Source organism: Saimiri boliviensis, chromosome 1 (genome assembly GCF_048565385.1).
Source record: "Saimiri boliviensis isolate mSaiBol1 chromosome 1, mSaiBol1.pri, whole genome shotgun sequence".
Taxonomy (NCBI): Eukaryota; Metazoa; Chordata; class Mammalia; order Primates; family Cebidae; genus Saimiri; species Saimiri boliviensis.
Genome location: NC_133449.1, coordinates 299,187,437 through 299,259,525, shown reverse-complemented (window position 1 = coordinate 299,259,525; position 72,089 = coordinate 299,187,437).

Genomic DNA, 72,089 nt, shown 5'->3' with positions numbered 1-72,089 from the left:
CAGATACTTGGGAGGCTGAGACAGGAGAATCTCTTGAACCACGGAGGTGGAGGTTACAGTGAGCCAAGATGGAGCCACTGCACTCCAGCCTGGCAACAGAGCAACAGAGCAAGACTCCATCTCAAAAAAAAAAAAAAAAAAAAAAAAAAGCCCAATACATAAAAGCAAAATTTTGATTAACTGAACTTCGTCAAAATGTAAAACTTTTGCTTGTGAAAGTCCCTGTTAAGACAACAAAAAGATGTGTAAATGATGGATAGAAACGATTTGAAAACCACGTATCTAATTCTGGACTCATATTTACAATACATAAATAAATACAGTAAAACACAGACCAAAAAAACAGAAACACAAACCAATTAGAATTTAGGGGAAAATACGCAAAGACATATTTCATTTTTTTCAAAGAAAAAATACAGATGGCAAAAATAAAATGCATACAATTATTTCAATCTCTTTAATCATCAAGGAAATGCAAATTAAAGCCACGGCGAGATCTATATATCTATCAGAGTGGTGAAAATCTAAAAATAGTGACAATACCAAATACTGGTGAGAATGTAGAGAACAGGTCACTCATACGTTGTTGGGGAGAATATAAAATCTTACATCCATTCTGGAAAGCAGTCTGGAAGTTTCCTATAAAACTGGAGATGCAACTACCATACCATCCAGCAATTGCCTTCATGGGTGTTGGTCCCAGAGATTGAGAAACTCACGTTCACACAGAAACCTGTATACTGACAGTGACAGCAGCGGGTTTTTTTTTTTTTTTTTTTTTTCTTTGAGACTGAATCTTGCTCTGTCGTCCAGGCTGGAGTGCAGTGGCGTGACCTCGGCTCACTGCAACCTCTGCCTCCCGGGTTCAGGTGACTTTCTTGTCTCATCCTCCCTAGTAGCTGGGACTATAGGCATGTGCCACCATGCTCAGCTAATTTTTGTATCTTTTTAGTAGAGACGGGATTTCATCCTGTTGAACAGGATGGTCTTGATCTCTTGACCTCATGATCCACCCACCTCAGCTTCCCAAAGTGCTGGGATTACAGGCATGAGCCTCCGCACTGGACAGTCAAAGTAGCTTTATTTGTGTAGGGTCCAGACCTAGAGTCATGTGAGCCCCTCTCTACAGCTGTGGAGACGAGAAACTGTGGAAATAAAAGACCCAAGACACCAACAAAGAGAAAACAGAGTTTGGGCCCAGGGTCCACTGTCAACCAAAGCGCGGAGTCCGGCCGTGGCCCCGAGTGTACGCACGCTCTGACTTTTATTCAGTACGCACCAGGGGGCAGGGCGGGTGGGGTGAGGTCATGGTGGTCAGTGGTAGGGTCAGGGACATCACGTGTCTTAGGGTTGGGGGCCCGGGACTTTCAAGTAGCCGAGATGAGGTAAGGAGCATAATGCATCAGCACTTTTTCCAGACTTGTCAAGAAAGAACAAAGACATTAAGATTTATGTTACTTTTACTGATTCTATCTTCTAAGAAAAAGAGGAACCAGGTGCAGAAGCGGAACCTGAGAGTGGACATGGAACGTGACCTCTGAAGCACAACGTCACACAGAGACAGTTACGTCCCTGATGTCTGTGGGCCTCCCTGAGAGCCGTCGGGCCTTGACCGCAAGAGCTTGGGGGAGAGAAGTTTTCTCCTAAATCCTCCAAGGAAAGAGACATCTCTGACGTCTCCTTCTGCAGCTGGGGCTTTCCCAGCCCTGGGGCTGCCTTGCAGCCAAGGCGCCCTCCATCAGCCCTTACCCGGGCGTGACAGAGGGCTTAGAACGTCTTGCCTTAGGGTCACCTCTTTCACAATGTTACCTTAGGGTCACACTTCCCGACCTGAGAGGCATTAGTAAAAGACTATGCTGAGTATATATACATATCTTAATGGTTACCTATGAATAACTAAGATCGCCTATGAATAACTACTATGGTTATATCTCTGGTTATTTTCTTCTTCGTTATTTATACCGGAACAGGCTGAGGCTTCTGACTCCTGCCTTGGCACTTATGGGGTCTCCCACCCACAATTTGTAACAAGCAGAAACTGGAATCAGCCCAGATGTCACGCACAGGCTTTAAGCAGGGAGTAAAATCGTTTGATTTACTTTTTAAAAGAAGATTTATTGAGATATCGTTAACATACCAGAAAACTGATCTATTTTAATTATACACTTCGGCGGTGCTGGGTATATTTAAAGAGCAGTGCAAGCTTCACTACAGTCTAATCTTAGAACATGTCTGTCTTCCCAGAATGAAACGCTATGTCCTTTGGAAGTCTCGGTCTGGCCTCTCGGTGAGGATAGTTTCTGAGGGTCACTGTTAGTGGCGTTCTTCACGATAGCTGGGGAGTGGAGAGCGTCTGCCTGCTGGAGGATGACCACGCAGTGTGGTTTATCCACACAGGAGAACAGCCCTGGGCAGCCACAGGGGAGGGCTCTGTCACGTGTGGAAGGAGAGTGGACCCTGTTAGAGGCAGAGGGAGGGGAGGATGCAGAAGGCTGGACCATCCTCCCAGACCGGAGCTGGAAAGAAGGAAAGGAGGGAGGGAGAGAGGGAGAGAGAAAAAAGAGAGGAAGAAAGAAAAAGGCAAGAAGAAAGAAGAGAAAAAACGAAGGAAGAAAAAGGGAAGGAATGAAGGAAGAAGGAAGGAAAAACGGGAGAAAAGAAAGGAAGAGAAAGGGGGAAAAGGAAGGAGAGAAAGAAAAAGGAAGAAAGAAAAGGAAGAAGAAACAGAGGAAGAGGCGGTGGCTGCCGCAGTGTTTAGAACGTTGTACGCGCACGAAAGAAATTACATGTATACAGATATGTGTTTTCTAAGTAATACACACATTCCGAAAAATGGGAAAATGGGTGAGTAGTTTCCGAGTGCTCCGTGAACTGTGTGGTTTCCCGCCCCGCCACCCGCAGCCTGAGGCGCTGCTTCTCAGAGGCAGCATCTGCTGTTATTCTGACTTTATTTTTTTTTTTAGCATTCACTCTCATGTAGTAATCCTACGCCTTCTTTTATTGACTTAATCTATTAATCTGAAATAAATAAATAAATAATTAATTAGTTAATGGCTTCCCATTTTGGAAGATGAGGGCTGAGGGGAGTGGCTCCGAGCTGCAGTGGCATGGTCGCCATGAGGACCCACAGCCCCAGGGAGCCCCGTCCCCTCTCCGAGTTCCCCAGTGGGCCCTGGAGAGCGCGTGTGGCAGTGGCTCTGGGCCGGACTGCAGGGGGTGGTTGTGCCCGTGTTCACCCAGAAAGCCCCTCCACTTTTGTTTCTTTTTAAATTCTGGCACACACATCCAGAAGCATCCAGGCCAGTGTTCTGGCTTTGTCTGGCTTCCTCTTTCAGGAGTGTTACAGTCAATGGGGAGCCAAGGGCCCTGAGGCTCAGGGGCAGCCCGGCAAGCCAGGCAGCCCCCTGGGAGGCCCCGATGCAGGCGCGTGTCAGACACCCCATTGCCACCAAGGCTCCACTGCATACCTGGGGGTGACTTTGGCTCCCCACAGCCACCCTGCTCTGCCTCCTTTGCTGGACAGTGGCAACCCCTTTGTCTTTTAGCGCTTCTCTAGGAACCAGAAACTGCAAAGACCAAAACATTCTTTGCAGTGTTTAGGACATTCTCAATCTCTTTATGGAAAGCATCATCAAGAGCAATGAAACCTTGGAGAACTGTTTCTGCTCCGGCCGCTGCAGCGCCCACATCCCACTGGGAACACTGGAGCAGGCTTGCAGAAGACCGCTCTCTGGAATCGCCGACAGCCTCTCCTAGTCTTGCTGAATGGCCCCAGCACCCGCTCAGCAGACACAGGACTGACCCCTCCACATCCTTACTCAGTGCTCTCTCTCCCGGCCTCCTCTCCAGAGAGGACAACACCAGGCTGGAGGCATGGGACACCCTTGGTCTCTGGTTAGCACAGGCTGGGGGTTCGTCCTGTGCGTGCATGGATCCCAGGCTAAAGACGAGGCGCAGGAGACCCCTGTCCTCCTGGCTGCAGTGGGGCCTTCAGTATTTCTATTAATTAGAGTAATTTGTTTTTACTTTATTTGGAACATATATTTGAGTTTTGTTTAATTTGTGTCCAAACTGTTACTCTGTTGACACAGAGACCTCACCGGAAGTTCCCTTTGACAGTATCCTCTTTGCTGTGAACACAGCCTTGAGGCTGCCTGTGTGTGTGTACGTGCTGCTCTGTGGGGCAGGCCGTGTGACTGCACATGTGTGTATGTGTGGGGTGCATGTGTGCTTGGCTTTTCTAGAATGTCCAGGCATGAGGGTCTCTGGGGATGGGCCTCAGAGAGGTTGCCCACAGCTATTATGGCTACTCGTAGGTGGTATAATTGCGTCATTTCCATTTGAATCCAGAATCTGTTTTTATTTTGCTTTTTCTTTGGGGGGAGTTGAGTGACAATCTGACTCATTCATTTTCCTTTGAGTAAGAATCTGACTATGTAAGAAAGAATGTTTTTTCAAAACAAGTTTTATCATAAGTTTATCCATAAAATGGTCTTAATTGATCCAAATCATAATAAGGAATTTTAAAACTTGCCTTTAATTACCACCATAGTATCTCTTCCTTAGATTTCCTCTAACTCTCACATTCTTCTCTCTGCGTCTGTGCTGCTCCTTTAGAGCCTCATTTCATTTCAAGTCTGCGCCTTGTTGGAACCCGTTGTGAGGGTCACACTCGGGTCGGCAGCAGCTCCCTGTGGTCAGTGCGCTCCAAGCTCGTTTCCATGTGAAAGAAGCAGGAGTGTTTGGGACCAGGGTTCTGGAGGGCCACCACGCTGGATAGAAACAGGGGAAGCTGTGCAGCTCCAGCGCAGATGTCACCATTCCCAGCTCCGGCTAGGCTGGGACGAAGGCCAGCGCAAGCTCGTGGTCATACTTGCCAGTGAGGGGCAGCACGGAAAGCCACGCTTTCTGCTGCTTCCCTCGAAGGTCATCTGTCGTGGCCGCTGGCACTCACCAGGGACCACGACAGCCATCCTCTCCCTGCCAGCCATGCTTCTCCCATCTTCCAAGGACAGTCACATCCAGCTTCCCTGCCCGGGGTCCCAGGGTGGGTGCGTAGGCAAGTTTGGTCCTTCGTGCCCCCCACCCCCACCATGCACAAGGCCCTCAGCTCTGCCCCAGCCTTACTCTGAGCGCGCAGAGACACTCTGGCCCCTGTTCCTCCTGCAGTCTAGCACCTGTCACTAACGTAACAAGCATTTGATATGTTTAATGAAGAAATAGACAAGAACTTAATGAGACACACTGTATACGATTTTGTTTTGAGACGCCTGATTCAAGGGATCGATATGGTGTGAGGGCTGAAGAAGGTGTGAGGTGTGTTGCCCTCCTCTGAGGGCACCAAGGGAGGGCGGGTGATGAGGGCAGGGCACAGGCTGAGCTTCTGAAGGTGCAGAGCTAGGAACCGCAGCGGCACCTGCGCTCCAGGGAGCTTCCGTGCAAACAGGAGGCTGGCTGGACAGGGGGGTCACGGCCATCCCATAGGCAGCGTCCTCACGGCTCTTCCACTTTAAAGAAGGCGTAGCAGAGAAGGCTTGGGACGTTTCACAAGGATGAACGTCGATTCTAGGCGCAATACGGGACTGTGGCATGGTTTTTCTTTGTTTCTACAAACAGAGTTATTGTCTACAGAAAGATTTGTAAAAAATATGAACAAAATTCCCAATGCTTTTATCATGAGGAATGAAATCTATAGTCTGAAAGGAGAAATAGTCACATTTTCTCAGTCCTAATACTTTTGACCGCTTTACAATAAGCATGTATTTGCTGGTTTAAAAATTTACATACAAAAATGTTGAACTGGATGTATATCTTAATGAAATGAGAAGGGAACTTTTTATATATGTTATCTTTTGAAATCTCTGAGTTTTCCACAGATTTATAGGACTGAGAGAAATGTTAACTTTCATATGTAGATCATTGGGTGAAGGTAGACCATTACGCAAATGAGGTGAGAGTCTACCTCAATTCAGTTCTGCATCCACGCATATATTCCAGTTCACATACAAACCTGAAGTGTTTTCATCTGTATATCTTCTCAGAGATTAAAAGCCTTGCTTTCTTCAACATTGGCATGTTTATTTACTTGATTTATCTTAAAATATATATAAAAGCTTCAAAATTCCAATAACGGCATGACTACTAATAATGAATTCACTGAATACAGCTCAAAAATTATTTGAACATCTTTTTGCATCTATAAAATATCACACTTGGTATCTATACTGAAAGCATCATGTTCAAACTTCCTTGAAAATATTATTTTATCTGTTGTCTATTTTATCCACTGGAAGGTTTATTTATTTTTGTGTTCAATTTTAGTGTGTTTCCCCTTTTCGACTTGCTTGCATTTTTGGAAGAGAACTTACCTGGTTTAAAAGTCATAAGAAGTGTGCTTGCTGGCTTCTGGTGCCTTTCCTTCCCTCCAGCTCGCTGCCCCCGCCCTCTCTCCCCTCTTTCATTACCTTTCCGGAAGCCTTTGCTGCGTTTCTTTTTGCCTCTGTAAACACATACATATACGTATGCGTAGGTGAACAAACCCTTTTTTTTTTTCCTATCTCAGGCAAAAGCCTATCATGTGCACTCTTCTACATCTTGGTATCTTTATTAATAATAACGGAGATCACAGTAGTGAGTAGAGATTTTCTTCATTCCAAAAAATATGTAAATAGCATTCACGTTAGAAACGCAGTGTAGTTATTCAGCCAGATCCAATTGCAGGGAATCTGTGCTATTTATAATCTTCTGCTACTATAAACAGTGCTGCCGCCCATGGCCTTCTACGTCTGTTGTTTTGTGTTAGTGAAGACATGGTTTCAGGATGGACTCTTGGAAATGGGATTGTGGACTGTTGTAGTGAGTGAGGGTGTAATTTTCCCAGGAATTGCCAGGATTCGGCTCTGTTTTGTGTTTCCAACATCCGGGTAAGAGATTGCATTTTTTTGTTTGTTTGTTTTCATTTTTGTTTTTGTTTTTGCAGCCTAACCAATTTCGACTGCTTAAACGAACTTGGGATTTTTCTAATCAAATATGTGAAAAATAATATCTAACTCGAGTATTTTAACAGCTTTACTGAAGCTGGGTATGGCGGCTCACACCTATGATCCCGGTATAATGGGAGGTCGAGGCAGGCAGATGATTTGAGGTCAGGAGTTTGAGCCTGGCCAGCATGGTGAAACCCTGTCTCTACTAAAAATACAAAAATTAGCTGTGCATGGTGGATGGTGGCTGGAATCCCAGCTCCTCAGATGCTGAAGCAGAAGGCTCGCTTGAACCCAGGAAGCAGAGGTTGCAGTGAGCTGAGATGGTGCTGCTACACTCCAGCCTGGGCAGCAGAGGAGACTCCATTAACAACAACAACAAAAAGCCAACCTCTTTTCCCCGTGGTTGCCGCTTGGCCCGTTTCCCAGCACTGCGTGAGAACTGCAATTGCTCCACACTCTTGCCAGCACTTTACGTGGTAAGTTTCTTCAGACCTGGCCATTCTCGTGGTGTGAAGCCTTCTTTAACTGTGCTTCTGTTGATTCTGTATTTGTCTATTTGGCATCCGTTTGCTGCCAGGCCAATTAGATCAACTACATTTTCTTATTTTCTGTAAATCTGATGCTCTTGTATTTGGAAGCCTTAAAGACCTAGCAAGAGACTGCTCCTCCCAGGTCTCCCCAAATGTCTGGGGTGGGAGAGCATCACTCATGAACAAACCAAACAGTTCCCAAGTCTACACTCCATCATCCACTCATGAACAAACCAAACAGTTCCCAAGTCTACACTCCATCATCCCCTTTACCAAACATGCACTCATTAAGCCAAAGTTTCCACTGCCCTAGAACACCCCAGGGACAGGTACCAGGCAGCTAGAGACCACGCCTGCAGCCCAGAGCCCCGGAATCACATCAACACAGCCCATGCTAAGCTGTCAACTCTGTCGTGACTCACCTTTTCCCTGGAAACCCTGGTAAAGGCTCTGACCTTGGTTTCCCCTGGATCCTGCTTCTGGCCATACCTGGTGCTCTCCACGTGGCCCTGCCAGATGAGCTGTGCTCTCTTTTCTTACAAATGTGGGTGATAAATTCTTCTTTCAACAACATCAGTCTCTCTGCCTGGGCACCTCCATGAATTAAAATCCTGTGTGTATATTCCAGGATGAAGGGGCACCGCATTGTGGTTTAATTCAAATTTTCTAAATGACAAGTGATGTTGATCATCTTCCCATGTGCTTGTTTGCTACCCAGGTATCTTCTTTGAAGCATCTTTTCAACTCTTTTGCCATTTAACAATGGCCCGACTTTTCTTCTAATTATTTCCTTATAAGAGCTTTTACATATTATGGTCACAGTCCATTTTTAGATGTATGTTTTGCAAATATTTTCTGCCAATCTTCAGTTTGCCTTTTTAATGTTTTAACTTTATTAATCAAATTTTTCAGCAAGCAAAACTTTCCATTTTGATAAGCTCCAATTTACAACATCTCCTCTTTTTGCTTTGCCTCGTGTATGTATGTGAGTGTGTCTTCCCTTTAAGAAGTATTAGCCTAATCCAAGGTCATAAGGATTTTCTCTTACGTAATTTTTAGGACTTTTTATGTTTTAATTATTTCATTTAAGTTTTTTATAATTTATTTTGGAATATTTTGTTTATAGTGTGTCATAAACATAACAGTCAATGTTTATTTTTTCTGTACAATATCAATTATTAAAGACTATTTTTCCATGAAATTATCTTGGTGCCTTTGCCAAAAACCATTTGGACTATTTGAGCATGGATTAATTTCTGGCTTCTTAACTCTTCCATTGGTATTTATGTCTATCCTCAGACCAATACCACACTGTTTTGTTTATTATCTCTTTAGAGTACGTCTTAAATCATGTAGTGTGTGTTTTCCACCTTTATTTTTCTTTTGTAAAATTGTTTTGGGTGTTCCAATTTATTTGCATTGCATGCAGATTTTGAATTAGCTTCTCAACTTCTGCAAAAACACAAATTGACAATACAAATTCACAAAGATCAATTTGTCAATTGTTCTCTTAAAAATACTGACTCATTCAATCCATAAATACAGTATATCTTTCTTTTTATTTAGATTTTAAAAGATTGTTCTCAGCAATGTTTTATGGTTTTCAGTGTACAGATATTCAACATATTTATTAAAATATGCCTACATGTTTTATCTATTTAAATATTTATGTTTTTGCAAATGTATTTTTTTAGAAGACTTTTAATTGCTTGTTGTGAATAATAGAGGCACAACTGATCTTTTGTACTGTGATCTTCTGTTCTACAATCTTGCTAACTTCAGTAATTAGTTATATTAGCTTCTTAGTAGATTTAAAAAAATCTAAGTCAATTACCATGTCTTCTGTAAATAAAGACTTTTATTCCTCACTTTTCAATCTGTTTGAAACTTTCATTTTCTATCTCTATTGCTGGTGGCTGGGACCACACAGTGCTTCCTGCCTTGTCTTATCCTAGTTAGAAAGTTCAATCTTTCTTCACTAAATATAATGCTACCTGTAAGCTGTTTTTGTTTTTGTTGTTGTTTGTTTTGTTTTTAGATGTCCTTAATCAAATTGAGAAAGTTTCACTGTATATCTACATTGCTAAGAATTTTTATCGTTAAGTGGAGGGCTGCACTGTTTTTTGAAATTATTTTTGCATACCTATTTAGGTAAATATGTTTTTTTTTCCTTCTTTTCTTTTCTTTATTTTTTCTTGAGATAGAGTCTTGCCTTGTCACCAGGTGCCAGGCTGGAGTGCAATGGCGCAATCTCGGCTCACTGCATCCTCCGCCTCCGGGTTCAAGCAATTCTCCTGCCTCAGCCTCCTGAGTAGCTGGGACTACAGGCACACACCACCATGCCCAGCTAATTTTTGTATTTTTTAGTAGAGAGGGGGTTTCACTATGTTGGCCAGGATGGTTTTGATCTCTTGACCTCATGATCTGCCCTCCTCGGCCTCCCAAAGTGCTGGGATTACCAGCGTGAGCCACCACACTCAGCCTAGATAAATATATTTTTTGATGTACTTCTATTATTATTATATGGTGTGCTACATTAATTGACCTTCAAATGTTAAGCCAACCTTGAATTTGAGATTAATGCCACTTTGTCAAGATTAAATTATCATTTACCAGCCAGTAATATTTCCCATGAACCTAGAAACAAAATTGTTAGTAGCATATCAAAGGCTGACACATTATGCACAAATTGGGTTTATCCCAGGAATTTAAGATTAACACCATTTTGAAAAATCAATAAATGTAAGTCACCATCTGAATAGAATAAAGAAAAACCATATGATCATTTCAATAGAAGCAGAAAGAGCTGTTGACAAAATTTACAGCTCCTTCATTAAGAACACACAGAAAACTGGGTAGAGTGAAATTTCTCATTCTGACAAAGGACATCAGCAAAACATCTAGAGCTGACACCATTGTTCATTGTGAAATATTGAGTGCTTTTAAAGATTGGGAGCAGGGGAAAGATGTCTACTTCTATTCAACAATGTACTAGAGGTCTCAGCCAGTATAATAAGGCAATGAGCACAGGCATACATATGCATGTCAACAAACATGAATCAGTAAGACGAAGTGCAGAAAGCTTTTCTAGACAACCTAGTTTTCCATGAAAAATCCCAGGGCGTCTACAAAACATCTCTTAAAATTAACATGAGACGTTAACAAGGTCACAGGTTATAAAGCCGATGTTTAGAAAAAAATCACCTATATTTCTACAAAGCGACAACAAATGACAGAAAAATGTCACTTACAAATGCCATCTACAATGCTGTCAATAATATTAAACAAATAGGAATGAAATAATCAAATATGATGCACAAAAACTCTACACGGAAAATGACGACATGGTGTTCAGCGTTATTAAAGAGTCACACATACGGAAGTTTGTAAATAAGATGAGATACCACACAGTCACGGGATGAAGCTCTGCATTGCTAAGATGTCCATTCTTTCCAAGTTAATATCTAGATTTAGTGTAATGCCAATCAGAATCCCGGCTGGACCTTTTTATAGAAACTGATAAATTAATCATAAAGTTTGTGTGGAATTTGACAGGACTAGAATGGTAAAATAATTTTGAAATACACATGCCAACCTGGAGAACTTAGGCTACTGGATTCATGGCCTTACCAAAGTTACAGAAGTTAAGACAGTTTGATATTAGTGAAAAGATGGACATATAGATCAGTGAAACAGAATGGAGAGCCCAGACACAGTGAGCTGTGATTGTGCCACCGCACTCCGCCCTGAGTGACAGTGAGACCCTGTCTCAAAAACTATATATAAATACATATATCCCAGCAAGAGATCTGTGGATATAGGATCAGTTAATTATTGATATCAATGTCCTGGTGCTAGAACCACTCGATGTCCATATGAAAAAGACAAATTAATCATGCACCCTACCTCTCATTGTACAGAAAATTATTTTAAAATGGATCATAGACCTAAGTGTAAACATAAAAGCATCTAGAAAAAACATAGAAGCAAAATGCTCAACCTTGAGGACGCAAATATTTCTTAGCACAAAAACAAGACTATCAATGTTTTAAAAAATAAATAAATTAGACCTCAAAAATTTCTCTTTAGGTGACAAGAATTATAAAATGAGAAAGCAAGATACAATATACATGTATAGTAATTAAACATAGTAACTATTATAATAGTATAGTGTATACTGTAATTTGTATATAGCATATGATTTAATATATTATTGTATAATATTGTAGTCTATTATTGATGAGAGACTTGTATACATAGCACATCTTATATCACAATAAGAAAACAATGAGCTTAATACAACATTCGCAAAAATCTTGATTAGACATTTCTCAAAATAAGATATATAAATGGTCAATAAATGTCCTTGAAATGATTCACATCATGAATCATGAGAGAAACATAAATATGAATCATAATGCGATACTGCAACACATTGGTGGGAATGTTTAAAGTTAAAAGCCTGGCAATATTAGCCTTGGAGCAACTGAGATTCTCAAGCAGCATTGATAGAAGTGTGAAATTGTACTAGAACTTTGGAGAACTGTTTGGGCAGTTTAATATAACCTTAAACATACACTTACCATGTGTTCCAAAAGTTCTACTTTCAGTTATTCACCCAAGAGAAATAACAACATGAGTCTCCTGAAAGATTTGGGCCAAAGGCTTATAGTGGCCTTACTACAATTGCCTTAAACTGACAACAACCCAAATACTTATCAACATTTGGATATTTCGAGTTGTTTAGTGGTGTAATTATATGATGTCACATACACAGGCATAGAATGGAAAGAACTACACACAGCGCCTGTGAATCTCAATCTCATCATGCTGAATGGAAGAAAACAGATTCAAAAGAGTGCGTCCTGAGATTTCATTTATGTGGCAGTCTATATCATCTCCAGAGCAATACTGGTCAATGCTAATCATCGGTGATAGAAGTCTCCTGGGACAGAGTAGGGAGGACGGAGAAGAGGCAGGAGAGCATTTTACGGGATGATGGAAGCATTTTCTATGCTAATTAGGGTTGTGATGACATGGGTATACCTATGCGTCAAAACTACCAAATTTTACATTTTCTATCGGAACTTTTTAATGTACGTAAATTACAACTCAATTAATAAAACATATATTGACATTTTTACTGAAATTATAAATTAATGTTTAAATACTCATTGAAAAGTTTATATTTACATTACAATACCTGTTTATAAACTCTTGTGGAACTGGATGTTATCACTTTTGTATTTTCTAATCTGATGTGTGATAAGTAATATTTTATTTGTTCTAACTCTCTTTGATTTTTATCATATTTGAGGTTCGGCATCGTCTCCCATATTTATTTTTCAGCTGGCTTTCTGTTTCTATGAACTGTCTCTACCTACTTGATTGTTAATCTTCTTTTATTAAAAGAGACCTTTATATTTTATGACATTAAGCCTTTTACAGCCACAGAAGTTGAGATTATTTTCCTCGTGCTTTTGGTCTTTCAAATTAAAGTGTGTTTGTGTGTGTGTTTATTTACTCTCACCCCAGCTGATGTAAAACTGTGAAATGGTTTTTAACGTATGTAAATTCTTGATTTTTAACAGTAAATTTAATCAATCAAAAATTACGTTAGTAATTTATAGGTTATAATCTTTTGATTGATTAAAATCACTTTTTCTAAGTCATGGAATAAAAAATATTCATTTTTCTTACATCTGTTGGGCTTTCACGTTAAAATTTTTAATTTATTTGGTATTTACTTTTTAATCATGTAAAGTACTATTTATTAAATCAGTAGCAAATTTTCTCAAGCCTCTAATTCATCTCCTCTACTAACAACTTATCTGAAATTATCCCTGTTTTTCACATTAAAATTCCCCAAATTTCAGCCAGGCGCAGTGCCTCAAGACTGTAATCCCAGCACTTTGGGATGCCGAGGCGGGCAGATTATAAGGTCAAGAGATCGAGACCATCCTGGCCAACATGGTGAAACCCCATCTCTCCTATAAATACACAAAAATTATCTGGGCGTGGTGGCGTGTGCCTGTAGTCCCAGCTACCCAGGAAGCGGAGGCAGGAGAATTGCTTGAATCCAGGAGGCAGAGGTTGCAGTGAGCCGAGATTGCGCCACTGCACTCCAGCCTGGCTCCTGGTGACAAGTGAGACTCTGCCTCAAAAAAAAAAAAAAAAAAAAAAAAAAAAAAAATCCCCAAATCTGTGTTTCTTATCTAGCCTGTGTGTCTCTTTTTCTAATGTTGTGTTTATTTTTATCGAAGTTCTATCTCCTCATATTTTAAAGACTCTGAGAGGCCCACAGCAATCTCCTGGCTTCCTCTCCCTCGGTTTCCACTGGCAGGCGCCTTCTGTCCTTCCCTTTCTTCTGTTGGGCTCCAGGATTCAAGTGCTCCACGCATTTCTTCACTTTAGGAAGGTGCAGAGTGCATCCTCTCAGTCCTGGCCCTGCTTATCCACCCACCCTCCCAATATACTCATGCCCGACTTTGGTAAGCTTGGTAGTGTTATATTACAGTGATGCAAACATCGCTCACAGATGTACAGTACATCCCGAGTTAATGGCTGTTTTGTTTTTCTTTTGCTTGGCTAATTCAAAGCTAGACCTGTCCGCTGCCTGCTGCCTCTTTTCAGTCCTTGAACACATCAGACATTCCATCAATTCCGTCTCCTGTCATGCTCTGGTCAGGGCTGGGAGTCACCGCACCTGCTGCCGTTGTGGCCCCACACTGTCTTTTCACCCCTGGGCCTCCCTGCACGTCTCTCCAAACCCACACCTCCCCACCCAGGGCTCCTGTCTCCTCTCCCCCCCCCCCCCCGCTTCCCTCTCTCGTTTTACAAGAGCACATTTTCCCCGAGCTTCCTGAAGCGGAGGTTACAGGACATTTATTTTGAGGTTTTAAAATCTGATAATCTATTTCTATTTACCCTAGAATTGTATTGATACTTCAAAAGGTTTAGAATGCAAGACTGAAAATAATTTTCCTTCTGAATTATTTCAAATGACCTTCTAATTCTGGAATAATTTAAGATTTGCAGAAAAGTTGAAAAGATTGTACAGAGTTCCATATCCCCTTTACCCAGATTCCCCAAGTGTCAAAGTAAAACGCAACTACGAAACAACTGTCTGAAGGAAGAAACCAGCATTGGTGTGGCACAAGCGACTATGCCCTAGCCATGATCTGGATTCCACCCATCCCTTTTCCACCTCTACAGGAATAACTAGAGGCTTCTCTTCTTTATCTGTAAATGGGTGCATTATGTCAATATATTATTTAATATTAAACTACCTGCCAGGCATGGTGGCTCACGCCTGTAATCTCAACACTTTGCAAGCCAAGGCCGGCAGATTACCTGAGGTCAGGAGTTCAAGATTAGCCTGGCCAACACGGTGAAATCCTGTCTCTACTAAAAATACAAAAATTAAGCAAGTGCGGTGGTGGGAACCTATAGTCCCAGCTACTCCAGAAGCTGCGGCTGGAGAATGCATGAACTCAGGAGGCGGAGGTTGCAATGAGCTGAGATCATGCCACTGCACTCCAGCCTGGGTGACAGAGTGAGATTCCACCTCAAAAATAAATGAGTAAGTAAATAAATGCATAAATAAATAAAAGATTAACTACCCTTATATTCTAGAATCAAGCCAGTTTGGTTATAATAATTTATCTTTTGGGGGTTACATTGCTATATTTGATTTGTTAGCCTTTATTTAGAAATTTTGCATTTATGTTCTTTAGGAAGACTAGTTCATGCATTCCTCACCTCAAATAAATTAGAACAGTTCTCTCAACCTGTTTTCTGGAAGAATTTCTGTATGACCAACATCTTGTGTTCCTTGAATAGTTGATAGAACTAGTTTAAAAACCATCTGTTTCTGATGTTTCCTGTGGAAATGTTTTCAATTACTGATTTATTTATTTTTCTTATCTTAATATGATTTTTCTAACCTACCCTTAGTTAGCACTTAAAATCTTTTCTCATATGTTACTTTCAATTGTTTTATGTCATTGCATTTTAGTTGTACTTGCTATGAACTGCTTTTACTGGATCAATGATAGACTGGATAGGGAAAATGTGGTACATATACACCATGGAATATTACACAGCCATCAAAAACGATGAGTTCACGTCCTTTGTAGGGACATGGATGAACCTGGAAACCATCATTCTCAGCAAACTGACACAAGAGCAGAAAATCAAACACCACATGTTCTCACTCATAGGCGGGTGTTGAACAATGAGAACACATGGACACAGGGAGGGGAGCACTACACACTGGGGTCTGTGGGGGGAAATAGGGGAGGGGCGGGGAGGTGGGGAGGTGGGAAGAGATAGCATGGGGAGAAATGACAGATACAGGTGAGGGGAAGGAAGGCAGCAAAGCACACTGCCATGTGTGTACCTATGCAACAATCTTGCATGTTCTTCACATGTACCCCAAACCTAAAATGCAATAAAAAAATAATTATTATTATTATATTTGAAAAACTTGAACTTTTAACTGGAACATTTAGGCTGTACATATATATATATTGATTATCTTTGTAGTTTAATTTTTTTACTATACTTCTTAAAAGTTATTTGTATGCATTGTTTCTATATGTTTTCTCTTTTTTTAAACCATATTTAGAACCCATATTATTACCATTTCTCTTTTTCACTAATTGCTTGGAATTTACAGTTGATTTTAATTTTTATAGTGGTTAATATACATTTTAGCATGATTATTTAATTTCAAGCAATATGAATTAATTAATCCTTTTTAGAAGGATTTTAGAAGCCTGAAACAGTAACAAAACTCTCCTGACTGATTCACATATTTTGCAATTATATAAAACTATGTAATATTAAATGCATAATAGATTACACTTTAGGTTTTTTAATGGCACGAAATACATTATTCATGTTGTTTTACACAGTCAATGTTGGACGAGAGTTCATCATTCTTTCATCTTATGTACTCTGTGGGATCATTTCTTTCCTTTCTGGAGAACACGTTTCAGGGGTTATTGAGGAATGTTTTTTGAATCTATCAATGCTTTGCTCTTTTTCTAGAAGAATAATTTCACTGGGCATAGCAGCTAGGTGGACTGTTTGTCGTATTTTTTTTTTCCACAGCCCTTTGAAAAGAGATTCTATTGTTTTTCATCTTCATTATCAGTTGTGAGAAATTAGCTATCAGTTAACTTTTCTCTCTGGCTGTCTTTAAGATCTTCTCTTAGGCTGCTATGCTTTTGTCAGTGTTTCAGGTATAAGTTTTTAACATGGTTTTCTTGAATCAATTAACCTTCCTGATTCTGAGAAATTACATTGATGATCGTTTAGGGATAATTTTAACCATCATCTACTCAATATTGCCTCTCCTCTCATTTTGTGCTCGATGTTTTTTAGAAGTTCAAGGAGATGTGTTTCAGAGCTGGTCCCTTTACCTGACATGTCTCCAGCACGCTGCCACGCTTCCTGGCTCTCCCTCCACTGTGCTCTATTAGCAGGGATTTCTTTCAGGTCTCTTTCAGGCGATTTTTCCATTTATGTCATAGATACTGTGTAAGCTACCTATTGAATGTTTTTAATGTTTTAATTGATGCATACAATTGTGCATATTTTGGGGGTACATGCAATATTTGATACATGCACATAATGTGTAATTATCCAATGAGGGTATTTAGGATCTCCATCACCTCGAATATTGATCATTTCTTTGTGTTAAGAACATTTCAACTTTTCTCTTCTAGCTATTTAGAAATACAAAATGTGTCTCTGTCCCTGTACCCGCCCGTGGGATCCTAAACTGCAGTCATAGACACTATCTGGTTCTGTCTAGAGTCCAGCTGTTCATTTTTTATACTCTCCTACTCCTTGATTATATTTTTATTTCTTCTCATATATTTAATATATTTATCTTCTGTTCTGTCTCCTCTAATTGTTGTCCCATGTCTGAATCAATCAAGTTATTAAAATTGAAGTTCCTCTCTTTTAAAGTTATCTACTGAGCATTCTTCGTGGACTCAACCTGACCTCTTCAAAGAGCCAGGATGAGGCTTCAGAAACTTGACTTTTCAGCCGCTGTTGGCAAAGAACATTTCTGGTTAAATATAGCATTGGGCGTGGGGCCTTTAGAAAATAGCAGAAGCACTGTTTACAATAGCAAAGACCTGGAACCAACCCAAATGCCCAACGATGATAGACTGGATAGGGAAAATGTGGTACATATACACCATGGAATATTATGCAGCCATCAAAAACGATGAGTTCACGTCCTTTGTAGGGACATGGATGAACCTGGAAACCATCATTCTCAGCAAACTGACACAAGAGCAGAAAATCAAACACCATATATTCTCGCTCATAGGCGGGTGTTGAACAATGAGAACACATGGACACAGGGAGGGGAGCACTACACACTGGGGTCCGTTGGGGAGAAATGGGGGAGGGACGGGGGGTGGGGAGGTGGGAAGAGATATCATGGGGAGAAATGACAGATACAGGTGAGGGGACGGAAGGCAGCAAAGCACACTGCCATGTGTGTACCTATGCAACAATCTTGCATGTTCATCACATGTACCCCAAAACCTAAAATGCAATAAAAAAAAAAAGAAAAAAAAAAAAGAAAATAGCAGAAGTGCGAATGAGTGCTCAGAAACATTCTTAGAAAACATTTTTCTCCAAAGAAAGGAAGTTTGAGACCATTTAGAACTGAGGAGGACTCGGCCGAGGCTCTCATGCGAACAGCCTCCATGCAGGGAAGGCAGAAGATGGAAAACCCAGAAGGGCCAGCTGGGAGAGCAGAAGGGAAAGGAAGTCACAGCCTCTCCAGGAAAGAAAGGTTGTGGGGTTTGCAGGGCTACCCTTGGAGAAGGCGCAGTTCCAAGCTGGCTGCCTGGAGTGGCACATTCACTGGGAGGTTAGCACACAGGAAAGTCAGCACCAGGGCCTTGACGCAGCAATTTCAGAGGAAATCGGAATATTAGGAAGCGTATCTTTGCAGTGAAGCTTCCGTTGATTCGCTTCTGAGAGGGAGACATGAAGCCAACTGGGTGAAAGTTACGCACTGTCCCCTCCAGAAGCTAGGCGGGAAGGGCCCTGCAGCTCCGCCCAGCCGCTACTGTGTTGTGACCAACCCCGGGGAGCTCTGCACCTCCTATTTTTGGGATGTTCGATCTCCTCTGTGTTTGGTCTTCACCACCTGACCAGATCACTGGACTGCGGTGGGCAGCTCTCTCCCCAGGACTGGGGGTATGGAGAGAATCTGACCTTGTTTGAAATCTGCCTTTATTTATTTATTTATTGTTTGTGTGGTACTGAAGTAGTGCGTTAAGTGTATCAAAAAGTACTTTTTGAGCACCGTCATGATCTGAATTGTGACCTGCCTAAATTCATATGTTGCAGCCTTAACCGCCGGTACTTAAGAATGGGACTGTGTTTGGAAGCGAGGCCTCTAAAGAGGTGGCTACATGAAAATGAGGTCCTTAGTGTGGGCCCAATCCAATATGGCTGTCGCCCTTAGGAGCCACCAACACGCACGGAGGGAAAACCCTGTGAGGACCTCGGAGGACAGAGACACACGTGGAGGGATGACCCTGTGAGGACCCAGAGAGACAAGGGCCACCCGCAAACCAAGGAGAGAGGCCGCAGAAAGAACCACGCTGCTGAGTGCTCATCCCAGACTGCGAGCCTCCGGGACTGTAAGAGCAGACACTATGGATGGAGCCCCCAGGCTTTTGCTTTCATGGGGTCTATTCTCAAGTGGGCTTGAGAATGGAAATCACTAATTGAGAGATCACCGGGGTGGCAGCAGGACCCCGTTAAGGCTTCTCCTGAGAGGGACACCAGGCTTCCGAGGAGTCGGCGATATTCCTCTGCCCGCTAAACTCTATGCCGTAACCCACTGAAGAAAGAATGGTGAGCCAAGTGATTTCTCTCCAGGGGAGTGCTCAGAATACAGGTTGGGGTTTTAAAGTAAATGAAATTATTGGCAGAATTGTTGAGAGCACAGCAGGGGTGGGATGGCATCCTGAGAGCACATGCCCTCGGCCACTCCAAGCACGCAGGCCACAGGCTGAGGAAGTCACAGCGAGCCAGGGCCTCCCCCACATTTCGTGAAAATTGGATAAGAAGGCGCTGAGATCTAATCTTATTTTGGAGGGAATCTGTCCTTGCGTTCACAAAAGGGAATTGAAGCCAGAGTGATCATGGGCACCAGAATGTTCTGTTTACATATTCTCATGTCTATTGCATGCTCACTTTGTACAAGGACACTTAGCAGTGTGGAGCAGAAAGAGCTGATGAAAGAGATTTCGAGAGGCGATGCTTCGGTGAAGATGCCAGTCTTCACCAGCCATGTGGCACGGAGAACGGTGCAGTACGGAGAGAATTTCCGAACAGGAGCTCCAAGTCCATTGCCGACCTCTGGAGGGCTGCAGGTGCTTGACGCTGAATGGTGAGCTGCAGCCGGCCTGCCCCGGCTGTACTGACACACGGGTGAGGCAGGAGCCTGCATCCACGGCTGGCTCTCATCACCAGCAGTCCTTCCTGGTCTCCTCTCCTTGTCTTCTGAGACTCTGCTGAGGACTGTTTGCCTTTGCTGGGCTTAGAGTGTGCCTCACACTTTTTAATTTTAAAAGTGTGACCATGTTGAAGAGCCTTTCCTTGGCCTTATGCATTTCCTGTGTGATTTTTAATCAATAAGTTTCTCAGCTGTAGCTTGATCACCTTTGCTGTTGGGTGGAGTGACATTTCATAGGCCTGTGTCTCAGGGCCTCGTCTTCCTCCCCAGTGCGGACTTTCAGGAGGGTGCTCTGGTAGTGGGATGAGCCCGGTCACTGCGAGCTCTGCCTGTCTTCACACAGCTTTCTCCCCTGGTCTGTTTCTGTCTTGTTAGAACGACACCTGTTATCGGATTTAGGCCCACTCTGACCTGGGCTGATCTTTACCTTAGCTGCAAAGAACCTACTTGCAAGTAAGGTCAGACTCACGGGTTAGGGTGTCGGTATCTTTTTAGGGGGTAAAGGGCACTGTCCAATCCACGATGTGTGTAGAAAATACAGACGTTGGCAGGAATTCAATGCGAGTGCGGCACTCTAGAGAGGGCATCGTTGGCAGGGCCCGGCATGGTGCCGGAGGAGGCTGGGAGAGCAGCTGCCCTCAAGCTGGTTGACTCATACAATCTCAGATTGACAAGATGTTAATAGGGCCAAGGAGCAGTGGGGACTTGCTCAACCGACAGTGAGAGGCAAGGTCCCTGGGGATCTGGGTGCTGAGGGAAATGGCCTCACAGGCGGGGACCCGGGCAGGTCAGCTCTGTGGGTCTTTGGTCCCCTTGTCTGCCTTCTCTATGCCTTCCTTTGACTTCAGGTGCCCATTCCTCCCACCTGTGGTTTCCAGGGCCCTCTGTTGCCCTGTGCCGCTCGAACTCCAGTCTCATCTCTTCCCCGGTCTCTCCCCCGAGCTGCAGAGGCCAGAGCTCACCACTGCACTGTTTCTAAGAGTGTGTTCCTGACAGCATCTGAATCCATTGGCCAGGGCCGCCATAACAAAAGACCACAGGGGGCTGTGAAAGGACAGACGCTTGCTGATGTTCCTAGTTCTGGATGCTGGAGGCCTGAGACCCCGGCTTGGGCAGGGCGGGTTCCCTGGGAGGCCGTGGGGGAGCAGCTGCGCGTCCAGCAGACTGTGCTTGCCTGTGTCCTTATTTCTTCTTTAAGACAGGAGTCCCGTGGGATTCGAGCCCACCCTAAGGACCTCATCTACCCTAATTCCCTTTTTAAAGGCTCATCTCCAAGTACAGCTCCATTTCAGGTACATTTTAGGCGCAGGACGTCAACGTACAAATTGCACAGGAGCACAGTTCAAGCCCGAGCCGCACCTGGCCAGCCGTGCGGGGCCTCGGCAAGCCCGTGCTTGGGCTCCAGGTCCCTCTACTTGCGCACTGGCCAAGCTGCCCACTCACTGGGCTCCCCCGCCCCCAGCCCTCTGCCTCAACACTGCTGGAATGTGCCCTCGGGTCCCACACACCTCAAATGCAGGTGAGAGGCCTCTCAGCATAACTGGTTCAACCTGTTTCCACGCCAGCCTCTCCACCAGGGGACCAGGGGATGGAATCCCAGCCATTCCAAGAGGCCAGCTCTAGAAGCCCCAGTCCTCCTTCACCCCAGACTGTGGTTGACCAAAGGGGCTCCCCACCCCGCATCGCAGCCCTGCAGTAGGCATAGGCACATGGCTGGGTGCAGGCAGCTTTGAGTGGCACGAGTGCAGAGGATGACCAGGCTCGTCCCCACCGGCTCCCTCTGCTCCTTCCTTGTCTGGAGTCTCCGGGGTTCAGTGAGTTTGAGGAAGAGTCAGGAAGGGTGTGAGGCAGGTTTGCTACTGCAGACAAAACATGGGTCACTGTTCCTCCCTGGAGCCTTGCTGGCCCTCCTAGTCCCCGCCTCTCCTTTCTGCCTCGCCCTCCCCGACTCCGCTCACATCTTGTGAAGACCAGCAAAACCACAATTTTGTGAGTTTCTGCCAACAGCCAAACCATCAATCTTGAATTTCTTAAGGCTTTATGCTGACGAAGACAGATTCCTCTCTAAGAGAGCTGCTTATGCCAGCTGTTAAGTAATACATTTTATGTGACTAAAAAATGCACATATATAAACATTTTCCAAAAGAATAAATATTTATAAAATACACAGAACCATGAAAAGAGAAGCTTTACTTGCAAAATTATTTAATAATTTTTAAATAAAAATTTTGGAGGCTAAAATAATATCATAAATTAACAAGACAGCCCAAAATAGACTACTCGAAAATTAACAACATTAGTAAAAATAGAAACAGAGCTGAAACTGCTTGAAGAATGAATGTACATGTGTTCATAAACATGGAAAGGAAAGGGAAATTATGCCTTTCTGCTGCCCAGGTGAATTGGTTAAGTATTTCTGGAGGCCATTTTTAAACATTTATCACAATTCAAAAATTTTATAATCTCAGATATAGCAATTACGTTTCCAGAAATTTAAGCTATGGAAATACACCAACATATGTGTTTGAGGGTATTTATTCTTGCATATTTTCAATAGCCTAAAATTGGAAGCTACTTATACACCCACTAGCAGAAGAATTTCCAATAAGTAACAACACACTGATTGAATAGTTAGCAGCTTTTACAACTAGTTCTTCATCCAGATTACCATGCACATTCAAATATTTGTTAAGATTTACACTATTTGGTTAAATATTTAATTTCTGAGCAATAGAGTAATGGGACCTAGGATAAGTATGCTTACTTACTTATTTGCGTATTATTTTATTATTTTAATTTCCACCATAAGTATGTGTCCGTTTATAATTCCAGAAAGAGAGAAGATAAGCCAGGCATGGTGGCTCACGCCTGTAATCTCAGCACTTTGGGAGACTGAAGTGGGCAGATCACCTGAGGTTAGGAGTTCAAGATCAGCTTGGCCAACATGGTGAAACCCCATCTCTACTAAAAATACAAAAACTAGCCAGGTGTGGTGGCACATGCCTGTAGTCCCAGCTGCTTGGGAGGGTGAGTCTGGAGAATCCCTGAACCTGGGAGGCAGAGGTTACAGTGAGCCAAAATTGCTCCATCGCACCGCAGCCTGGGCAACAGAGCAAGACTCCGTCTAAAAAAAAAACACACACACACACACACACACACAGAAAATAGGTCCTTGGTTAAATGTGTTACAATACGGCTAGAAGGAATGAAGCAGTGGTGTCTGCTATTAAGCGGAAGGACAGCCGCTAGCATTTGTTAGACTGTCGACACGTGTGACAAAGCTACCGTGACCCACATAGCCATGTGTGCCCACGTATGCATTAATAAGGACGTGTAAAGCAAAATGACAACCACTTCCTTCATCTCGCCCACAGTCACAGAGGACATTCCTCTGGAATAGAGGCGACATGAGTGGCATCAGTGATGCATTGCTTTAGACTGACCCAGCAGCCACTTCCACCCGTACTTTGGCAGCAGCCCCCTGCTTCTTATAGGGCAATGATCCTCAACAGAACCTCACAATTCTTCCCCAGCATCCTTGCTCCTGGCTGGAATGCAATGTGGCTGCACAATTCAGATGTGTGGGGAGGGCAAGACCCTTTGTCCACTGGGTGAAGCCCCAAGGGGCATGAACAGGCTCCCAGGGTGGCATCCAGGTCCTGTTTCCCAGGACCGCGCCAGCCCCCCGGGGTGAGGCCTTCAATCACTGCTGTTCTGGCTTTCTATCTTTCCTGGGTGAACCGGATCCAGACAAATCTGGAGTTTGATATGTTATCCACATAAATTATACAGGATTCTACTGTTCCTATAAACAATTTCAACATTATTGATAAAAATAAGATTACTGTGACTGCTGTAACACATGATCACAAACTTGGTGACTGAAGAAAACAGACATGTATGTCTCTCTCAGTGTTCTGGAGTCCTGAAGTCTTAAACCAGGGTGCTGCCAGGGGCTGGCTTCCTCTGGAGGCTCAGGGAAAAATCCGTCTTCTCCCCTTCTCTTCCATGTCCCGGGGTGGCCAGCAATCCTAGGGTCCCTTGGCTTGTGGCCACATCACTGCATTCTCTGCCTCTGTCCTCACACGGCTTCCCTTCTGCTCCTGTCTTCTCTTTTGTCTCTTGTAAGAACGATCACCACTGGATTTAGGATCACACGGATGATGCAGGATGATGTCCTCTCAAGCTATTTCACTTATCACATCGGCAAAGGCCTTTTTCGAAATAAGGTCACATTCACAGGTTCTGGGGTTTAGGACATGAATGTATCTTTTTGGAGGGTCACCATTCAACGCACTATAGACCAGTAAGCCAATCTCATTTCCCCTCCCCAGGGAAATCCCCAGAGCTCTTGCTAAGGATTTATATGCATCTTTATACGCTTACAGACATGTGTACATATTTGTGCACCTATAGACAAATAAGACCTATGTATGCATACATCCACACCTGTAGATATGCATGGCATGTGTGCATGCATGAGCACCTGTAGACATACAAGGCCTGTGTGCATATGTGTGTGCACCTGTATTCATACAAAGCTTGTGTGCATATGTGTGTGCACCTATAGATGTACAAGGCCTGTGTGCATATGCGTGTGCACTTATAGACGTACAAGGCCTGTGTGCATATGAGTGTGCCCCTGTAGACATACAAGTCCTGTGTGCATATGCGTGAGCACCTGTAGACATACAAGGCCTGCGTGCATATGCGTGTGCACCTGTAGACATACAAGGCCTGCGTGCATATGCGTGTGCCCCTGTAGACATACAAGGCCTGTGTGCATATGCGTGTGCACCTGTAGACATACAAGGCCTCTGTGCATATGCGTGTGCACCTGTAGACATACAAGGCCTGCGTGCATATGCGTGTGCACCTGTAGACATACAAGGCCTCTGTGCATATGCGTGTGCACCTGTAGACATACAAGGCCTGCGTGCATATGCGTGTGCACCTGTAGACATTCAATGGATGTAGACATACTTTGCTCCAGTAGACTTGTTTGATGCAGGGTTGCCACAAATCCTCAATTTATTAAAAAGCAAAAGCATTCTCTGTGAAGTGTGATAAAGTGGAGCATCATAAAACAAGGTGCACCTCAGCTGTATAAGCCTTGCATGTCTACAGGTGCACACACATATCCACAGGCCTTGAATGTCTGCAGGTGCACAGACACATGCTCACTTCCTCTCTCTGTCACATTTTGGTAATTCTCACAGTATGTTAAACTGTTTTTGTGATTACATCTGTTATGGTGGTCTGTGATCAGTGATCTGTGATGTTACACTTGCGATTGTTTGGGGGCACCAGGAATCACACTCATGTAGAACTGAGAGCTTAATCAGTAACCGTTGTTTGTGTTCTGGCTGCTTCATTAACTAGTTGTTCCCTAACTCTCTTCCTCTTCTCAGGTCTCTCTATTTTTTGAATCACAGCAATATTAAAATTAGGCCAATTAATCGTCCTGCAATGGCCTTTAAGTATTCAAGTGAAAGGAAGAGTTGCACATCTCTCTTTAGATCAAAATCTAGACATAATTGAGCTGAGTGAGGAAGGCATCTCAAAAGCCAAGACAGACCAAAATCTAGGCTGCTTGTACCAAAGAGTCAGACACATTGTGAATGCAAAGAAAACAGTTTCAAGAGAAATTAAAAGTGCTACTTTAGCGAAAACAGGAATCATGTATGAAACAGGCATGCTGCTGATAATGGAGAAAGTTTAAGTGCTCTAGAAAGAAGATCAAACCAGACACACCACACCCTTCAGCCAAAGCCTAATCCAGAGAAAGGTCTTAACTCTCTTCAATTCTGTGAAACTTGAGAGAGGGGAGGAAACTAAAAAAATTTAAAAAATATTAGGAGCGAGCAGAGGTGTGCTTGCGAGGTTTAGGGAAAAATGACGTCTTCATAACATGAAAGTAGAAGGTGAAGCAGGAAGTGCTGGTGGAGACGCTGCAGTAAGTTATCCAGCAGATCGACCTAAGATCATTCATGAAGGCGGCTACACAACACAGCAGATTTGACCAATAAAAATATTTTACGGGTAAAAAATGCTAAGGATGATCTGAGCCTTCAAGGAGTCCTCGTCTTTTTGCTGGTGGGTTGTTGTCTTGCCTCAATGTCAGTAGTTGTTGATTGATCAGGGTGGTGGTTTGGGAGGCCAGCCAACAGCCAGGTGAGTGGGCTTGGAAGACAGTCACTGCCCCGGTTAAACACCTAAACCAAATCCTCTAATTATTCAAGTTCAATTAGATGAAACAGTCTTCGGTTGAAAGAAGATGCCATCTAGGACTTTCATAGCTGGAGAGAAGTCAATGCCCGGCTTCAAAGCTTCAAATGACAGGCTGATTCTCTTGCTAGGAGCTGGTGCAGCTGGTGACTTCCATTTGAAGCCAATGCTCATTTACCATTCTGAAAATCCTGGAGCTCTTAAGAATGATGCTAAATCTACTCTGCCTATGCTCTACAGATGAAACAACAAAGCCTGGATGATAGCACATCTGTTTACAGCATGGTTTACTGAATATTTTAAGCCCATTGTTGAGACCTTCTTCATAGAAAAAAAGGTTTATTCCAAAATATTACTGCTCATTGACAACTCACCTGGTTACTACCCAAGAGCTTTGATGTAGATGTACAAGGAGATGAATGTTGTTTTCATGTCTATAAACACATCCATTCTTCAGCCCGAGGATCAAGAAGTCATTTTGACTTTCAAGCCTTAATATTTGAGAAAACATTCTGCAGAGCTCTAGCTGCTAAAGACAGTGATTCCACTTCATGAATATGGAGAAAGTAAATTGAAAATCTTCTGGAAACAGTTCACCATTTTAGATGCCACTAAGCATATTCATAATTTACGGGAGGAGGTCAAAATATCAATATTCACAGGAGTTTGAAAGAAGTTTATTACCACCTTCATGGATAATTCTGAAGGCATCAAGACTTCAGGGGAGGAAGCAACTGCAAATGTGGTGGAAACAGCAAGAGAACTAGGATTAGAGGTGGAGCCTGGAGATGGCACTGGATTGCTGCAACCTCATGACAGAACACATGAGGAATTGCTTCTTATAGATGAGCAAAGAAGGTGGTTTCTCGAGATGGAATCTCTTCCTGGTGAAGATGCTGTGAATGTTGTTGAAATGACAACGAACGATTTAGAAATTACCTAAACTTAGTTGATAAAGCAGTAGAAAGGATATACTCCAGTTTTGAAAGAAGTTCTGCTGGGGGCAAAATGCTATCAAACAGCATTACACACGACATAGAAATCTTTCATGAAAGGAAGATATAATCAATGGGGTAAACTTCATTAGTGTATTATTTTAAGAAATTGCTACAGCTGCCTCAACTTTCAGCAACCACCACCCTGATCGATCAACAGCCACTGACACCAAGGCAAGACACTTCACCAGAAAAAGACAAGGACTCCTTGAAGGCTCAGATCATCCTTAGCCTTTTTTACCAATAAAGTATTTTAAATTAAGTTACGCACACTGCCGTTTAGACATAATGCTATTGCTCACTTAATAGACTACAGTAAAGCATAAATATAACTTTTTATATGCACTGGGAAAATAAAAAATGTGTGTGACACTTTATTACCATGGTCTGGAACCCAGTCCTCATTTCTGAAGTATGCCTGTATATGTACGCATGTGTATCTATAAACGTGTGAATCCTGTGAAAACATATGTGTGCACCTTATACATGTGTAAGACCTGCATCCACAGGCATATGTGCCTGTAGACATGTAAGATGTATACACACACACACACACACACACACACACACACGGCAGCTCTGAGTGTGGATTTCACTAACTGCTAATGAACAGAACGAGTCAGAAATGATGGAATGTCACTTCCAAGATTAAGTATTAAAGGATTCTGATTTCCATTTTGGGTCTCCTTTTCCTCATTATCCTCCAATCACTGATCTGGGGAAAACCAGCTGCCAAGTTTTCCCCGAGACCAGTGGCCTGGAGTTCGTGAGGCCACCTTGTGCCCAAGCTCACGTGGTGAGGGCGGGGCCTGCCAACAGCCAGGTGAGTGGGCTTGGAAGCCGGTCACTGCTCCCGTTGAACACCTAAAACAAATCCTATAATTGTTCAAGTTCAATATTGAAAGGCAAATTAGACAGAGCTTATTACATATAGGTATTCAACTTGTCTACCTTTGTTTATCTGTTAGTTTCTGAATTTTAAGTTACTGTCTCTTACAATGATGGAGAATTCTCCACTTTATGTACATGCTGTGTTTTTAAGCTGTTATGTGCAAAAAAAGTTTATGACTGACATGTCTTCTTAATGCATTATTCCTTTTATTATATAAACATCCAATTTTATCCCCCTTGTTATTTTCACCCTGAATTCTAATTTATTTTATATCAATAGCTCCAGTTGCTAGCTTTTTATTAGCATTTGACTGGCATCCATTTCCCATCCCATTCTTTTCAACCTCCATATGAAAGTTGTGCCTTGGTACCTCTCTTCTGTTGGTGTATAATTGGATTTTTTAACCCAATTTGTAAGATTCTCTTTTGCTACATGAACATCTCTCACATTTATTACAAGTATTGATCTGATTCCATTTTTTTTTCTGCCAAATAATTTATTTCTGGATATTGTGTTTTCCCATTTTATTCTTTCCTCATAAATGTCATTGTTTTTAATTGATCACGTTCTCTCAGTTACTTTTCAACCTCTCTCTGACTATATTCAAAAATACAATTTTTTTCAAGCCTCATTATTAGGGCATAATTGTCAATATGGTGAATTAGTGGGGCCGTTGAGTAGAATTGCCATGAACATTCACGTGTGAGCTTTCGTTGGATTGTGTTTTAATTGATCTTAGGCAAATACCTAGGCATGCAAGCTCCATACCACATGCCGGGTGGACGTTCGACTTTGTAAGAACAGTCAAAAGTGCTTGCCAAGGAGCTGTCTCCGTGTAACATTCATACCAACACTCATACCAATACTTGCTACTAGCTATTTTTCAGCCTTCTGACTTCAGCTAATCTGGTGGTTTTGTTCTAATATCTTCTTGAGATTTTAATTTGCATTTTTCTGATAACATGGCAGACACTTTTCTCATGTTCTTATTGATTATTTATATATCCTTTGTTTATAAATGATATGTTGAGGCTGGGTGCTTTGGCTCACGCCTGTAATCCCAGCACTTTGGGAGGCCGAGGAGGGTGGATCACGAGGTCAGGAGATCGAGACCATTCTGGCTAACATGCTAAAATCCCATCTTTACTAAAAACATACAAAAAAATTAGCCGAATGTGATGGCACACACCTGTAGTCCCAGATATTTGGGAGGCTGAGAAAGGAGAATCTCTTGAACCTAGGAGGTGGAAGTTGCAGTGAGCCGAGATCACAACCCCACTCCAGCATGGATGAGCCAGACTTCATCTCAAAAAAAAAAAAAAAAAAAAAAGAAATGTTGAAACGCTTGCCAAAAAAATCTTTTTTTTTTTTTCTCTAAATATGTTCTTATCATGGAGTTATAAGGTTCTTCATATATTTTGAGTACAGAATCTTGGTCTGATACATGTATTATGAATATTTCCCCCAGTATATGGTTTTTCATTTTAAAAAAAATGTCTTTCTAAGAACAGAAGTTTTCTATTTTGTTGAAGTTAAAATTAGCAGTTTTTTTAAACAAGAAAACAATGGGGTTTAGCTTTTTGCGTCCTATGCGAGAAACGTGTGGTAGCCTCTATGTCACAAAGATTTTCTCCTCTTATTTCTTCCGGAGTTTTATAGTTTGGAATTTTGGATTTCTGCCTGTGGCCGGCTTCAGGTTTCTTTGGGTGTGCTTGGCAGCTGCTCATGTTTGCTTTGTTTTCGCTGTTTTTGTACTTCAGCTGATATCCAGTTGACCCAGTACTACTTGTTAGAAAGATTATCTTTTCCCCATTAACGTGACTGGAAAATCAACTGAACGCTTAAGTGCACATCGATTTGTCAGCTATCAACTTTGTTCCATTGATCTGCATGTATCTTTCAAAGCAGATACCACGTCGACTTCGTCACTGCCGCAGACGTGGAAGCCAGCTGGTGTAAGTTCATCTTCTTTGTCCTGGCTGTGTGGCTCTTCCAGGTTCTCTGCATTTTCATAGAAGTTTTAGAATCATCTTGTCATTTTTTTTTTTTGAGATGGAGTCTTGCTCTGTCACCAGGCTGGAGTTTGGTGGCGCCCTCTCGGCTCACTGTGACCTCTGCCTCCATGGTTCAAATGATTCTTCTCCTCAGCCTCCCAAGTAGCTGGGACTACAGGCACGTGCCATAACACCCAACGGATTTTTCTGTATTTTTAGTAGAGACAGGATTTCACCATGCTGGTCAGGCTGGCCTCGATTTCTTGGCCTCGTGATCTACCCACCTTGGCCTCCCAAAGTGCTGGGATTACCGGTGTGAGCTACCACGCCAGGCCCATCTGTCCGGATTTTGATTTTGATTTCAATGACTATTGATTAATTGAGGGAAAATTAGTATCACAATATTGAGTCTTCCAATCAATGAACAGGATATATCTTGCCATTTATTTAGATTAATTTCTCTCAGAAATATTCTGTAGTTTTAGCATGTAATATTGCATATATGTTAATATTTTTATTCCTCCATAAAGTTTTGATGCTATTGATAATGGACCTTTTTAAAAAATCATTTTCCAATTCCTCATTGCTAGCATAGAGAAGTATAATTAACTATTATATATTGACCTTTTGTTATATGACCTTGCTAAATTCATCCATTATTTCTAGCAGCTTTTCTAGATTCTTTAGAATTTTCCAGAAATTATTATTTAAAAATAAAGGCAATTTTATTTCTTTCTCTGCAATGTGTATGACTTCTGCTTCTTTTTCTTGCCTTATTGCGTAGAAGTGGTGGGATCGAATGTTACCTTGCTCCTGACCATAAGGAGGAAAGCATCGTTTTCCTGAATTAAATATGTTGTTAATTGTAGACTGACTGTAGATGTTCTTTATTGGATTGAGGATGTCCCTTTATCCCCTTATTTTGTTGAGAGTTTGAATTTTGTCGAATGCTTTTTTTTTCCATAAATTGAGGTAATTATGTAGTTTTTCTTCTGTATTTTGTTAACATGGTGAATCACGTTAAAAGATTTTTGAATGTTAATTAATCCTGAATGTTTTGGGATGAACTCCATTCACTCACAGTATGTTTTACTTTTATTGCTGACTTTAACTTGCTAATATTTTATACAGGAACTTGCATACACAGTGATAGATATTGTTTTGTATGTTTCTTAAGATATTTTTGTCTGGTTTTGGTAATTTGATATCAAGGTAGTTTGGCCTCATAAAATAAATTAGAAAACTTCTCTATTTACTAAAAAGAAAATATGTATTATTATTTATTCTTTAAATGATTGACAGAATTTACTACTGAAGTCACATGAGCCTGGAATTTTCTTTGTAGGGAGATTTTAAATCATAAATTAAGATTTTTAGATAGATACATAACTACTCAGATTTTTTCTTTTTTCTTATGTGGGGTATCTTTCAAAAATTTCTCCACTTTATCTAAGCGGTTGAACATATTTGTATAAAATCTATCTCTTTATAATCATTCCTTATGAATTTTTTTTTTTTTTTTTTTTTTTTTTTTTTTTTTTTTTGAGACGGAGTTTCACTCTTGTTACCCAGGCTGGAGTGCAATGGCGCGATCTCGGCTCACCGCAACCTCCGCCTCCTGGGTTCAGGCAATTCTCCTGCCTCAGCCTCCTGAGTAGCTGGGATTACAGGCACGCGCCACCATGCCCAGCTAATTTTTGTATTTTTAGTAGAGAGGGGGTTTCACCATGTTGACCAGGATGGTCTCGATCTCTTGACCTCGTGATCCACCCGCCTCGGCCTCCCAAAGTGCTGGGATTACAGGCGTGAGCCACCGCGCCCGGCCGAGCAAATTTTTGTATTTTTCGTAGAGATGGGGTTTCACCATGTTGGCCAGGCTGGTCTTGAACTACTGACCTCAAGTGATCTGCCCTTCTCAGCCTCCAAAAGTGCTGGGATTACAGGCATGAGCCACCGCACCCGGCCGATCTTTTTATGTCTCCAGGTTCTGTAGTGGTATGTATTCTTTGACTTTTGATATTGGCATTTTATAGCTTTTCTTCTCTTTTTCTTGTTTAACCAACTAGAAGCATATAAATTTTATTAATCCTTTCAAAGAGTGACCTTTTGACTTTATTGTTTTCCATTTTAATTTTATTAATGTTAGATCTGATCGTTATTTTCTCTTCTCATTTTGAGCTTGCTTTGATATTCATTTTTATCAATTTCTTAAGGTAGAGGTTTAGACTATTGAATTTAGACTTTTCCCATTTTTCAAAAAAGCATCTAATGCTATAAATTTTGTTCTAAGAACTGGCTTAGCTGAAGCCTGCAACGTTTTACATGCTGCATTTTCAGTTTTCATTTTATTTACTTAAAGTATTACTCTCTTCTTCAATTCATTGGGTTATTTAAACATATTTTATGCTGACTCATGCCTATAATCCTAGCACTTTGGGAGGCCAAGGTGGGCAGATTGCTTGAGCTCCGGAGTTCAACACCAGCCTGGGCAACATGGCAAAATGTTGTCTCTACAAAATATACAAAAATTAGCCAGGTGTGATGGCATGTACCTGTAGTCCCAGCTACTCGGGAAGCTGAGACAGGAGGATCCCTTGAGGTTGCAGTGAGCCACATTTCACTCCAGCCTGGGAGACAGAGCAAGCCCCTGTCTCAAAAAACAAAACAAAACAAAACATGGTTTACTTAGTTCCTAAATACTTAGGAATTTCAAAAATATCTTCTTATAACTTATTTCTAACTTAATGCTATAATGTCAGAGAATATATTCTGCATAATTTCAGTCCTCTTACATTTATTGAAACTTATTTAACGTACCATTGTTTGGTTTATATTGGAGAAGGCTCCAGGTTCACTTAAGGAGGTATGAATTCTGCCATTGTAAGGTGGAGATTATATACAGGTCAATTTATTTGAGTTGGCTGATGGTGTGGTTTAGGTCTTCTATGCACTTACTGATTTTCTATCCACTTGTTACATTAGTTGCTAAGAGAGGGGTGCTAATATTACCAACTTTACTTATGAAAATGTCTACTTCTTTTTTTATGCTATAAATTTTTGCCTCATGTATTTTAACACACACGTCATTAAGTACATACAAACACAATAGGATTGTGTTATCTTCGTGCTAAATTGATCCTTTTGTTATAATAAAATATATTCTGTATGTCTTTCTATGTATTATTATATTTCTTGTCCTAAAGCCTACTTTATCTAATACTAAGACAGTCACTTCAGCTTTTTATGATTAGATTTTGCATTTTCTACCCCTTTCTGTCATTTTATTTTAACCTAGTTTTGTCTTTATATTTAAAGCTTATTTCTTACAGACAGGATATATTGGAATATTGCTTTTCTATCATCCAACAATCTCTTCCCTTTAATTAATGTTTTTACATTATTTATGTTTAGTGTAACTATTATTATGGTTTGATTTAAATCAACCTGTTGCTGTTTGTTCCATCGGTTTTTTTATCACTTTGTCCTTCTTTTACTTGCCTTTTTCTGATCTGAGATTATAAAAATTATTCCAATTTATCACAATGACTGGCTCACTAGTTATAACTCTTTTAATTATACATAAGCTCAGTGGCCTCTAGAGTTTACAATATATAACTACAGCTCAATGAAACACACCTTTGAATATTATATCTCTATGTATATAATGCAAGATCTGTATAAGAGTTTGATTCCATTTCCCATTGTCATCTTATTTATACATTCGACAAAAACCTCATCATACAGTGTGACTTTTTGCTTTCAATGATCAGTTATTTCTAAAAATTTCAAAAGCGGAAAATATAACCTTAACATTTATTTGCACATTCACCATTTTGGGGGCTCTTTGTTTCTTTTTATAGATCCAAGTTCTGAACTGGTTTTGCTTAATTTCAGCATAAAGTTGTGGATTTTTCTCCTATGAACATTGTAGTTCATATATCTACTTGTGATAATTGGATTTCTTTGCTCAAAAAAAAAGTTTGCCTTACGCTTGGCAAACATTTTCCTGGATATAGAACTATCGGTTGACTTTATTTCCTTTGCAGCACTTCTCTTCGCTGCCTTTTGGCTCCATTGTTTCTCTGAGGAAACCTGTAATTGTTGGTGTCTTTGTCTCCCATGCTCATGTTTTCTCACCCTCTAATCCCTGGCTGCTTGCAGGATTTTCTTTGTGTTTATTTGACTGGGCTTTAGTGAGTTTATTATACCTGTGCATTCAGTTTTCATCAATTTGGAAACATACTGACCATGATTTATTCAAGTGTATTCCTGACCCCTTTCCTATTTCAGGGACTCCCGATGTGCTTCCATGACACTGTTTGATGTCTTCCCACAAGTCTCCGAGGCTCTAATGTTTTTCCTCCCTCTCTGTGTTATTTTTTGGATACAATGTGTTTTTATATCTTTAAATTCTCTGATTTGTCTTCTGCAGTGTATAGCTCTATTTATTTTTCTGGTTGCATTATATTCCATTCCATAAAAGTAGAAAATCATAAGCTATTCATCCATTTTTCTAATTAAGGGCACTATTTATTTCCATTAGTTTGCCATTTGCAATGGTCCAGCAACAAACTCACCCTGCATATGTTTTTACTTAATTTATTGCTATGAGATAGAGTTCTAGGCCTGGGATCTTTGGGCTAAAGGAATACTTATTTAATGTTAAAATTATATTTACCCTTCCCATCTGCTTTGCTTTTCAAATCTTCTGACTCAAACATTTCTAGTTGCTTTTATACATGTAATTTACATAAAATAACATGATGATTTTATACATTTTACTTTAGTGCAGTCATTTCTTTTCTCTCTCTTCTCTGCTTTACTCTCATCTCCGCTTTTCCTCTACCCTCCAAGTGACACTTTTCTGCAGTGTTTAATCTGCTAAATCTATCTAGTGAGTTCTCATTTCAGATATTGACTTTGTCATCTCTAGAAGTTCTATTTGGTTCTTGGGTAGATTTTCATTAGGGGTTGAGTGAGAGAAGCACAACGTAGAAAATTGGGTATAATATACATCACCGACCTGAGCCAGACGAACAACAAAACCGGCATGTATTTGTATATGATAATAGCTACACAGCATTTTGTAAAATATAAGTCAGACGGCCTAGAAGTAGAAGAGAATGCTGTCACAAATAATGCCCAAATCAATATATTTGTGTGCCAGAGTATATGTGCATGAATTTCTCTGTGGTTGACAGTGAAGTGGCAAAGTCAGGTTATAAGACCTTGCTTATGAACTCTGCAATTACCATCTGAATCCGGTGGTGATCCTAATAATGAAGATGATGAAGACACTGGTATTTGATTACTGAGTCCATGTTTAAAAGTGTGTAGACTTGTTTATATTTGTTATTTCTGCTGGCCTCTGTTTTAGAAATAAATATTAATCTTGTCATTTGTCCACTTCATCTGAGTTTTCGAATCTGGTTTAGGAAACCACTCAGTCTAACCTAAGCCAGAAAGGAACTCTCGCAGTGACACGGGGCCTAGTGGAACTCAAGGGCAGAAAAGCAGTCAAAGCTCTGGAAGGGCCTGGAACCAGGAGCTGAAAAGCTTGGCTCATGGTTTTCCATCTCTTTTCTCTGCCCCGTGGTCTGGTTTCTCTTCTTTTGCAGGCTGGCTGGCTGTCTCTCCTTTTTAATCCATGACTTCCCTAAGCAGCCAATTCACACGTTAGAGTTCCACCCAAACACTGAGAATAGACTGGTATTTCCTCATTCAAACTGGCATTCCCAGCAAGGAGAACCTGGCTCACACTGGCCAAGAGTCAGCTTCTTCTTAGATAGGAGCATGAACAACACACAGGTGGCAGCCTTGGTGGACGTGTTTCCCGTGGGAAAGGCGGGAGTCACCTTTTCTGTACCTGCTTCTCAGTCAAATAGATTGCATGAGCCATTGGAACTAAGCAGTAAGATGCATTTAGTGTGTTTCCACTCTCCAGAATTATTAAGCTGAAAATGTGTTTTTCTAAGTCAATTTTATAGGAAAATAAAGTTTTAATTCAGTAATCATCTGAAAGAAAATAAAAATGTAGATGTTTATTACATGACATTCAATATTACCTTTAGTATAAATAGAGAAATGTTACCCAGTACATAGATATTTTCCTCTTTGAATATTTAATTAGTAAATTCAAGTAAATAATCGTCATTAGCCAGAGTAATTATCTTTATATGTTTCGCTGAACATTCCTCAATAAATCAGACATATAACACTGCATTATTTCTCCTTATAAAAGTCCTATTTTGCACATTTTAGCAGAACTCTGGGTTCCATTTGCCATGGAAAAAAAATTGATATCCATGAAAACTTTCAAACATTAAATATCTATCTCTTAGCAACCATAAAGATTTAAAGAGTTCACTTTCTCAATACCCATTGAGCAGTGTGTCAATAATTAAATGTTTCCTAAGAGAAAGAGATTCAGCACCATCTGCTTGGGAGGGTGCTGTGGGAGGCTCACATGATTGATGGCCTCAGCCCACATCGTGACACTTGGCCATGGAACCCTGGTGTGTGTACCACCTTCATAGCTGTCTTGGTGACAAGCTGTGGGTCAGGATTTGGGATGCTGTTCACCGGGCTCTTAGGTACCTTCCTTTGAGAGAGTCCCATTTGTACTCTATTTTACCCTTTGATGTAGTATTATGTGCCTGCAAAAGTGATATTTCTGAGGATTGATATTCCAATACATCACAATCTGAAGGTTTTTAGGTTTCTACTTTATGTTCTAAACTAAGCAGGTAACAAGAGCTCACTTAGCTATTTCTATGATTAAAAAGTTATCTGCAAAGACTAGGGCAATTTCGCAAATATTATTCTACTACCAGCATTCAGGACAAAAAAGTGTCTAATTTGAAGGAAGTTTTTCCAGTGAGAATTAAGAGTGCTGGTGCTTTGTTGGAGACGTCAAGTGACCTGAAACATCACCCTCTGATCACACCTTTCTAACAAGAGCACATTGTTTTAGCCTCTTGGTGTGATTTGCAATTGGTTTCAGATTTGGGTCGGTGCTGGAATAAAAAAAGAACCTCTTTGCTATTTTCGGACATTATGCAAAACAATGGCTTCTTCCATTGTTGATTGACTGTCTCTGAGTGCTTGCCTGTGAAGCTGCAGGCGTGTGGGAGGCCCTGCTCTCTTCAGGCTTCTGCTTCCAGGGAAGCGGAAATCTCTGTCACCCAGGCCCTGTGGCCCTGCGGATTCTGAGTGTGTCTTCCTCCACTCTCTGGCATGATATTTGATCTGGGGATAGCAGCAGGTGTGTCGCTCCCTAAGAATCAAGATCTACGTGGAGCTTTCATTGAGCTAGCCGGGGGAGCACTCAGGAGATCACATTTGCTAAGGAACAGCAAAGGGCAGCTAGATAGGTTAAAACAAAACCAAAAATAAAAACTTCAAAATGATAGGTGAGGAATCATGAATCTCTAAACAGGTATACATACAGAAATAGGGTTTTTGGTTAAATAGAAATTCTCAAGTCAGCCATGGTGAAGATTCTAGTCTAATGTGATGTTTTCTTAGCCCTTATTCATGAATACCTGTTGTCTAGACCTGGACTAGGAGGGCAGGGGTGCTTGTCAGGTAGTACCTGAAGAAGATGCTGGATTTGGGGCTGCACCTTTAAAGATGAGAATGCCTGAGGCCAGGGGTGCCCCACTGATGGAGACAGGATAGAATGACACTATTATTAAAAATAAAATATGAGATTGCCCCATAAACTGACACAGACAGGATTTACTCTATAAGAGATTTATTTTGGGGCTCCTTCAAGGCATTATTTACTCAGGAATAGAAGAAGTCTGTTTTTGAAAGGATCTCACGCATAAGGCTATTGCATTTAGGAAGCTTGGAGAAAGACCTTGTAGTGAGCTTAAAGTACAGTTAACGGTACGGAAGACGTGAGACGGAAGTGGTTTATCAGAATGGTAATGACCTGTAGCGACACTCCAAAGACTCAAGTCAACCATTCCTGAGAAGCAATTGTAGCGAAGGGGTTTCGTGTTAAGTACCTAAGGCACTGTGCATGTTTCTATACGTTTGTGTATGTGTGTGCTTGTGGGTACAGACATCCTGGTAACTTTGACCAAAGGTAAAGCTAAAAACTTCAGTAAGAACAACACTAACATCCTGTTTTCCAGGAATAATAAAATTCAGACTAGGTATTCAGGCAAACAGGTCCTCAGAACGCAAGGCTCCCTGTTTTGTTTGTTTGTTTGTTGAGATGGAGTATCATTCTGTCACGCAGGCTGGAGTGCAATGGTGTGATCTTGGCTCACTGCAACCACTGCCCCCTGGGTTCAAGCGATTCTCCTATCTCAGCCTCCTGAGTAGCTGAGATTATAGGCAGGTGCCATCACGCCCAGCTAATTTTTGTGTTTTTAGTAGAGACGGGGTTTCACTATGTTGGCCAGGGCGGTCTTGAACTCCTGACCTCAAGTGATCTGCCTGCTTCGGTCTCCCAAAGTGCTGGGATTACAGGTATGAGCCACCGCATCTGGCAGGCTCTCTGTTTTCTGGACGGGTTGGTCCAGTGGTTTGCTCCAGCTGCAGGAGAAGTGAAGCCCCAGCAGCCTTCTCCTTCGGCACTGGGTGGATGTAGCTTCTGGTTCCTACTAACGTGTCCAGGGTGTCCAGCCTCTGAATCTGTCACCATGGAAGCCACATCGAGGATCAGGCACATTGTCTTCTCTCCCTCAGGAATGAACTCCTCAGGGATTTTGCAGCACAGTCATTTCTATGTGGGCAGTTGTGATCACATGAGGGTGAATCCAGACGTTTCCTGGACATCTTGCGGGCAGTGTGTGCAGAGATATGATATGCGACAAGGTGATGAATTCACCAGTTGGAGGGTTTGGGGCCTGAATTTCATGTCAGGAAATCATCATGCTACATAAATAAATGAATGAATGAACGAATGACCAATTAAACAAACCAAGTACCTGGAGTGACTTGCAGCAACTGTCAAAAGCCGCTGTTTGTATTTTTATTTTACAGCCTGGTAATTGCTTTTTTTTTTTTTTTAACTCTATGGCTATGATAGATTTTTTTCCCCATAATTACAATTTTAGTAAATTTTTCCAATTGTAAAATACTGCATTTTTAAAGAAATCCAGCTGTCTTTCGCCATGGAGCAGATCTGGGTTTTCTGTCGTTAATTCGATTGTGTCTTTTACTCTGGGTGCCCAACTCCAAGAACTCTTTACAGGGGCGGATTTATGATGGATGCCAGCTAGTCTGATAGAAGGAAACAGATATTGATTTTTAATATTTTCTCCCAACTTGTTTACTCTAGGATAATACAGCAGCTGTGTGGCAGCTTGTCTGGGAGTGGAAAGGATTATTACCTCTGCCTTTTGATGAGATAAATTACCTAGGATGACTTGAATGGCTAAAGGGGATACTTTGATGTTATGTCGCTTCATTTACCCTTATGACTAAATGATTATTGATTTTATATTTTTAAGCTCTTGAAACGTGAAAATAAGTTGGTGGAGAAGGCTGGCTGTGTTAGTTTTATTAATTTATTTCTGCAGGGCATAATTCACTTTGGACCAGGTTGTGAAGGTTTTGGGTTCATGACCGGCTGCAGATACAGTTGCAAAGAAATGGCTTATTTATATAGTCATTGCAAGTAGTCCCAAAATCAATACAGTCTGGGATTGGATGATTAAACTCAGTCCCTTTGTGGGATTCATTCCTGTAGCTGCTGCTGAAATCATGTTGACTGCAGCAGATTCATGTGATCAAGTCTACAAATAGCAAGTTTGTTCAAGTTGAAATATTATTTTTTTGCTCGTCATTTTTTTTATCTGCTGTGTTCACTCAATGACATTTTAACAGCCTGGGGGGTGGGGGGAGAAAGAGTTGATTGACTACTTCAATGAAATCAGTAATCTGCATTAAAAGAGTTGCCTCCAAGGACTTCTGGAATGTCCGTGGGTGGATTCATGCAGACTTTGATCAGAGGTCCCAGACTGTGCTGGATTTAGTTCTGGACTCGTCTGCTGGCAGCTGGAGTCCAAGGTGCACGCTAAACCTTTAGCTGCTCCATGTGGTTCAAAATGGCTTGGCAGGTCCCTCTGTGCGTGTGGGGCTCACTGCACATTTCTGTGAAATACTGCCTTTTCTATCACCATTTGACACGTTGGCATTGTTTTACGTTGTCTGAAACATGCCCATATCTCTCTGTTTCATAAATTACCACTGACACAAGTGTATAACGCTGTCTATAGAGAATCAGATTCTGTTTTGATTTTTTGTAGTTTTCCCTCAATTTATTTTCATACATTTTAAACAACTTCCTATGTCATATTTATTCCTTGTTAGTAAAATTTGGTTTGATTACTGAGACTCAGGCATCTCTTAATTGAGTTTAACGTTTGAAATTAGGAGTTTTGCTTTAGGTAATCTTCCTTACTTGCCGCCTACTCAGCCGCAAGAGTACCCAAGGCTGTGGGGAAGTGGAAGCAGGAAGGACTGATTTTCTGAGAAGATTTTACATTTATTTACTCTGCCTGACAAAGACCAGAGTTAGCCAAAGACAGAGACTCATGGTCCTGATGGTGGCTGAGGCTTTACTTTCGTTTTAGCAAAGTTTTCAATCTGCCAATTTTCCCTCCCTGTCCTTCATCCACACCCCAATTGTTGAGCTTTGAAAGTTTGAAGAGATGGATCAGCTGTTTTCACCAGTCTTGTCCTGGGATGATATTTTAAGAATCAAAAACTGATATATCAGCCGGGCACGGTGGCTCACGCCTGTAATCCCAACACATTGGGAGTCTGAGGCAGGTGGATCACTTGAGGTCAAGTGTTTGATACCAGACTGACCAATATGGTGAAACACCATCTCTGGTGGAAGATGCCTTTAATCCCAGCTACTCAGGAGGCTGAGGCACAAAAATCACTTGAACCCGGGAGGCAGAGGTTGCAGTGAGCCGAGATTGCACCACTGCACTCCAACCGGAGGGCAGAGAGAAACTCCATTTCAAAAAAAATTACGTATCAATGGAATTTGGTAACTTACTTTTAGCCTTGGAAAAATTTCTTTCAGATAAAGCTACGTGCTTGTAGAACTTAATACCTGTTACCTGAGAAATCTGTACTATACACATTCAGGAAGTGATTGTGAGACATTGCACATTTGAGAGGGGACTTCTCAATGTTATAAGTAATGGTAGCATGTTCGTATGGAGTTAAAAAGGATGTAAAACACTTTTTTGAACTTTATTCAGGGGACATGTATAATTAATATGCAGTAAATTATATGGGTCCAGTTTAAAGCTTGTTTAAATGCATAGAATTTGAAGTGGAATGAAGAAATAAAATAACTTTTGGAGCGCTGTAATGTAATATGTTGATCAATTTTATAGGGGAGTGGTGAATATTTAATTAATCACCTTTTGACAATTATTCACACTGGTCGGAATCAAGGTCTCCATTAAAGCCGAAGAATGGCTTCATTACAAATGACCCATAAAAGTGTCAAGTGCTGGCTGCGAGGACAAGTAATTTCCTTTCCCTTTAAAACCATTAGATGGAATGATGAGGGCGGAGAGGGTGATGGAGTGCATAATCCTGTGATTACAAAGAGAAGCTCAAACAGTAAATTTGACAGCTACGTTGCAGGGGAAGAGGACAAGGGCTATAAAGTGACAGCTGGATTCCTTCAAAGTGCTTTTAATTTCATAAGAGGACAAGGATAGCAGCATTCCGGTTTTCGCTGGACGTTTCTCTTCACCTCATTGTGTGTGTTTCAGATTTAGTTGGGCCAGGCTTTTGGCACTGGTGGAGGTAAATAGAGGGATAATGTTGACGTTTTTTCGCCCTGCCTCTCTAGATGGCTCTCCACAGACAAAAAATGCATCCACTGCCCCCTTGATTAATGACCGGGAAGCTGCACCTCCTGGAACGGCGCCTGGACAGCAGAGAGGGACCCATCCATCAACAGAGCGTTTCCGGGCCGGGCTTCGAGGGCTCAGAAAATATTCATCATCGAAGCTCCTGTTCAGCCTGAGAACAATCTCAAAAGTTGATAACTGCTTACATTTCACTGAATCCATTTCTTAACGTTTCAATATTGGGCAAGAGTCCTGACGTTGATCAACTTTCAGATGTCAAGATAGGCTTCCAGATTTCAGAAACTCTTGTAGATTTTTACCGAGTGAAAAATGTTTTCCTTCCCAAATGACTCAGTGGTGAAAATTCATCTACGAGAATGTCAAGATTCCATGGCCTTGGAGAAAACGATACAAAATAGACTTGTTTTGATGACTTCCCTCCTCCCCGCAGGGCTGACAGTAGGCACATTTGCTGTGAGGGGATGGTGTTAGGCACCAAAGCTGGAGGAGGTTGAATTTTCTGTGTTGTGAAAAGCTTTTAGACCCTTGAATTTAATCGTCATTGTAAGTGGCCTCCTTAGCGTTAGAATTTCTCTAAAGTCTGGCAAAATGCAAAGGACCAGGACTGGTTTCAAAACAAACATAACCTGAGGATACTTATGCTTTCAAAAGTTCAGGGCATCTTGACCACCTCTACGGTGTGTTCCTTAAACCTCCTCTTTAGGTCTTTGAACTCGTTTATTTTAAGATCCTACACCCATGGGCAGCCTGGCTATAGTGCACACACAAGTTCAAGTGGCCACTTTTAAAACTAATGGCTATTGACTCTCGTTGGGAATGCTGTGATGTTATCTCGCCTGCTAAGACTTTGCGGTATGCCGTTTACATTGTATCTGGCGATTGTATAATCATTATTGATTTTCCCTGTGTGTAGCACCTATGTCAAACAACCTCATATATTTAAATGGTGATTATTTCAGTTATATATCTGCTATTAGATAAGATCAAAGGTAGTTAAATGTGCGGTAGATGGGGAACGATAGCATGATGTACTTGTGCCCCTACCTTTGCTATTATACAACTCAACACAATTGACAGCACTTAATAATTAACTTTCTAAAACATGTTGAGATTTTGGGCCTGTGGAAGAATGAGCCTTGGCAGATGGAGGGAAGGCGTCGAGACCCGCAGCTGAAGGTCTCATGGCTCTGGGACTGAGGGCAGCGGGATGAATGGCTTTTCAAAGGTCCTGGGATATCATTCTGGGGGCTTAATTCATGCCTTATTTTTGTACAAATACTTACAAAGAAATGAGAAAGAAACTTAGACTGATGTGTAATTTCCCCCAGGATGTAATCACGGTTAATCCTAAGAGCAGGATTCCCTGGGAACCTCACTTGCGAGGAATCTGGCCTCTTCAGGTGCTTCTCCGGGGCGGCGTGGTTATTGTATTTTAGTACTGATCAAGCAGTATTCTGTACGCGCTGCGGGAGGAGAATCTCTGCTCTCGTGCATTCATTTGAAGGCACACCAAGCTAGTTTTGTTGGTGTTTTTGCTGTTGCAAAATTTTCTTAGCGACATTTTTATTTTCAAAAATACATTTTGAGTTACAGTTTTTGGAATTCATTGTGACAAACACATAAATCCATATTATGTCAAAAGTTATTAAGATTACATGTAAGACAATCTGATGAAAGTTTGTGAAAAGAGAGCTCCACAAAAACTAAATTCTGATATGAGGCTTGACACACCTGCATCCCTGGGGACTTGTTGGACAGTCCTGATCACCACTGTCTCCTGCACCCAGCTTGTGCCTGGCATGGTCAGCCCTCCTCTGTTCCCTGGTTCTCCTCCCTGAGAGGCTGGGAAGGCTGGGTTGACTGCAGAGTGGACTTGGCGGCCAGATGGAGGTCTTGCCTGCTGGGTGAGGCCCGGGTGCAGGACAGGTGGTTTGTGGCCTCGGCGGCTTCATGAGAAGTGTTATGCAGAGTGTCTCCTAGGACCACATACTTTTCTTCTTTTTCATAATGTTCATTAGGAGTTATCCTTTAGTTAAGGTAGCTAATGGAACACCACCACCACAACAATCACAAAACCTGGAACAGTGCAAGGTTATTTCAGGAAACATCAAATTCAATTTCTTTCTTTCTTTATTTTTAATGTGGTCTCACTTGTCATCCAGCCTGTAGTACAGTGGTACAATCAAAGCTCACTGCAGCCTCAAACTCCCCTGGGCTCAAGCAATCCTCCTACCTCAGCTTCTTAACTAGCTGGAACTACAGGCCTAACCCACCATGCCTGGCTGATTATTTTAATTTTTTGTAGAGACATGTATCACTATGTTGCCTAGGCTGGTCTTGAACATCTGGCCTCAAGTGATCCTCTCACCTTGGCCTCCCAAAGTGCTGGGATTACAGGCATGAGCCACTACACAAGTCCCACACATTTAATTTCAATGTCATTTGTATTGGCTTGAATGATTTGTTTAAATGCAAATGTTCACATTTTCAGATGAAAAGTGCTTTGTGAAAAATGTACTAAAATATCTTAAGTTTTCCAGAATGCTCCTTGGATTAGTTTTACATAAAATGGAACAAGACCTGATAAAGAAGACTAAGTCAACAGCGATATTTCCCCATGTCCTGTGGAATTCACTGTGTTGACGGTGGTCCAGCATCCCAGCAGCTGGGAGCTCGCACTCAGATTTTCCTGCTTGTAGAGAATATCTTCCCTGCTACAGGCTGAATGTCTCTGTGCCCCCAGAATCCACATGTAGACAACCTGACTCCCAAGGTGATGGTATGAGGAGGTGGGACACTGGGGAGGGGATTAGGTCGAGGGGTGGAGCCTTTCTCAATAGGATTCGGGGTTCACAGCCTTAGGAGCCCCCTCATCTCTTCCACCATGTGAAGGCACAGAAAGAGGGCACCGTCTGCCAACCAGGAAGCCACAGGGAAGGGGTAGGTGCCTTGATCTTGGATTTCCAGGGTCCACAACTGTGAGAAATACATTTTTGTTATTTATAAACCACCCAATCTAAGGTACATTGTTACTATAGCTCCGACAAACGCCTCCCACAAACACCCGCTGTTGTTTCACTGGCAGGGACACATCTCAACGAACTTCTTGCTTTTTCCTTGAGTTCCTCGAACAACACACTCCAGTTGCAACGTGAAAACTTGAGTTCCACCAAATCCTTACCCACTTTCTCCCTTGAGAGTAGCAGAATACGATATGATTTGGGTCATACTACTGTCAAAATTCAACCCAGCCGAGGACAACATATGGATCGCCTCTGATGGCTTTACTGCTGTACAGGCCTCTGCGAGGAGCTGGTGGGGCCAGGCTGAAGCTGAGAGGCTGGCCACTGACTGCAGAGAAGACCCCAGTGCTGGCAGCCCAGAGAATCCCAGGAAGACCCCCAGCCCGCCATGGGGTGCGTGCTCCCAACCCTGCCATCCTAGTGGGTGGGCACAAATCACATCCCAGTGATTTGTGGGGTCTACTCTTGGATAGCCAGCAGTGGGATCCAGCTCCTGCCTTGATTCTCCACGGCACCCTGTGCGGCAGACACTCGGGGCGCCGGGCTGAGGGCCTCCTGGTACTTTCACAGGGGCTTCCTCCCGTGCAGTGAGCAGAATGCGAACTCCCGGACCACATCCGCTGTCATTAGCAAGACCTCTGGGCTTCCTCTCTCTCTGTGGGCAAGAAGCTGCCATGCTGCATAGTACGGCAAATTTTACATTCCACAATCAGAGTGCCCCAGAGAAAAGTTTATATTTTTCTAAAACTTAGATTTTCTACAATATAACAACCATAATCTCAAGTAAAACAAAATCACGTTTCATTGGTAAGAATATATTAAGCCGTTGAACATTACATGAGATTAGCTTAAGGGGTAAAAGTTATGAATTTGACTCCAAAACTAATCACGAAATCAGTTAAAATCACCCAATCAAATAAAAATGTAATGAACTCTTTTGAGGCAGGAGGGAGAGCTGGGGCTGACTCCTCGGGACTCCGCGGTGGGGAGCGTCTCTCTCACTCTCCCGAGATCAGAGCCCGCGGTAGGAGCGCTCCGGGCGTGCCGCTGCCTCCACGGAAGCCGGTACCCCAATGCTGCCCTTGCGGGGGGAAGGCCACTGTTTTGATTGGCGGAGGACACGCTCCTTGGTTGGCTGACTTTCTTTCCTGTGTGGGGCTGGTGCCTGGGGGACAGACTCTGATTGGTTCCCCAAAGAACAGACTCTGATTGGTCCCCCAAATGAACAGACTCTGATTGGTTTTCCAAAGAACAGACTCTGATTGGTTCCCCAAAGAACAGACTCTGATTGGTTCCCCAAAGAACAGACTCTGATTGGTTTTTCAAAGAACAGACTCTGATTGGTTCCCTAAAGGAACAGACTCTGATTGGTTCCCCAAAGGAACAGACTCTGATTGGTTCCCCAAACGAACAGACTCTGATTGGTTTTCCAAAGAACAGACTCTGATTGGTTCCCCAAACGAACAGAGTCTGATTGCTTACCCAAGGGAACAGACTGATTGATTCCCCAAAGGAACAGAGTCTCATTGGTTCCAAAAAGGAACAGACTCTGATTGGTTCCCTAAAGGAACAGACTCTGATTGGTTCCCCAAAGGAACAGACTCTGATTGGTTCCCCAAACGAACAGACTCTGATTGGTTTTCCAAAGAACAGACTCTGATTGGTTCCCCAAACGAACAGAGTCTGATTGGTTACCCAAGGGAACAGACTGATTGATTCCCCAAAGGAACAGAGTCTCATTGGTTCCAAAAAGGAACAGACTCTGATTGTTTCCTCAAACAAACGGATTCTGATTGGTTCCCTAAAGGAACAGACTCTGATTGGCTCCCCAAAGGAACAGACTCTGATTGGTTCCCTAAAGGAACAGACTCTGATTGGTTCACCAAAGAACAGACTCTGATTGGTACCCCAAATGAACAGACTCTGATTGGTTTTCCAAAGAACAGACTCTGATTGGTTCCCTAAAGGAACAGACTCTGATTGGCTCCCTAAAGGAACAGACTCTGATTGGTTCCCCAAAGGAAGAGACTCTGATTGGTTTTCCAAAGAACAGACTCTGATTGGTTCCCCAAACGAACAGAGTCTGATTGGTTACCCAAGGGAACAGACTGATTGATTCCCCAAAGGAACAGAGTCTCATTGGTTCCAAAAAGGAACAGACTCTGATTGGTTCCCTAAAGGAACAGACTCTGATTGGTTCCCCAAAGGAACAGACTCTGATTGGTTCCCCAAACGAACAGACTCTGATTGGTTTTCCAAAGAACAGACTCTGATTGGTTCCCCAAACGAACAGAGTCTGATTGGTTACCCAAGGGAACAGACTGATTGATTCCCCAAAGGAACAGAGTCTCATTGGTTCCAAAAAGGAACAGACTCTGATTGTTTCCTCAAACAAACGGACTCTGATTGGTTCCCTAAAGGAACAGACTCTGATTGGCTCCCCAAAGGAACAGACTCTGATTGGTTCCCTAAAGGAACAGACTCTGACTGGTTCCCTAACAGAACAGAGTCTTACTGCTTCCCCAAACGAGCAGACTCTGATTGGTTCCCCAAAGGAACAGACTCTTATTGGCTCCCCAAAGGAACAGACTCTGATTGGTTCCCTAAAGGAACAGACTCTGATTGGTTCCCTAACAAAACAGAGTCTTATTGGTTCCCCAAATGAACAGACTCTGGTTGGTTCCCCAAAGGACCAGACTCTTATTGGCTCCCCAGAGGAACAGAGTCTGATTGGTTCCCCAAAGAACAGACTCTGATTGGTTCCCCAAAGAACAGACTCTGATTGGTTTTTCAAAGAACAGACTCTGATTGGTTCCCTAAAGGAACAGACTCTGATTGGTTCCCCAAAGGAACAGACTCTGATTGGTTCCCCAAACGAACAGACTCTGATTGGTTTTCCAAAGAACAGACTCTGATTGGTTCCCCAAACGAACAGAGTCTGATTGGTTACCCAAGGGAACAGACTGATTGATTCCCCAAAGGAACAGAGTCTCATTGGTTCCAAAAAGGAACAGACTCTGATTGGTTCCCCAAAAAACAGACTCTGATTGTTTCCTCAAACAAACAGACTCTGATTGGTTCCCTAAAGGAACAGACTCTGATTGGCTCCCCAAAGGAACAGACTCTGATTGGTTCCCTAAAGGAACAGACTCTGATTGGTTCCCTAACTGAACGGAGTCTGATTGGTTCACCAAAGAACAGACTCTGATTGGTCCCCCAAATGAACAGACTCTGATTGGTTTTCCAAAGAACAGACTCTGATTGGTTCCCTAAAGGAACAGACTCTGATTGGCTCCCTAAAGGAACAGACTCTGATTGGTTCCCCAAAGGAACAGACTCTGATTGGTTTTCCAAAGAACAGACTCTGATTGGTTCCCTAAAGGAACAGACTCTGATTGGCTCCCCAAAGGAACAGACTCTGATTGGTTCCCTAAAAGAACAGACTCTGACTGGTTCCCTAACAGAACAGAGTCTTACTGGTTCCCCAAACGAACAGACTCTGATTGGTTCCCCAAAGGAACAGACTCTGATTGGTTCCCCAAAGGAACAGACTCTTATTGGCTCCCCAAAGGAACAGACTCTGATTGGCTCCCTAACAAAACAGAGTCTTATTGGTTCCCCAAATGAACAGACTCTGGTTGGTTCCCCAAAGGACCAGACTCTTATTGGCTCCCCAAAGGAACAGAGTCTGATTGGTTCCCCAAAGAACAGAGTCTAGATTGGCTCCCCAAAAGAACAGACTCTGATTGGTTCCCCAAAGGGGTTGGGCTTTCCTTGTGTTCCAAAGTCCAGTTGGTGGTTCCAGTTTGTGATACTTAAAGCTGCCTAGAAGAACCGGTTGCTGTTCTTTTAAATCAGTTCAACATCCAGTCATGGAGCTTATCTGGAGCCAAATAGTCTTTTCGTCAGAAACGTCCATTGCTTATGTGAGCTCTTGGGGAGTCTTGGACACTACATGCTGCTCAAGGCCGTCTTTTCTGCAGGAACCTGGGAAATTATATCAGTAAAACTAACACTGAAGTGCTTATTATATGCAAATTATTCAATTTGCGTGTGTTAAATAATTTAATTTTGTACATCAATCCTCTGTGGTCAATGACAGGGTTATCTTCATTTTACACAGGAGGAAACTGAGGCACAGGATGATTGAGGAACTTACCCAAGAACCGGCCAATCAGAGGGAGGAAGTGATCCAGGCCCCACCGCTGTGACCCAGAGCTGCCCTGTCCAGGTGCGTGCTGCCATACATATCCAATTATTTTCCAGAAAAACTCCTAGTTGTAGAATTAGTATATTGCAAAATTATAATCTAAATAATTAATTTTTTGAAGTTTCTTGAAGTATGTTTACTGCAGCTTTTGTTTTTCTTTTTTCTTCTAGACAGAGTTTCATTCTTGTTGCCCAGGCTGGAGTGCAATGGCATGGTCTTGGCTTATGGCAACCTTTGCCTCCCAGGTTCAAGTGATTCTCCTGCCTCAGCCTCCTTGGTAGCTGGGATTACAGGCACCTACCAACACGCTCAGCTAATTTTTCTATCTTTAGTAGAGACAGGGTTTCACAGTGTTGACCAGGCTGGTCTTGAACTCCTGACCTCAGGTGATCCATCCACCTTGGCCTCCCCAAATGCTGGGATTACAAGTGAGAGCCACAACACCTGGCCCAACATTTCTTACTACGTTGGCCTAAATTATTAAAAATAAAAATTTTAATCATAATGTAGCAGATATTTTGTTTCTATTCTAATTTTAAATGTGACCTAGTGTTTCTCTGTAATTATAACTTTGTTGATTTAAAATACTCTTACCATGATAAGAAAAAGTTTTCATTTTGATGTTCACATTTGCTAGAAATTTGGATTTTATCAAATGTGACCTCCCTACCTCTCAACTCTTGTTTTTAATCTTAAATTACTTGTATCATACAACTACAGCATTTTCTTGAATTGACTTTAAATCATCAATGCAGAATTGACTAAGGAGTTTCCGATCAATTAAGCCAGCATGCATGGAACACATTTTGATATAGGAATGGCATTCGGATGTCTCTTTGCCGTAGGGTTTGTTCACTGGGAAAACCTGCACACTAAGGAGACAGGGCTGAAACAATCGCTCTGCACCCTGTCTTCCTCAGTGGTACCATCCGTGCCCCCACCCACCACACACCTTCATCTCCAGATCTCTACACAAGGCTGCTTCCTGCAGGGCTGGCACGATCCCTGACACCATGGACTGTCCATGCTTCTGTCTCTGCCCATCCTGGCTGTGGAGCTCAGGAAAAGAAGGAAAATTTCCTTGTGCTACTGTAGGACAATTAAGTCATGGTTTAAAGCATGAGCATTTATTTTTCTTTAAGTGAGTGGCAGCTGCATCTCAACTAGAGTGCTAAAGTAGTTGCTGAAATAAGACCAGTTTCCCCTGGGAGGCCTGACTCTAGAGTGATCACGGTAACCTGTAGCTGGCTTCTGGCACTCAGATGTTCTTAAGTGCCCCAATACCAAAAGTTAGGGAATTCGACAGACCTCTCCTGACATTCCTTTGCTTATTATTTTGACATTTCCCTTGCTTATTATTTCAATTTTTTTATGTATGTATCACATTTTCCTTGCTTATTATTTTGATATATTTTACCAGAATTGCCAGCCAGTTTCCAAATTGTTGTCTAAAAGTTAATTTGGCTGTTGTGGCTGAGCAAAAACAGCCTGCAGATTACATTCCTTTGCAGTATCGGTGGTCTATGGGGATGAAAGCCTTTCTCCACATTGGAGCGACAATGAGTGCTAACTGAAACAGTGGCAGAGAGTATTTCAGGTGTAAGCAGCCAGTCCTAAGGAGTGTTCAATCTTTTCATTTTCCTGTCTCAAGATTCAAAGAATGGTTATGTTTTTAATCATTTACTTCTCAGTCTTTAGCAGCATGAGAAAAACAATTAGGCTGGGTGCGGTGGCTCATGCCTATAATCCCAATGGGATGCCAAGGCAGGCGGACTACTTGAGGTCAGGAGTTTGAGAGCAGCTTGGCTAACATGGTGAAACACCATCTCTACTAAAAGCACAAAAAATTAGTCAGGCATTGTGGCAAACACCTGTAGTCCCAGCTACTCAAGAGGCTGAGGCAGGAGAATAGCTTGAACCCAGGAGGCAGAGGTTGCAGTGAGCCGAGGTTGCGCCATTGCACTGCAGCCCGGGAAAAAAGAATAAAACTCCATTTAAAAAAAAAAAAAAGAATGAACCAACAATTTTATTATTTGAAAACTTAGCACGGGAGACAAATCTAGAGCCATTTCCGCGGCCTCTGTCCATGCGCCGGCTTGCAGCCTCCCTGGCAGGTTCTTTCTCTCCCATGATGCTGCTGAAGTATCTCATTACATGTTTTTAATTCCAACATCATTTTTGGGAAAGTAGTTTTACAATGATGCATTTACTGGGTGCTTTATTGTCTGGAAAGCTCAGTTTATTCTAAGAGAAGATACATAAACTGTCAGGAGCAAGGCAGACTATGTAGGGTCTCGTGCAGCATTTAAGAGCAACATTTGAGAACATTTTATTGCTTCCTTACGCATAGTAACTTTTCAGGCCATTGCAACATTGCTTCGTGTAAAATTATATTTCACCAGTCGTAGCCATTATTCCACCTGGTTTGAGCCAATTGTGAAAAACCTGAGAAGCAACAGGGGAAAACAGATGATCATTTTCACCCATTCCCATGATTCCTGCCAAGTGACTGCTGATTTTCCACTGGAAATCTTCACTCCTGTTGAGACACTATGGCTTTCAGAGTTTTTGGTTGTTTGAAGGTGTGAACGTAAACACACATGTTAAAATTTAATTGAAGAATTGCAAGTTAATGAAAAACTTGATGCGCTCCTGTTGCCTGAAGTCACGAAGCAGGATGACCTGGAAGATCTTTGGCCTTTCCGGAGGTATTTCTGTGATTCTTTCTAAGCTACCTCGTGGAGAAAGGAGCATCCGCCCTGCAGAGGCGTCTGTGGCTTTTCCAGCCCCACAGCAGTTCTGGTCAGCGCTCCCGGGATGCACCAGCCTCTGGAAATTAGAATCCGCCCTGCTTGCTTCTTCACGTGCTGGCAGAGCTTCTCGGGTGGTCAAGCAGTAATTTTCTAATGCTGAAACTTTGGTTTCATCCACAAGTGAATCAGTCCCCATCATGTGTAAGCTATGCTTGTTAACTAACGAAAAAGCTTTTGGATCCGTGCCGCTTCTCATCCTTTGTAGCCCTATGTGTTATTTTAGTTTCCTTAATTAAGGAGAGTCCATTGGCCCCCACAACAAATAAGCCAGCAGCAGGGATGGACTGAAGCTTGGCGTGAAGAAGGCTCTGGACCTGGTTAGCTGGGATGTTTTGGGAGCTGCCCTCCCCCACGTGCTGCTGTCACCCCAGACTCACGTTTTCTGGGATGGTGAACGGCAGCAGTACCTAAGCAATCATCCTCACCCTCACCACCTCCAGAGGAAGCGGATGCAGTCCTGAGCAGGTGTTTTCTCCAGGTGCATCAGCCTGAACAGAGCCGCAGTCTCTGCTGCCCCAGAAACCAGCCCAGGGGCCTGCACTGTGCTCATCCAGCTCCCTGACTACATGGTTCTCCCCAGGGCCCGCGATTGTCCGCCTCTCCCAGAGCTCCCAGAGGAGACAGGTGGCAGGCTGGGGTGGTTACTTGCGCACTTCAGTGCATGAAGAATAATTCACTATTATGGATCACTCTGTTTCAGGCTTCCAGCGCTGGTCATGGTGATGGAGAAATCTCTAAAAGAGAATCAGGAGAACCTGTTTGCTCTTCACTCAGATTGAAAGGACCAATGTCCCAGCTCCCAGCACATGTGCCAGGCCTCAGGTGGCTGTGTGCACCGGCCAGTGAGAACCTGAAGCACAGCTGCCCAGACCCTCCCTACCACCGCCCGTGCCTGGCGGCCCCTCAGCTCCATCCCTTTGACTTCAGCGCCTCATGACTCTGAGCTCTTGGCCCCTCACGCTGACCTCAGCCAAGTCTGTCTCATGGTCCAGCTCAGTTCTCTCCTGCTGTGCTGAATAGACGTGCTCCCTGGGCCCTGACCCACCAGGGGTTACAGAGGGACCCCACACTGTCCCTGGCCTCAGTGGCTGACCCTGCCTGGGATCCCTCCGTACCCAGAGCACTGTGAGGCGAGATAGGGGCAGGCTGGGATTCTCTGTCCAAGGTGCTTCCAGATGGAGGGAGCCTTTTCACAGCACTGAGCTCTCTGGCCCTAGGCACTCAGCTTGGCCACAGCAGTTCCTGGGACTCCCGTTTGAAGTCACCCAGCACCAAGCCACGGGGGAAACAGCAGCCAGGGGCCATGTATCCCTCAGAGGCACGCCACAGCAAAACAGCTGGGAGGGTATGACGGTATTTAAGACCAAGCTCTTCTTCAGGGGTTTCACATTTTCTTTTCTTTTCTCAGGGACAGGCAGTGTATGCAGTTCATTGTAAACCAGCTTTTTTTGGAGAAAGCGCACATTTCCGTTTAAAATGTGCTACAGGACTTCGCGACATATTTGATGCTCTCACAAAGTCAGCGCTCCTTGAGGGGTAAAAAGCAAGTAACCCGGAGACCTGAGGGCTCTGCAGGGAAAGGAGGAGGCAGAGCATCCTGCTGGGGTGGGGTCCACAGGTTCCAAGGGCAGGGGACGTGTTTGGGCTAGAAGGAGGCCTCTGCTGGCGGACAGGTGAGCATAGGATGTCCAGGCGCCCCAGATGCCTCAGAGTGGGGACTCGGTCTGTGGAGCAAGAGCCAGCAGACACTTTTAAGGACGGGAGGGTGGCTCCATTTACTCAGCTGGAGATGGGGTAAGAAAGACTTGGGAAGAGCAGGGTCGTGAGGTGTGGAACCCCGTCACAGCCACAGGGTCGTGCAGCAGGGGGTGGGAACATCAGCCTGGAAAGGAGGGGCTGCCTCTGAGGGAGGAGGGGGCAGTACCGTCCATCCGCAGGCAGCTTCCCTGTCCCCTAGTAGCCTCCACAATCGGGCAGCTCCCAGGACCTCTCAGACGCAGCCTGTCCGGCTCCTCTGCGCGCCTGAGGTCGCTGAAGCCTGAGTATGGAGCCACCTGAACTCTAAACAATGGAGGAAGCCTTTGGAGCCAAGAATTGGTTGAAACAAATTCCGAGGATCCCTAGGGCTTGGTCAGCAGGCGTGCAGGACACGGCTCGCCTGTAGATGGAGCGCCCTGGTGAGGGAGGAACACAGGCGTTTTGAGCCATCCAGCAGCCGGTTTGGGCATGGAAGTTCTGGGTGGAGGAAGAACAACGTGGTGAGGTCAGCCCAAGGCGGGGGGTGCCTCCTCTCCCTTCTGCAAATGGAAGTGCCCTTCGGAAAATGAGAGAGTCTGCAGCCACCGGGGCAGCCTCTGGGCCCATGAGTCAGCTCAGGGAGAGGAGCCGGTAGGAGACGCACCGTCTCCAGGTTCAAGGTTGACACTGGCCGCAAGTGTGTTCCTCTGCATCTCAGCAGTTTTTTTCTGTCTCACTCGGCTGGAATTCCATCCGTTCAGCAGAATTCAGCCCGCCCCTTCAGGTGGATGAGATGCTGTGATGTAAAAAGAAACAAGACAGTTTCTGGAAGTTTGGAGTTAAGAGAATGCACCTGGCAAAGCTGCGGATGGTCTCGTTAGAAGCCACAAGAATGTGAGCTGTTATCTTTCACGAGGTTTTTAGCTTTCCTTGCCAAAAGTTACTTAGGGAGTTTCTGGTTCGCAGCGGGAGGCACTGACCCGGAGAAGATCCGTGGGCCTTTTGACCACTGCCATTTTGCAGGCACACGTACTGACCAGCAGGCTGCTGGTCCAGCCCAAGCCCCAGCTCAGCCAGGGCAAATCCCTTCCACCTCCAGTGCCGATACGACCTTTCAAAATCTCAGGCTGGAGATGCGTTAGGTCTAGATTTATCATCATTGCTCATAATAATCAAAATAAAGATTGTTTCTTCTCCCCCACAGTCCTGCAGGAAGATTGATTTTCCTGAGGTCTGCGTGGGCGCACAAAGCCCTCCTTTTCTTGAGCCTACAGGGTGGATGGATATCTTATTGCATCTATCTCTTCCATTCGAAATGAACGATTGCCATGCTATTGATACACTCACAAGAGGATGGTTTCAAAATTACACATCTTTATCTAATACCTTTATGATTCCGTCGGCTACGTTCAGTGGGCAGGACCTTTGATTTTTATGAAGAAATTCCTTTTAAGTAAGGGGAATGGCACTTCTGGAATCGCCTTTCCTTTCAGCCCATCACAGTCCTGCCTTTTCCAAGCAAGTCTCCTGCTTAGCTCCAAGTCACTCGTCGTAGAGGTTGGTCTGGTTGGCAGAGTTGGTGACAGTGGTTTTTACCAGTCATTGTTTTCCTGCAGAAGGCTTCTGTCGGGAAGTGTAGCCTCCTGTTATTAAACAATAATTAAGTCCTTCAGGCTCAGTCGCTTACGCTGGCTAATCTTGGTGACTGTTTACATGCTACTATTTGTTAAATGGCAAAGTTTATTGATTGGCAAATTCAGTCCCACATTGTAGATTTTCTCCCAGTCTGTGTCCTACATGTGGTTCAGCATTTTTAAATGTCAACTGTGAAGTATTATTGATCAGTAATTAAAAGTGTAGAGAAAAATTAGCATAGTAGAAGTTTGCGGTCATTAGGACAAGTACCGTCGGGCAATTATTTAGCATGTTTTAACATTTATTTTCCTTCCTGTAATTGACACAGAGTATGATGCTCACCAAACAGTTTTTGTTTTGCTAAAAAGGAAAGTTTAACATCAATAAGAATTAAAGACATGTTTCTGTTGGAAATTTGCTTGTTGGTTTCCCTGATGCTTAAACAAGCTGGTCCAAAGGGCTCTCTGCTCCAGCAGGAGTGAAGGGGCAGAATCTGAGCTCCCAGGGCCATCCTGAGGGGCTTTCACAACTTCCTTCCCAGGACCCAGCAATGGGGGTCCCATGTTGAAACTGGACAATGAAAGTACAAATTTGGCTTAGGCAGGAAAAAATACATTGCTTGCACTAAGCAGTTATTGTGTGTTTGGGAAATGTTTATCCCAGATTTTCTCATAGTTCAGGTTTCAATATTCTGCACTATTTATTTGAAAGTATGCTTATAGTAATCAAGTCATATGAACAGATTTTTATTCTGGAAGCATAATCACCCTGACCAGCAGATGTAAGCAAAATCTATGTTCTTATCATGTTTATAAAACCGAGGCACAAACCCAACCATATCGTTGTGCAAACCTGTGTGAGCATGGCTGGATGCTGGCTGGGAAAGGGTAGAGGTAGGCAGGCTCTCAGGATGGGGATCCAGCCTCACTCTAGCTGTGGGTGCAGTCTCAGGAGTTCTCATGATGAAGCCACCATGCTCAGATAAAGGAGGAGGCTCATGAAGGACCTTTGAAACTCTGTACTTGGACTGTTGGCATGGGTCAATCTAGCGTTGTTATACATTCCAACCTGCAAGCTAATTCCAGAAAAACTATGGCAGCGGTCAGGTGCAGAGGGCTAGGGGCCTGGCCTTAGGGCGATAGCGCTGGGACTTGGAGGGAGAGATGGCAGGAACACTAGTGCAAAAGGGAAAGCAGTTAAGATTGTGTTACGGCTTTTACCCTGTGCATAAAGGAGAATTAAAACATAGACTAACTTATGTTCTCACTCATTCGTTCAGCAACCCACCCATCTACTGATCCGTCTATCCACCCGTCTATTCAACCATCCATCCCATTCATTCCTCCATCACACATCCACCTACCACTCATCCACCCACCCTCCACCTATCCATCCACCCATCCATCCACCCACCTATTAACACTTCAACCAATCTACTCACCTACTCCCATCCATCCATCCACTCATATATTGCTTCCTCTACCCACCCATCAATCCATTCATCCACCTCATCCATGCATTCATCCATCCCAACCACCTGCCTACTCATGTGTCTATCTACCCATTCAGCCATTCATTCATCTATCCATCCATTCATATATACATATATTCATGTATTTATCCATCTATCTATCCACCTGCTCATCTACCCATCCATCTATCCATTCATCCATCCACCCACCCACCTATCCATCCATCCATCCATCCATCCATCCATCCATACATACATTCATGTATCCATCCATCCATCCATACATACATACATTCATGTATTCATCCATCCATCCATCCTCCTATCCAACAAATCAACATTTATCAGGCACTTTAGAATCTATTTTTAAAATGTTTATTTTCCAATAGAGGAAAATCAAAGAACAGTTGTGATGCAGAAGGATGAGTATGGCCCTGCTATGCTGGGGCACTCTCAGAAGCCTGAGGAACCTGGGAGAGGAGCCAGTGCTGGGGACTCACTGTGTGCTGGGCATGGCTGACACAGCAGGGAAGTGCTGGGCATCCTGGAAGGTTGTAAAAGGTGAGGAAGGGACTTGGTTTTCAATTTGGGTGAAGAGAGTCCGCTACAGTTAGCAAGGGAGTGTCCCCAGGGGTACAGAAAGTGAGGGGAGAGAAGAGTATGGAACAGGAAAAGGTCACTGAATTTGACAAGAAAGAGGTGGTTGTAGTATTTTGAGAGAGTGTTTTCAGTACTGCAGTAACAATGCATATACATTGTAGGAATTCAAGAAATAAAATAACACAGTTTTATGTAATGTGCATAATAAATGCAAAATGACGTGAAATAAAAGCAAACCATAGATAAGAAGTTGAAAAACAAGACCCCACACAGGATGGAAATACAACCAGGGTGTTGCTGTTGGAATAGACTGAGCAGAACCATGACGCCTTCAAGACGGAAGGACCTTTGGAGGTGCTGGCTCTGTTATGGTTGTTTTACTGTTTTACTAACCAGCTCTCACTCCCTTTCTCATACCTGCTATAATTTTTGGCGTATGGCTGGTGCTCTGGGACTATTATTTGAATGTTTGGATGCCTGAATATTAAAGAGGCATCTCAGTTCATGGCATGAGATGATGGAGGTGGACGTATCACATTTACGCTTGGACCAGGCCCTGAAGCCAGTGGGGTGTAATAGTCAAGAATGGAACCCTTGATTCCCCGAGATGGCATCCTGCCCCCATCCCTTATCAGTTGGTGACTTTCAACAAATCACAGTTACTGTCACCTCTCTTGGCCTCAACATGCTCATACTGAAATGTGATACTAAGACACAGCTGGTGAAGCTTGTGGTAAGGACTCAAAGAGAGAAGAAGCTCAAGGTGACTGTGAGTTGATTGGGTGACACCAGGCACTTGGTAAACACACAACACGTGTCAGCTGTTTCATCCCATTGTTGCTGGGAGCATTAGGTCCCTGGGGACTGTCAGGGATCTGCAGCATATCAAAAAAGAAAGATGAAGTTCACTGAAGTCAGCACGCATCCACTAAGGGAAATCCCATGCCTGGCAAAGCATGTTTCCTCTTTATGGATGGAATTTTGTGTTAGGATGGTAATGGAAATGTGACCTCTTTGGGTTTGGGCAGGCATTGGACTGAGTATCTTATGAACAAGAGGGAAAAACACTGACTGGGTAAGGGTCAAGTTAGGTGAGTTAAACAGATAATGGAGGGGAGGGTTACCCGTGATCACTGCTCACCCAGAAGGCAACTCTACGGATCAAAAAAGGCTGGGCTGTGGCCGGTGGTGATTAGTGTTACTACGTCCACAGGACTGTCAAGATTCCCATAGCCATCAGACCAGCCAATGGGCCAGAAATTTACATGATGAAACTAAAATGGCTGGATGTACTGTGCGACGCTCTCAGTAAAAATTTAAAACTATGAGAGTTGGCCCTCATAACCACAGGTTCTGCCCCCTTGGATTCAAAAATATTCAGAAAATAAAACAATAAAAAGCTATACACAGAAGAAAGTAATATAAGCGAACAACCCCAATACAGTGTAACAACTATCTACAGAGCATTTGCACTGCATTCAGCTTTATATTTACTCTAGAGATGATTTCGAGTATGTGGCAGGATGTGAATAGGTTGTATGCCAATACCACTGCATTTAGGGACTTTGGCATTTACAGGTTTTGGTATCCACGTCAGACTCTGGAGCCAGTCCCGCATGGAGATTAAGAAACAACTATACTTGAATCGTCACCTTTTTGTTTGTTTTAGAAAACACACCTCGTATCCGTCCTGTTCAATGGCCATCTGGGGAAGAGTTCCACCACGGCCCCAACTATCCTGCTGAGCGTTGACAGGGTTGGCTGGTGAGGCAGGCCACATCACCTTTCCAGTTGGAACATTTTGGCTCTGGTTTTAGACCACCTAAGAAAGGGGGACTCCACACTACAGACTGGAGAACACTAAGACACACAGATTCTGGGACGTGAGCAATGTGAGGGTGCAGTGCCAGGGAATCAGGGCTCTGGGCTCCCCTGAAGCTGGCAGGTTTGGTGGCCTCAGGTCAGCGGAGGGAGGGTTGATGGTGGCAGCCAAGCCTCTATGGGCATATTTTGAGCCTGTGGACTTTTACCGTAAGCAGCTTAGGGACAGGCCCTGAAAGTCAGAGAGGAGGGTCAGAGTCAAAAATGCGTGAATAACGGCCATGGGTCAAAGCCAGCCCCAGGAGCAGGTGGTGGCATGGGGTTCTAGCTCTGAGAGCCTGTGGGCCATTCGTGCGCCATTCCTTCATCGTCACGCATACTGGTTCTTTTGATCAGCTGTGCCTCCTTCGCTCCTCCTGTGAAAACTGAACCCTGGGGACTCTCCTCTGGGAGCCTGGAGTCTGTGCTGCGTGTGATAGGACTGGGATGAAGCATGCAGTCTAGCCGGGGCCTCTCAACCTTGAGTACACAAAGCACCCACTTGCTGCCCACTTCCCCCAGCTCTGGCAGTGGGACTGGCTCAGGTGGGTGCGTGCAGGGCCTGCGCCGCCTGTGGCCTGGGATAGGGGAGCCAGCAGGTCCCATGGTGGGGGCAAGTTGAGGCTGAGGGAGCACCCCTGGTGATGGGGAGCATGTGACACGGAATCACAAAGGTGGGGTCAACAAGGAGTTTCCCCATGAGTTAACTCCTGCCAGCCTGGAGGAGGCGAGGCAGAAGCTGCCGCGGTGAGCATTTTGGCTTCTCACTGTCTTGGTCTTTAGGTCTGCATTCTATGTTTCCCAAGAAATGGCTCCCTGACATCCAGAAGTAGGAGTGCTTTATGGAGGGTTAAACAGGAGCAGGGGGCAAACGGGTGACGAGGGGTCAGTCTCGGACGCCCCTGCTGCTGGCCAGGGGCCCCAGCAGTGCCCTTCAGTGCTGACCGCTAGCTCTGCTCTCTATCTGCTGAGCTGAAGAATGCTGACATCTGAGCAAGGTCCAAAGAGGGCGTTAAACTAAAATTCAATAAAAGTAATAAACAGAAGCACTGCTCCAATGAGGATGAGCGCTGTGACCTTGAAATCTGCAATCAGCTTCACAGACCATAGAGGAAGGCGATTCTGATGAGGACCAGGCTGGAGACAAACACCATGGAACGTGGGTGCTTCAGGGACAGTGTTGCTGTTTAATAATTCAGGGAGTTACACTTTAAAATAAATCTATTAATAGCTGTATTATCATTTGCCTAATAAACTCTATATAGGTACAACAAATAACCAAATAATTAAAGCCAAGCCAACCAATCTCTCAATGTAAACATCCTTTAAACGGTTCTTAATTGCCTTTTTTTTTTTTTTTTTTTTTTTTTGAGATGGCGTCTTGCTCTGTTGCCCAGGTTGGAGTGCAGTGATGCAAACTTGGCTCACTGCAACCTCCAGCCTCCTGGGTCAGAGCGATTCTCATGCCTCAGCTTCCTGAAGAGCTGGGATTACAGGAACATGCCATGATGCTCAGTTAATTATTGTAATTTTAGTAGTGACAAGGTTTCGTCATGTTGGCCAGGCTGGTCTCAAGCTTCTGACCTCAGTTGATCCACCCACCTTGGTCTCCCGAAATACTGGGATGCCCTTAATTCGCTTTTAAATATAAACATTAAATAACACTGAGCACTTCACAGGGTCCTTTCACTAGCTCTGCTTTCCTGGCTAATTTTGACCCCTGGCTTTAACTGTGAGTGTGAACTCTTTCACTCAGAAGCATCAGGTGCCCACCTCTCAGCTCCAAAGGGTGCCTTAGCATAAGTTTTCTTTGCTAGTGATTAATTTGATGCAGCAAATAAAGTTTTTCATATTATTATATTTTGGGAAGAAGTAAAGCTTTGCATGTAAGGTTGGACATAAAGCATCATAAAGCATTTTCAATTGATTTCTCCAATTTATTGTACACTTCTATTTTTTCTTCTTTTAATTGTACTGTGTTATTTGCATATATGTCGAAATGTTTCCCATGTTAGATACTGCATGCTAGTTCTTTACTTTGCTAAGATTACCTGAAGAGAAAAGAAAAAAGAAATGAGCCCACAAATGTCTGAATTATTATTAATATTTAAATTCTGTATTTGTGATTCAAAACCTTTCAGGAAGAATACTCAGGTTTTCTAAGACAACTTGGATTCGCGCTTGCCTTCTGGGAAGGGCGGCAAGGCCATGCTCACCTTATGGAGGGTGAAGATGAGGTCCAGTGTGAGCTGAGAGCCGGTCCAGGACAGATGGGAAGGGCTGGAGCAGGGCTGCCTGGGCTTCCAGCTGCTCCCTGCACGATCCGTGTTGTTCCATGGAAAAAACACCCCTGGATCAGCCGAATCACCTCCTGAGAGACACTTACATGTGAACATCAGCTTCATGGGCAAGCACAGCCCATTCCAGTAGAGAAAAGAAAATACACACACACACACACACACACACACACACACACACACACGCAAACACACACACACATATGGGTATATATATATATATATATTTTGTAGGCAATATATGTACATATACTTACATATATGTACAATATATATATACATATATATTGCCTACAAAACACCATATATATAGCCTATAAAAAAATATATAGGTAATATATCTATGTGTTGCCCACAAAATACCGCACAAATTCAAAAAGGTATTTCTCAGGCACTTATTGCCTGAAACCTAAACTCACACTTATTGCCTAGAAAGAAGGTTCCTGCATTTGCTTTATTAGAGAGTAATTCCTATTTAGTTTTATATCTTCAGAATTTTGAAGTTTATTTGCTTTTTTCTTTTCGTATTCACAAAGGAGAACCTGGAACCCTTTTAAGATTTGGGAGTTGAATTTTAATAGTGTTGCTAGAAACTCGACAGGAAGAGACTATCTATTGGACAATTTTTTTTTCTTTTCCTTTCTTTCTTTCTCTTTCTTTCTTTCTTTCTTTCTTTCTTTTGAGAGAGTGTCTCGCTCTGCCACTCAAGCTGGAGTGCAGTGGCGGGATCTCAGTTCACTGCAACCTTTGCTTCCTGGGTTCAAACGATTCTCATGCCTCAGCCTCCGCGTAGCTGGGATTACAGGTGTGTGCCATCACTCCCAGCTAACTTTTGCATTTTTAGCAGAGATGGGGTTCTGCCATATTGGCCAGGCTGGTCTCAAACTCCTGGCCTCAAGCAGTCCTCCCACTTTGGCCTCCCAAAGTGTTATTGGACAATTATTTAAAATAGAAGGTCTTTCTTGAAATGCCAGCATGTTAAGGGTGTTCATATTGTGGGTATGTGAATAGTGGGAAGATTTTCTTACACAATTATGAACCGTAGGATGTCATTTCTATCAGCAATAGACCATGTATCTGATACTGGTCCCATGAGATTTTAATGCTGTGTTCACTGTACCTTTTCCGTGTTCAGGTGTGTTTAGAGACACAAACATTAACCATTGCATTACAATTACCTCCAGCCTTCAGTACAGGGACGTGCTGTACCCGGTGGTAGCCTAGGCACAATAGTTTCTGCCACAAAGCATAGGTGTGTAGTAGGTGATACCATCTAGGTTTGTATAATGACACCATATGATGTTTGTACGATGACAAAGTCACCCAACAATCCATTTCTCAGAATGTTATCCTGTTGTTAAGTGAGGCATGACTACATAGCGTCTGAGGATGCCTCCAGCCTCTTAGTCATCCTGTAAATGGAATTCTGTGCGAAACCTTCTCCTACCCCACACACAGAGTTGTATATATTTCCCGAAAGAAAAGGCGTTGGTGTGGGGACATTTATAGAATGTGAAGATCGAAGGCAAGTCATTTCTCTACATCCTGCCCTTTGACGGGGTGGCAATCAACCCTTTGACGGAGAGGTCTCTCCTAACACCCCAAACCGCGTATTAGCACAGTCCTCTAGTTCGAGTCCTGGCAGGAATGTTCCTGCTGAGATGCCATTGTGCCATTTCGTCACTGCAGCCATGGTGGGCACAAGTGAAAGACGTGCTGGTCATGTGGCCTAAAATGAGCTGATGGCACTTTCCCCAGTGCCCTGTGAGGCGGAATGAGGCTGGATCCCACACACCCTCCTGACTCTGTGCTCCTGCTCAGTCACGTCACTTTTCACCACCTACCTGGAACCTCCATCAGCTATCTGCTCTTCTCGTGTCTTTCTCTAAATCCCCCACCCTTAATCAGGAGACAGTTCTGCATCCTTGGCTGGCTACTGCCTTTTGTCTTGCTGTCGTTTTGAGGAAATGGAGTTGCTTTGTACAGACTATCAGGCCAGCTGCTTCTCCCAGGAAATCTGATGTGGAGCCATCACGGGGACTAAGGTGGGAAGAACAGGGAGCCTGGCTTCAGTCACCCAGGGACACCCGAGATGTCAGCACCTCGACTTAGCACAGGGGACGGAAATAAGAGTTCTCTGAGGAAGCAGGAAAACGGGCTGTCCTGAAGAGCGCTTTCGTCTGAAGCAGGAAGCCCTGGGAAATGTTTACCATAACCACAATGTCAGCCAGGGAAGGGAGGGTCGAGGCAAGCCAGGGGGCTCCCGGGGGAAGGGGCCTTCCGTGATATAGCTGGAGGCTGCACATTAAAATTTGGAGGTTTTGAAAGCATTGCGCCTGGGGTTGCAGGGGCTCTGACAGGAAGATCAACTCTGGGGGCTTTCACAGTGAGCCGTGCCCAGACAGGACACTCAGGAAGGCAACCTCTGGGGAAGTCAGGAAGAGAAGGCGGTTGATGGGACGGGGTCTGCCAGGTGAGCAGCTTTGACAGGAGCATTGGCTGTGAGAAGGTTGTATGCACAGGTAGAGGAGCTCTGGCCTGAAGGAGATTTGTTTCAGGTGAGGCTTGCCTGCAGGGAGGAGCGAGAGCTATGGTTACAAACCCACAGTCTGGCTCCTCGCTCATTTTCCATCAGTGGGACTGACGGCAGATTCCATCCTGTGACTTGCTTGGCGATGGCCTCAGGAGCATGTTCTCTCCCCGGGACAGTGCTGCCTGGTGCTGGTTACTGGCTGCGTCATATTCCACAGTAGCCACGTGCGGTGGTTCCTCTGACCCTGCTTTTCCAGTCTTCCACCATGAAAATGAGCAATAGTGAACATGTCTTTTGCACATGTCTTTAGCACAGGTAGGGTTATCTGAGTATGTATGCACAGATTTTTCAACGTTGAGAGGTCACTAAGATCTAAGGAGCGTTCTACGCCAAGAATTAGCATAGCTAGCATGCAGACTTAGAGTACGCACAGCATAGTCCACTGGCTACTGAACACATGTCAGCAAAATGGAAAGAACAGAGAAAATGGGAAAAATGAGGAGCTCAGAATAGCCAAGACTGCTGGGCCCTGCTTGGGAGAGATGAAGGTGGACTCCCTGAAAGAGATCAGGGAAGTCATTTCTTCTTGCAGGGTGTCAGGGAAGCTGGCAGGGGCAGAGCAGACATGCCACCTAGTCCATAGGGTGGGATGTCCATGCTGGAGATTGCAGGAGGGTGTGTAAGTTCTGGGAAGAGCAGAGCCCTTTCTTCAGGGCAAGGGTGTGTGTTCAGACCACCCACTCCTATGTGCCCTGTCTCAATATCAGCTAAGGAATAGTTAGAGCAAAGTGGCTTGAGACGCCCTGGGCCAGCTTGGTCTGGCTAGAAGTCAAGGCAGAATGAGAAATCACCATTGTACAGATGAATTGGCTCTAAATTTTGATTGTAAAATTATAATAATATTTCACCTTTTATTTTGAATGCCCCTCTTTCACAGTCTTTCCTGATCCCCAAAATTTAGGGTGACAGCTTTTTCTTTCACCTCTCCTGAGTTCTGTCTTTTCCTGAGGCCCTTGCATGTGGCTGGCGCGCTGCTTCCAGATGGAAGAGGGTTGACTTTGTGCTTGTTTTTAGCGCTGGTAGCATCATAATACCAGAATTTCTTATACTTAGTTATGAGAAAATAATAAATATTTATTACACTAAATTATAGAATGTACTAGAATGCTGTCGGTCTGCTGAATATTCTGGCTCCTTGAGTTTTTCTTTTTATTCCTCTTGGGTTTCTCCTTAAGTTCTACTAACTCAATTATTTTTGTAAATGAGAGGGTAGAAATAAATCACAAAACCCAAATGGCCTTTGAATGTCAGAGAGATTTGAGACATAGGAAAGTGAAAATAACGTGGGGAACAGTGAAGCAACACAGAAGTCATACTTACTTGTGAATGAACCAAATAATTGACCATGTGTATGTTACGCAGGTATCCTTCCAGGTGTCTGTGATGAAACATTTACTGGAAAAGTTCCTTCTTTGGGTCTATTTTCTTGGCACCCTCTGTCCCGCCTTGGCCATATTGGAACCCACCTTGATGAATCTGTGCTAGCCGTGGCTCCTGGGTGTGCACAGGCGAGGGACTTAGACCCAGCCATCCTCTTTTGCAGAACTTGACACACGAAAATTGCACCTTCAGTGAAGACAAAAATGAACAAAAAAGGGAGAAGAGATGCAAAACAAAAATGTAAGAGCTCTGTTGTCAAATCCGAGATGCATTGTTTTATTGGTGAAATAGGAGAGAGTCAGAAACTTTGAGCAACAAAAGTGATTTCCTCTTGAATATTGGCAAACCTGGAATTAATGCCTTCCCAGAGGGCTGAGTGACCTGGGCAACAATTTACCTTTCCAAACTTTGGTTTCTTCACTTGAAAATAAGAGTAAGAGCTACCCCCATTGAGCCATGGAGGGATTTAAATGACACAACACCCGGCTACCACCCTGGGTGTTCTCTGCATGTCTCATTGAGGCTCACTGAACCTCTGCCCCGTTTTTACTGCCACTCATCCTCCCAAAAATGACCAGCAAACTACAATTTGCTGCTGTTTTTACAGAACAAATTTCATCACATCTAATTCATAAGGACCCAACACATATTCTATGTATTGACCATTATTCTAACATGCCTTGAATGTTTGAAGAATGTTTCTTTAATATAAAGGCTTTTGTTTCCCTTACTATGTAGAAGCTTTTTAATGAGATGCAATCTCATTGATCTATTTTGCTTTTGTTACCTGTGTTTTGGAGGCCATATTTAAGAAACCACTACTCAGACTAATGTCCTAGGGCTTTTCTCCTGCTATATTTAAGTAGTTTTAAAGTTTCTGATCTTATGGTGAAGTCTTCTATCCATTTCAAGTTGATTCTCGTATAAGGAGTGAATTAATTATTTATGTTCTTCTGCATGTGAATATCCAATTTTCCCAACATCAGTTATTGATAATACTGTCCTTTCTCTTTTGTGTGCTCTTGGCAACTTTGTTGCAAGTAAATTGACCATAAACATGTGGGTTTATTTCTTGGCTCTGTCTTATTCTATTGAATGATATGTCTACTTTTACATGAGTACCATGCTGTTTTGATCACTGTTGCTTAGTAATGCATTTTGAAGTTCAGGACATGATGTCTGTAGCTCTGTCTGTTTTTCTCAGGATTGCTTTGGCTATTTGAGGTCTTTGGTGGTTCCTTACAAATTTTACAATTTTTTCTTTATATTTCTGTGAAGACTATCATTGGAATTTTGACAGAGATTGCATTGGATCTGTAGATTGCTATGTGTAGTAAAGACATCTTAGCACTATTAAATCTTCCCATCCATGAACACAGCATATCTTTCCATGTATTTGTGTCAGCTTTGATTCTTCCATCGAAGTTGTATAGTTTTCTTAAAAACTATATTTTATATTTATTCTTAAGTGTTTTATCTTTTGTTGTAAATTGAATTTTGTTAAATTTGTTTCAGGTAGTTCATTGTTAGTGTATGTTACGCATTAGTTGATTATGCATCCTGAAATTTTACTGAATTATTTTATCTAGTTCTACCAGTTTTTTGGTAGAATCTTCAGAATTTTTTATAGATACAGTTATGTCATCAGCAAGCATAGGGAAGAGAACCCATGGATTGGGATAAAATATTTGCAAATCCTGTGTTGAATAAGGGGCTAGTATCTAAAACATACAAGGAACTCAAAGTAGCAATAAAAAGGAAACCAATTACCCTGTTTAAACATGGGCAAATGAATTAGACATTTCTCAAAAGAAGACATGCAAATGGGCAACATGTATATGAAAAAATGCTTAACATCATTAATCATCAGGGAAACATACATTAAAATCACAATGATTCCCCTCACTGCTGTTGGATTGGCTCTGAGCAAAAAGATGAACAATAGCAAGTGTTGGTGAATTTAAATTAGTGTGGTCATTTTGGAAAACAGTATGGAAGTTCCTCAAAAAAGTAATAATAGAACCACCATACAATCTAGCAACTCCACTTCTAGGTATTTATCCTAAGAAATTGAAATCGGTGTGTTGAAGAGCTGTCTACATTCTCATGTTCACTGCAGCATTACAATAGCCAAGATATGACCATAACTGAAGGGTCCATCAATGGACAAGCTGATTAAAAATGGGGTACAAATACACAATGAAATCCTATTCAGCCTTTAAAAAGCAGGAAACTCTCATGCAAGACAGCATGGATTATCCTAGAGGAAATCATGCAAAGGGAAATAAGCCAGGCACAGACAGACAATTTCCGTGTGATCTTACTTACATGTGGAATTGAGAAAAGTCAAACTCCTTAAAGTAGAGAGTAGACTGGTGGCTTCCAAAGACAGGAGGTTGGCGGGGTGGGGTGGGATGTTAGGGAGACAGGGGAAGGAGACATGTTGGTCCAGGGGTAAGAAGGTTCAGTTAAACAGGAGGAATAAGTTCTGGTGGTCTATGGCACAGCGTGGTGACTGTGGTTAATAATAATATACTGTATATTCCAAAACAGCAAAAAGAATGTTCTCATCGCAAAGAAATGATAAATATTTGAGGTGATGATATGATAGCCTTATGTGATTATTTCACAATGTGTACATGCATTGAAACATCACATTGCACCCCAATAATATAGAGGATTATTATCTGTCCATTAAAAATAAAACTTAAAAGATTAGGATTTTTGTACATAATTTCCTTATTATAATTGAGAGACATTTAGTGCCTCAAACCAGAAATTATAAATACTGATCGCCATGTAAGTTGAAAGGAAAGGAAGAGAGGGAGGAAGAAAAGAAGGAAAGAAGGAAGCAAGGGAGGGAGGGAGGGAGGAAGGGAGGGAGGGAGGGAGGGAGGGAGGAAGCGAGGGAGGGAGGGAGGGAGGGAGGGAGCGAGGGAGGAAGGACTTTCACCATGGACACATCAAAATATTGTAATATTTTCACTATTATGAACATTTTGAATTTGGGGTCACTTTAAAAATGACACACAGCCATTTTCCACATTGCAGTTCAATGTAAACATGTATTGCTACTCTTTAAAACTAAACCTGTCGGAATCCTGTTATTTTCAGTGCATTTGGTCTTGGGGACCTCAAATAATGATCTCTGAAGCCCCCTTAAATTGACTCTTTCACCGTTGTCTTGGTTTAAAGTTTCCATCATCCTAAATTATTACATTTTGAAAATAATTTATTTTAGTAGCCAATGGGGCAATGGTATGTGCTTTTCGAAATCTTTCAAGTCAAAGATATGATTGAGGGTGGGTTCTTATTTTTTTAAATAAAATACGAATACATCACCGCTAGTCTGAGCCGTAGAATGAAAATTTCGGTTCAGAATGGCACAGTATGGTGGAAAGTTAAAAGCACGGAAGCAGGTGGCCGTCAGGGAAGGACCTCTCTCTATTTACAGGCCCACTAGGAATTAGCGTCTGAGTGTAACACGAACCTTAAACAAACTAGAGAGCAAATCCCTCACTTACCGCATATGTCTGTCCTCTAGTCTGGCCAAACCATTCAGACAAGAGCATCCCACATGCAAGGAACAGATTGCACAGTGTCAATCCTGGAATTTATTTCATTTTGGGGAAAACAACTTAATAGGATGGGGTTCAGCTTCCTCCCCAATTTGATGTGCCTGAGATTCTTGGGCTCCCTTGCCCCAGGAATGGGGAAAAGGCCCTGGCAGTGGGGTGAGCTTACCATTTGTATAAATATCACAGACCCAAAAAGTTTAGCAGAAAGCAATTTATTAGGCAGAGAGAGAGAGAGAGAGAGAGAGAGAGAGAGAGAATGAGAAAGCTCCCACGCTGCTGTGGGAGGGGAATCCGAAGGGGATAGCCACACAGGTAGAGAGGGAAAGACAGCCCCCACATTGTTGTGGGATCCCAGAGAGGAAAATCTGCACACATAGCAGGGCAGTGGGATTCTAACTCTGAAGTCATTCCCACCCCATTCATATTCTTGTCCACTGAGAGGAGTCCTTTCAGGCTTCCTCTGGAGTGATTGAGCTTTGACTCTGATCCCAGGTTGGTTGTTTGGGCCCACAGCAGAGCCCCTCCTTCCAGGGTTTTTGGCGGGCTTTCTGAACAAAGGACGCTCACCTGGCATTTCTACCTGGCCGGCTGCGGGAAAGTTTGACAAAGAACTGTGGGTTCCCGGATGGGGAGGTGGCTGGAGGCATGACGCTGGAAAGTTCTTGCCTTTGAAACCACACCCCTTGTGGACTCGGGAACACAGGTTTTTTTCCTTAACACCGTCCCTCAGTCTCATGACTAAACGTCTTTGCTGACCATCAGAATAAAAATGTGAACATGCATAAACTGAAACAGAACATTTTTCTCTTGCTTTTGTAGAAGCATCTGCAACTTTAAGAGAATGCTCACAGGATTCTGCACGAAATGCAGTGCTGAATGCAGGTTTCCTGAGGAGCTTGGCACACAATTAGAGTTCCATTCAGTCTAGGATTGAACAGAATGAAAAGGTGTCCTAAGGTTTTAAAGTTTGCTGTCTATGTTCATTTATAGGTGATCTTGACCAACTTGTCTATGAGTATTACTGAATGAGCAGGAACTCTCTGAGCTCAGCTTACTTCTCCGCTATCATTTTATGCATTTTTGCTCGCTGGTTATATGAAGTGCTGCTATACTAACTAATCCAAAATACGATGACAATGAGTGCTGGCGTCTAAAGCCTTTAACTTTGAATGTCTCTTACTATTTCAACTCACAGTGATAAAATTATTACTGTTATGTAGATGTGTTAAGCACTACTGTGTAACCCTTTGAAGCCTATCCTGTTGCCTTCGTGAAAAATGTATGTGTGTGTGTGTTTCTGTGTATACAGGCAAATATCATCAGAAGCACTTTCACCGTGATGGTAACCTTTCCATACACTTTCTAACTTGTCTGGATTTTCTTGAAGGTCGATTGGGTTTTCAACTGTGTTATCTGCTAGGTGTTTGATGGAGTGGTCCAGATAACAGGAGAGAGAGCAAAGGAAAAAGAATTTTTTGAAGATCAAAAGTGGCTGTTCATTTTGTTATCTGACCCTATCTGTTGTCATAGTAACAGGTTTCTTTTAACCTCTGTCATGGGATGATTTGTCTCTATCTGCTCTGAATTCTCCTTTGACTGAGGAGCCGTTCCTGCAGCACCTAGCCATTTTGCAGGCTGTCTGTGAAGCTCTGCAGAGGGGCCAGAGAACGATTCCCAGCTCGGAAGGGATTTAAATTACATTTTCAATTTAAACTGCTATCTTAATTTAGGAGGAGATAAAGCCAGCACAGTCGCTTTCTCCGCTGGTTTTACAGCGTGTGAGTAAATGTCATTTAGAAATGAAATGAATGAACGTGTTGACTTGTTAACACTCAGGAGAGGTTTTATCGTGCACTGCACCAATGGAGGCGGTAAAGGGACTACGTGGAAGCTGGTGTTTGAAGCAAACTTTTAATGAAAGGAGTAAAATAAAAGCGGGGCTAATTTCCTTGGTTGCTCTGGGAGGAGGCTGCAGGGAGGTCAGCAGGTTCCCTTCGTGGTGACGATTGCAAAAACTGCAGTCCACTTACGTTAGGGTGACAAGAAATTACTGGAAAGCGGTTTGTTTATTCTCAAACAAAGCTTTCAGAAAACTGAGTTTCAAAAGGTGAAATTTGTCCTGTGGGTCATTTTAAGTGACTGGATGAAACTACGCCATTTATTTAGGTTTTTCAGGTAAAACATCTTAGAAATGGACCCTCCGCGTTTGATTGAGTCCTAGACACACCCTCTCCTCCAGCAGCGGCTTCCCCTACCCTCAACCAGGCCCACGTAGGGCTTGGCCCTTACCACTCTAGCACCCACATGGGGTCAGGGAAGTTCTGGAACCGACCTCACGCCACGCAGCAATGCAGGGAGCCAGGGCCCCCAGGCAGGGGGTTCCTGCTCAGTGTGCAGTCAGCTCTTCACTCTACTCAATGACAAAGGCAGAAGAAAGTTTCTCCTGTCTCTCAGGGGACTGTTGGCTGTCCCCTGTCACCAGACAGGCTTCATTGCCACTTAACCGAGGGACTTGCAGAATACAAGACTTTGTGATGCAAAACGTGTGTCCTTATTATTTTCCTCTAGTTTTAAAAACCTGTAGGCATAACAAATGCCTTTATATGAATCTCTGAGAGAGAGCTCAGCAAACAAGGTGCATCACTTAGGAGTTTCCAGTGATGCCTTCTCACTTTCGGGGACTGTACAAAGCCTCCTTCTGTGGAAGACCCTCCCTAAGAAGGGCCGTGTCTCCCCACGGCGCCTGATGCAAGGAGACTGCGTCTACCCTAAAGCGTCCTGGATTGCACAGAGACTCCTACAGTGGGGACTCTGGAGGTGGATGATGGAGTCGAACTGTGCTGTTTCCACCAGGCTCTCTTGCTGATGCACAGCACGCTGTCCTGTGGGAACTTGGTCTTT